We start from the raw sequence: 72,089 nt of genomic DNA on the forward strand, positions 1-72,089 counted from the left end.
TATTAACTTATTTATGTTTGTCGAGGTACATCAAACATGAATCTTTGCCTCACATTAGATTCACATAACGTAATTTAATGATTTTAAAAAAATTCTTACATGTTCATAGTTTCTTCTAAAATTATTTTCATCCTATTTGGCTTACTCTCATGTGAAAAAAGCTCTTATAAAATCCTAACAACACACTCTAAAGCACATTTTAAAAAAAAATACTATCTCCTATTGGCTAGAATAGAATTTATTACAAATTACAAAATTGAGCCTCACTTTTTATTTAACAAAACTCATTGCGTCACTCTATGATTTTGTAGTTCTTAATAATTTTAATCAATGATAGAAAGTAGAAAGTATGTCAAAAAGAATATGTTAATAGTGTATTATTGCACTCCTCTTATTCAGATCTCACATTTTGAATGTGGGTGGGACTAATCCACTTCTAAGTACCGAGGCTGCTGCTCTCAACATGTTAAATCAATCACATGACAGCAGAGACCATAACTGTATTATGTGAGCTATTTGTTTATTAAATAGCATTTAATTTTCATTCCATGAAAGGGAGAAAAAAAATCTCATTTCATAGAAATAGCATTTAACTTATTACATTTAACTTGAATTTATATTTTAAAACACTTTACATTTTTGTCATTTTAACTTTATTTGTTTTTCAATTCAATATTTTTTCGAAACCCTTTTATCAAGTCTTTTGATGTTTTTGTTTTTTAACTTTGTTTATCAATTAATTAAAACATTTCCATCCACTCAAGAACACTTTTATTATAAAAAACTGCAAAAATTATTAGAAGATTGTTTTAATTACATTATAAAAAGTATATTTTTTATCCCTAATATCTATATCTATTGATTATTAAAAACCATTTTTATTACAAATTCTGTTAAGATTATCGAAGATTATAATACAATAATATGTGATTATGTTAAGAATTTATGTTTATTTGAATAAATATAATTGCAGCTTTTTTATACTAAATAAAATAAGTTAGTTGTGATTGATAAGAATCAAGTGTAAAAATAATAATAAATTATATATTTCAATTATTTAAATTCTTAGATCAACTATGAGATTAATTATCCGTCAAGACTTAATCACACACAAAATTTTATCTTTCTCCAAGAATGTATTATATAAAAATTGAACCTAGATCATATGTTACAAATTCAATATTTATTGGCAATTTTTCACAAATATTTCTTAAAATACCTGTATAACTCAGTGCTTGACTGCTTGGGATTCAATATATGATATATTTACAAATAAAATTGCTTCTTAGGTGAGTGTTACACTACACGGCATATTCTTTCAACGTGTGAAACAAGTTATTCGAATGCATGTGAAGAATAAAGAATTAAACAAAAATTAAAGTAAAATTAGAAAATAAATCTAAAGATTTAGAAAAAGGTGGAGGAACAAACTAATCATTAATTGTGGCTGGCACTCTAGAAAGTTGGAACAGAAAAGAGAACAATCTCTTTCGAGAAATCATAGGACTAAGATTTATAATAAAAAAAAGTGAGGTTTATATTTCTACAACGCGCCTAGTCCCTTTTTCTTCCTTAATTATGAGCTCCTTTCGAGCACCAAGAGCAGCATGGACCTACCCTTATCAGCCCTCTGATCATTTCATATAAAAAAAATTATAAAGGAAACCGGAAAATAAAAAAGATTAAAAAGAATCTGTTAGACACGCTTTAAAAGGGTATGACTCACCAATAAAACACGATTTGACTAGTGGCTATCACACTCGCACGTTTAACGTTTTGTTTGTTTTTCTTGGCCACGTTTGTATCTGATTTCTCGTTAACTTTAAAAGGAAGTTTCTTGTAATGTTATTTTATAACGAATAATGAAAATTTAAACATGATAAATGTTCTTAACATATTTTTTTAATATGTTCTTTATAATTGAGTGGGATTTCAATAATAGAAAATATGAGTCTAGTAATTACTCTTTGTTGTATGAGAATCTAATTTGTGAGTAATCTAAATACTTCTGAAAGTATTATTTGAGTATTAGGTTTGTCTGAATTTCAGTAAATTTTCGAAATTCAATTTACCTAAATTTTTAAATAAAGAAAAAAATATTAATTTATACAATTAAATAGAATCTAGGCGTATTTTACTTAATACAAAAGCATGAAAACAAAGATAGACATCATATTTCAACAAAAGAGATTTTTTTTTTCTTTTTAAGGGAATTTGAACAGAAGTGGTGATCCATTCTTTTAAGGGAATTTGAACAGAAGAGGTGATCCTCAATATATCTGATATTGTATTCCTAGTATTCCTTCACTATTACAAAAAGCACATTTAACATCGTCAAATTAACATCAATTTTATACAGAATCGATGTTAAGGTAAACGTGATGGCATATTTGTAAATAATGTATATTCCTTAACATTGGTTTTCCGTAAAACCAATGTTAATTAAAAGACGTTCACATCGGTTTTTTAAAAAACCGATGTTAGCACCATTTGTTAACATCGGTGTTTTTAAACCCGATGTTAACATATCATACAATAACATCGGTTTTTTGGAAAACCGATGTTAACGTCTTTTAATTAACATCGGTTTTACGAAAAACCGATGTTAATGAAATGATGTTAACATCGGTTTTTCTCAAAAAATCGATGTAACGTTAACATCATTCGATTAACATCAGTTTGTTATTGAAAACCGATGTTGGACTCATATTTTAAAATTTCAGAACCTGACCCTAGCTACTTTCCTCGCGCTTTGTTCTTCGCTTCTTCTTCTTCGCGACCGTGAGTACAGCTTCTTCAAGTTCTTTGTACAGCTTCTTCGCGACCGTGACACGTAGCCACGTTACCTAGGTACAACTTCTTCTTCTTCTTCTTCTTCTTCTTCTTCTTCTTCTTCTTCTTCTTCTTCTTCTTTGTAACCACAAGGACCTTAGTCTTTGTTGTCTTCTTCTTTTTCTTGTTCTTGTTCTTCTTTGTTTGTTTGTTTGGGGAACTTGTGCTCACTGGAAGGATGTTTGTTTGTGTGTGTTGCAAGGAGTTGGTTTGTGGAAGTCGTGCTTGCGGCAAGAATTAGGTTTTTGCTCGCATTGTGTCATTTTGAGTGAGGAAAATTATTTGATGTCTAAGCTTCATTTCGTCTAACCTACTATGTCTGTGTTGTTTCGGTTCGAAGGGCAAAGTGGTTTTCTACTCAACCTGGTTGTAGTGAAGAAATTCAGATGTTTATCTTTATTGTTTACTCATTTGTTGAGTTTTTAGACTTTACTTATAAAAATAATTTATCAACATCTATTTTTTTTCTTATTATACCACATCACTTATCATACCTAAATTTTTTATTTTGACTTCTTTTTCTTTCTAGATGTTAATTAACATTTGGTGTTCACCTATCTTTTCTCCTTTTAACAACTATAGATCGATGCATTTGTATTAACTTGTTTATGTTTGTCAAGGTACATCAAACATGAATCTTTGCCTCACATTAGATTCACATAACGTAATTTAATGATTTTATAAAAATTCTTAATATAAATGTTCATAGTTTCTTCTAAAATTATTTTCATCCTATTTGGCTTACTCTCAAGTGAAAAAAGCTCTTATAAAATCCTAACAACACACTCTAAAGCACATTTTTTTTAAAAAATACTATCTCCTATTGGCTAGAATAGAATTTATTACAAATTACAAAATTGAGCCTCACTTTTTATTTAACAAAACTCATTGCGTCACTCTATGATTTTGTAGTTCTTAATAATTTTAATCAATGATAGAAAGTAGAAAGTATGTTAAAAAGAATATGTTAATAGTGTATTATTGGCACTCCTCCTATTCAGATCTCACATTTTGAATGTGGGTGGGACTAATCCACTTCTAAGTATCGAGGCTGCTGCTCTCAACATGTTAAATCAATCACATGACAGCAGAGACCATAACTGTATTATGTGAGCTATTTGTTTATTAAATAGCATATACTTTTCATTCCATGAAAGGGAGAAAAAAAATCTCATTTCATAGAAAGAGCTGGTGCCTATTTGGATATCAGGATCACTCTACAATTACTTCTGGTCCTAGATGCTCCTGTACAGAATACATTCGAACTTTTGATTTCACAGACCAAATTAACGTGCTTCGCTAAAAAAACTCAACAAAGTAATGTTGACAACAATATTTACACTAAATTAGCACATATTTATGCAACAGATTGATGATTATCTCCATTTCAAGATCTGGGAACTTGGGTTAGTGTTAACAGCACTTGTATTCTTTTGATATTCTGCAAAACAAAAACTCCTTTGGTTCACCAAAATAATTTATCACATTACTCATTTCACTGAATTTTTCTCCAACATCTCTTCATCACAGCTGCATGGAAGAGTGAAATCTGGTACCTCCTCTATATCATCTGCAGGCTAATGATGAGAGACATTCAAGCGATATGGTTACAAAAGGAACATAAGATGAAAATGTCAAACACATCCAAGATAACCTACCTGCCATAATTCCAATAGCTGCCATAACAAGAATCCAACAATCATAACCAAGAAGAAAAGCTTGCCCGCCCATGCTCCACAAAAGAGGTATCTAAAAGAACAAAGACTGTCAGCACTGGTAGAAATAACTCCTTAATTCATTACAGCAAGTATACTTGAATATTGAACTGACATCACTCCTTAGTTCCTTATAATCAGATTCAGGTTCCTCCTTCTATTTGAACTACTAGCCCTGTAAAAAGAATTGCCATGATAGTATGCTGCCGAATGAAGATCCAAAAATACGTTTCTTGTTTTCCATACCAAGTACCAACCAGCTTATGCCTTATGTTACAAGCAGATTAAACAAATTAAGCTGAAGTAATTAACAAGGTCACATAACTAAAACTGAATGAACAATGGAGTTCCTATTACAACTATCAACTATATGTGTATTTGTTACCATTACAATTTACAAGTAAATTGTACCAATGATGTTTAGAGAGTACCGTGAGAGACGTTCAAGTAGATTTTGATTGGAGCACTTGAAAGCACGATCATATACAATTTCAGTCCTTTTGGCAACATCATGCCAGTTGTAGAGTTCTCTCATCTACAGAAATAACAAACAAAAAAGGAACTAATTTCCCCACTAAATGCATCCACCAGAAAGACCATTTAAACAACAAACTCACTCGATTATGCATGGCTTGCGGATCAATTTTTGGCAGCATAGATATTGCCTTTTGAATTGCATGCACCATATCACCAGGATCAGGTTCTGCCAAAACAATCATTTCATCGGGCAAAACCTATAAGCAAAGAAGTGAATTGGTACAAAGCCCCTCAAGATAGCATTCCAAAATTATGGAATTGAGAAGAAACTGAAGTCCATAACAAGACAAACTATATAAAACGCATATATTCTCATACTGAACAGGTATAGACAGAAATATTTTGCATCTACCTCGGGAACTCCTCCGACACGTGTGCTCACTGTTAATAATCCACAACTTGCAGCTTCTAATATGGCTATACAAAAAGCTTCTGTTAAGGAACTGAAACAGTGCAAACATTATTAATTATTAAAAATAGATATGCAATCAAGCATTGTAACTGTTGCTGATCTTGAGAACCCCAACATCTGACAATGAAAGAAACTCAATCATCTAGGATTCCTCAATGTCCAAAATTAGACAACAGATTGAAAAGCTTAATGTAAGGAGAGATTTGCTAAGGAAGCCAAACCTGTTTAAGAAGATGTGCCCAGATATTAGAACAGATCGGACTTGTACATGTTGCACAGCTCCCAACATTTCAACTCGATCTTGAAGAGAATGCTTTTCTCTCATCTCTTCCAACCGCACACGCTTAGGTCCATCACCTCCAATAATGAAACGAACCTTCAAATGGATATATGAGTTATGCCTTTGAAAGTCAATAATTACCAAAAAGAAACTAATCCAAATCATTCCTATATCATTACATATTTCTCTTGGTACTGGCTTCCTGTATGAGGGCATCTATAATGATAATGTATGCCCTAAAAAGATAGCTATCTGTCAACAGATAAAAAGTTTAAATCACAGTGAAGGCACATACTTGAGGACTTCAATCAAGTTTAGTTCAAGCACTAAAAAGGATTAATATCAAAGGTTATATGAATATACTTTTGGTAAACATACAGAAAGCTCATTCTAGAGCATTTATCAAAGGATTAGTACTATGTACATTGGCCAAAATACCAAACAATCTTTGATAGGTATTCCCCTATCAGAGACTCTGCAATTTGTATTAAAAAGATAAAAGGAAGGAAATACAGATAACAATCTGAGAGCAGAGATCCCTCATGTCAGAGAATAACTCTAGACTCCCAATCCTAATCAATTCCCTCCGTGCCTTACAATTCCCCTCCCCTCCACTAATAACAGACTCTCCGCAAAACTTCTCTCTCCTCTAACTAACTTCCAATCTCATCCCTCCTAACGGAATAGAAACTGAGCTATTGGGCCTTTGGGACCTTTGGGCCTGCAAGTGTACACCTTAAGGGGCCTCCCTACATTAGGCTAGTTCTCATCAATGTCATCCGCTACAAAATCTGCCTTGTCCTCAAGGCAGAAAGAAGGAAACTCGTCCTTGATTGAAGCCGCAATTTCCCAAGTCACCTCTTCAACTGGTTGGGACTTCCATAGGATCGACCACTCCAAAGTGGAGCTCCATTGCATGGCGATTACAGCCTCAGGTTGAGGGATTTCAGGATCCCCTACTTCCATTCCAGGTGGTAAAGCAGCAGCCACAGAACCGCGATTGAGAGAGCGCTTTAACTGGGATACGTGAAACACTGGATAAATCCGTGCTGAATCAAGTAGCTTCACCTTATAAGCTACTTCACCAATTTTGGAGATAACCAGAAAGGGGCCTAAGTATTGGGGATAGAATTTTGGATTGATACGTCGGGCTACTAAATGTTGACGATGTGGACAACGCTTAACATAAACCCAATCACCTACGACATATGTAACATGTCGACAGTGAGCATCAACATGTTTCTTCATAGTTTGTAGGACCCTGTTTAGATGGTATTTCAATTGATACAATGCTTCGTCGCAGTCGATGAGAACGGAGGCAACAGATTCAACTTATGTTTCTCCCACCAAAAAACGAAGCACTGTAGGGGGTGGGCGACCATACACCACCTCAAAGGGAGATTTGGTGGAAGCTGAATGGGAAGAAGTGTTGTACCAGAATTTTGCCCGGATAACCAGGAATACCATTGGTTGGTTGTTTCGTCTGCCCATCGGTTTAGGGGTTATAGGTGGTGCTCATGCGCAGAACTGTGCCCTGAAGCCTGAAAAGTTTCCCCCAAAATTTACTCAGAAAGAGGGGGTTCTCGATCAATAATAGAATTGGGAAACACGTGCAGTTTGGCCACATCTCTGATGAAACTTTCTGCAACTGTTTTGGCTGTAAAAGGGGCAATCCTGTAATAAAATCCATAGAGATATCTGTCCAAACCACCTCTAGGATGGGAATGGATTGCAGCAGATCGGTTGGTGACATGGCCTGATACTTATGCCACTGGCACACATCACAACGAAGGATATATTCCATTATTGTCTTTTTCATACCTTTCCAATAGAAGGTTGCTGCCATCCGTTTGTTAGTCTTGGTAAATCTGGAGTGTCCTCCTATTCAATCAACAAAGTAGGAATCAAGTTGGAGCTCTTAGACAATATAAGTCTGCCCTTGAAAAACATTAAACCATCTCTCAAAGTATAATCAGACATGGCTGCTGGGTTGGAATGCAAAGCCCCCTTGATTCAAATCAAATCCCGGTCATTCAAAACCTCTTCACGAAGCTTAGGGAAATCCACCCAATATGGGCTTATAGAAACAACATTAAGCTCGGCTGATTTAAATTGACAGGACAGAGCATCCGCTGCTTTGTTCTCTGGGCCAAGTCTGTAAATCACCTCAAATTGAAACCCCATCAATTCAGAAAGCTAGCATTGTTGATCCGAGGTTGTAATCCACTGCTGCAACAAATGTTTTAGGCTTCTACGGTCGGTGTAGACCTCGAAGCTCCTACTGAAAAGGTAATGGCGCCAATGCTGAACCGAGAGTGCCAACGCCATGATTTCCTTTTCATACACAGACCTCTTTCTTGGTCAGCATTGTCAAGGGAGGACAATCTTGCCATAATCTTTCATGAATCTCATGTATTAGCTCGTGAGGCCCAAGAATCCTCTCACTTATTTTGCTTTACAAGGAATTGGCCAATCCAGAACAGCTTGTACTTTCGAAGGATCCATGTTAACTCCCCGAGCAGAAATGATGTGTCCCAAATACTCAATAGAGGTCCAGTTTTGCCACAACTTGAAAATGTCTATATACTAACTTTTTGAATGTAGCCCCAAGTAACTATGCCCAATTTCTTCCCCTTTAATCTTTTAAGAGGAAATTTGGGGGAGCTAGATTCTTCACTATCTAAGCATAAATTTTGAAAATAGATGACCTCATGCATGTTCAAGTTAGCTGATAAAAATTCATTGATAACAAACAATAAATGACAAAATGAGCAAAACTATTCTATTACTAACATTCCTTTGTGCCCCATATAATTATTCATCATAAAAGTAGGACCAACATCCAAAGTAAAATCATCACTCCTTTTTCTTGAAGGTCAACATGAATTATCCTTCTATAGAAACAATATGATGTTTTATTTTCCAGCAAATTTTCTCAGGTAAATTCTCTAATTATCATAAAAAAGAAATGTGAAAAGAACTCATTAGGGAATTTATAAAAGCTGCCAATAAACCATTGCATCAGAATTTTATTATTATTACTAATTTACTATTATTATTATTAACATTTGGGTGAGTATTTCATAACAGCTTTGAGGTGACACCAAATAAGTGATTGCTAAAAATTCTAATAAAATTTTGAGGACTTAAAAATTACAAAAACGGATTTGTTTAGTAGATAGCACCAACTGCAGCTTTGAAAGCCAGTCCTTAAGCTGTTCTGAATAGCATCTATAATATAATTGTTCAGAGCAACAGAAAAAGCACCATAAAGAGATTTTACCAAACTAAAGTTTGCAACTTTAAGCACCATAATATAAAGGTAAAGCATTCTGAAAAGGGGCTTTAGCTTATTAACATTTCTTCCAAGATGTCAGGGCCCAAATTTCCTAGTTATGCAAAACAAAAACTAACAATATTATCAGCAACTCACATTGGGATGTAATCGGCATACTTCTGGAATGACTTCAACAAGCAAATCAACTCCCTTCCGATAAACCAATCGGCTGATAACAACAATAACAATTTCTGATCCACTTGGACGATCCACTGCTGGCTTGAAAATGGCAGTGTCAACAGCATTGGGTACGACAAAAACCTTTTCTGGTGGCAAACCTGACCGCAACACAGTGTTTTCCTTGCTTGTATGGGAAACACATATGGCTTGACTCACATCTGCCAAGGTAAACTGCAACACCTTGTTCATGTGGATGCTTCCAACATCAGCAAAACCGTAAAGTGAATGATCAGTGAACACAACCTTGTATCCCATGGTTCTTGCATGCATAAGAGCTTCATGACAAAATGTTGAAAAGGCTTGATGCCCATGCACCACTGTAATTCTTTCTCGAATAAGAATAGTTCTAATAATTGGTAGTAACCCATAGAAGGTCGGTAATGTATTCTGCATAACAAATGGACTCCATGGAATATAGTAGACTTTCAGACCACCGGTCATATATCGGACCCCAGATCGATTTCCATAAGCATGAGTTGCAACCACCACCTGAATAGACATTTTATTTGAATTCACATCATTTCAAACTACCTCAGCATAATTAAGAAAAAAGAGTAAATTACTCTCACTCCCATTAGTCCCATATATTTTGCATTTACTACACAAACCTCCCATCCCCATCTATAATGGAAACCTACACAAATCTCTCATGTGCAACTAAATCCAAAATGCTACAAAACCTAATAAACTTGTTAACTATGTGTCCACTAGGTTTGCAAGCAAATCAATTTATGGCTCGCATTCCAATGTAAAAGATGGGATTAATTTTGGCACTCATCTCAATCAACAATTCAAAATCAATCCTACCAAAATTTAAAACAAATAGGCACTAAACTGTTAGCTATTGTTAATTAATTATCACTAGTCTGCTGGATCCAGATAGCCTATAGTCAGCATCATTTACACATGCATTCTCATAATTAGTAATTTGAAAGTGTCAAATCAAAAGATCAGATGGCTCATGTTTTATCTCAAATAAATCAAATTTAAAACACACTTTTGATATTTGAGCCACCCAATCTAGTTGACAAAAACTGACAGCATGAATGTATCTAATTTCGGACTGCATTGAATACATTTCCCAAGTTTGCTGCTACCCCCAAAATTGCATGTCTAAAAAAGGGGGAGACTGCATTTATTTTGGCTTAACGGAACCTTCAATTCAGCCTTTCATCAAATGAAAGCATTGTGATAGAAATACAAAGGTATCATATTGAATCAGAGAAAGAAACAAAAATATAGGCTGACCTTGTGGCCTAACTTGAGCAAACACTGTGAGAGATAATATATGTGATTCTCCACACCTCCAAAGTTGGGATAGAAAAAATCTGAGACCATCAGGATTCTATGCTTTTGGGAATCATCCATCATGTCCCCTTCACACACAGATGGCTGCAGAATAACAGTATTAGATTAGTAATTTTAATCAGAAAACACGCATTATGCAAGAAATACAAAATTTTGAGCCTATACACTCTGAAGAAATAAAGGCTCTGCAAACCCAATACGATCGAGAATGAAATCCAGGTCCCTAGTGGAAGCAATAGTGCTCCCCAGTATCCCTTTCTTACTAGAAATATAATTAGATAAATAGATCCTTACCAGAAAAAAAATTTAATGACCGAAACAAAATTTAAGAGCGGTGATTCAGTGTCAAACACAAATATAGATTTTTTTTTTTTGTTTGAAGATCAAATATAGAATGTTGCTTTCGAGCGAAAAGGACACGAAATAACTCCAAGATTTTCTACTTCCTACCAATTTTGAACTAGGGTTAATTTATCTATGCATTGTTTATCTAAACTTAATGTGAAAACTTTAAAGAAAAATAAAGGTTTTATAATAAGAAAATACTAGACTATCATATATTTTTGTTGAAATACAGTCATATGCTTTATGCTATAAACTAGTAAGTGATCCGTGCAGATGTACAGATCAGGCCGGTCGTTATGCATTTTTTTATGAGTACAATTATTTGTTTAAAAATAAATAATTAAATATGAGATAAAAGTAAAATATTTTGATCAAAATCAAACCATAGAGGCATCTTATATTCTTAAAATTATAAAAAATTAACATGATTGAAAATGAAACAAAATTTTAAAAAAAATACTTATATGTCTAATTAATAAATTTTATAAAAAAATATCATTTTATAAGTTAATTACAAAAATTAAGTGTAATATATTTTTAAATAAAATTTTAGACTTAATTAAAATAAACTTTTTATAAAGAATATTCTTTACAGACAGACAATCATTCTTAAGTTGAATTAAATATAAATATTGTAAACAACAAAATTTTCTTCTAAGTAATTAATACAATTACATTCATAGGACTCAAATTTAAAATCATTAAGCTCGACAATAATCCTATGTCATATCAATTAATACATGCATTGAGTGATTAAAATTTATTACATAACAAATTAATTTAAAAGCTTTCTTTTAAGTATTTAACCCTGTTATATTAATGCATTAATATTTACTATTGAGTAAACAAATTAATTAATGAAATCTATTTTATTTAATTAGATATTTAAAATTTAAATCCTTAAAAATAAAATTATATAAAAGTGTATCACATATTATAAATTATAATCTTATAAGTAATTACATTTAAAATAATTATATATTCATAGTGTTCTCGAATATCAGAGTCTTAAAAAAAGAAATTATACGGATTTTTAAATATTTAATTCCAGAAATAAAAAATATTTAATATTGTGTAAATAAATTAATTAATGAAATCTATTTTATTTAATTAGATATTAAAAATTTAAATCCTTAAAAATACAATTCTAATAAAATGCTCGAATGAAAATATATCCCATATTATTATCTTATAAGTGATTTGATTTAAAATAATTATATATTCTATAATTCATAGTGTTTAAATATTAGTGGTCTTAACAAAGAAATTATACATATTCTAAATATTTAATTCCAAAAATAAAAAATATTTAATTAATAAAAACTTATTAACAAAATTACATGATAATTTTATATATTTCACTTTAACACATCATTGGATAACATCCTCTCGAAAAAGAGAAAAAAGCACAATTGTGCTTCAGATACAAAAACACACCCTATGACATCTAAAATTTATAGAACGACCTAAACCATAACAATACCTTACTACTAAGAAACACATCATCATATCACCCTCAAGAATCAAAATACCCCATCATGCATATAAAAGACTCCCAACATATATAGTTATGAATCTTATACATCAAAACTTTTAATCACACCCCCTCTAAACAATATTCTATATTTGGACCACTGAGATACCAACTTCAAATCATTATTTTGAAGCTTTCTTCAAGTAAAATGAATACCCCTACACGCCTTTTCATGACTCGAAGTATGCTAGAAGAGCCCAACGCTAACTTTATCTTGCAATAGCTTCGAAATAGTCCAAATTGAATCTTATACCATATTGTCTTTGCCAAAATTCGGTCTTCTTTATAGTCCAGTAACCCAATTCCCACATACACAAACTCCTTCAATAAACCTCCATGCCCACCAAACATTTGATACCATGCTTGAACAAAAAAAATATCACTCTTCAAACCATTATCTCATTCAGACATCCCCATGTAAACTCTGGAATTAAGAATCCAACCTGATTAAGGATATTGCAAACCTCTCCCTTCTAGTATTCATTTGCCAGGAAAACACCTGTACAAAAATGTGTTTTTTCCAGCCAAATGAATATGATAAAAAGCACAAGCAGAGCAACAATATACAATAAACATAGTCCCTAGAACCCACCCACCTATAACACAATGCCAAATAACGATACCCCTCCATCTAAGAGCAAAAAATGCTTACATCCCGTGCATATCTCAACCTCCTCCCAAAAAGGCTAAACATCAGACCCAACAAAAAGGTCAAGAATCTTAACCTATACAACTACAAAAAGGTCAAGAATCTTAACCTATAATGAGATATTAATAATTAGATATAAGAGAGATGAGAGAAAGGGATAGAGAGAGAGAGAGAGGGAGAAGGAGAGAGGGAGGGAGAGAGAGTCGACAACATGAGAGAGAGAGACAGCATAGCCAGAGACAGAGGAGTAGAGAGAACATCCACCGTGAAAGAGGGAGAGACAGCAGGGGGGGAGAGAGAGAGAGAGTGTTAGAGCCAGAAGGAGTTCTAGAGGGAGCCACGAAGAGAGTCTCAGACGACACCGTGCAAGGAGCAGTGCTGCCTACAACCAGCACTGGAGTTATGCTCATCACGGAGACCATGACGGCGACGTGGACAACAGGTCCATCAGCAATGATGGTGAATAGGTCCAAGTAACTCGTACGAGGAAGATGATCACAGCAACTCACGGTGTGCCATCAAGACCCAGAAACAACCACAGACTCGATAGAACAGTAATGTGGAGAGACAAGGCTGACATCACAACCTTCTATTTTTGTAGATTCCCTGATTGAGTGAATGAGAAGGACTTATGGCAGATATTCCACAGATGGGGTACGGTGTGGGAGGTGTTTATCCCCAAAACTAAAAACAAGGAAGGCCATAGATATGGCTTTGTCAGGTTCAAAGAGGTAGAAGATGAATTGCGGCTGGAACGGCAACTTAATAACAACATTTTCTTCGGCAAGACGAAAATGTTTGTTAATCGGCCCAAGTTTGAACGGGGTAAGATAGCCAATAGAAATCAAAAGAATCACTTTACACCTGATAATGGCATGCCACAAGGTGTGACCAACTATGGTCAAGGAGTCCCGCACACAAACGTCAACGGCGCAAGACTTCGGTCTTATGCTGAGGTGGTTACAATGGCCTCGCCGGGACAGAGCATCTTATACAACCAGAGGCCAGATTTTTCACAAGCTTCACAAGACGTACATAGGCCGTCGGTGGTTTTCAACACAAATATGGACCAAAAGGAATGGCTCCAGAAGGCGTGGGTTGGTCGTCTAAAAAACAGGGGGATGTTCCAAAAGGTAGAGGATGAGCTTAAGTGGGTCTTAGACCCTGAAGTTATTCCTTGCTACTGGGTTGACGATTGGATCATCCTTCTCAACTTGGACGATTCTAAGGCCACCCAGATTATGCAAGAGGAGAAGACGCATGGCTCCACACCCATCCTGGACCTTCAGAAATGGTCGCAGGATATTCGCCCAACCCATAGGCTCGCCTGGATACTTCTGTGGGGCTTGTCGCCGACAGCGTAGGAGTCAGAATACATGGGGAAGGTGGTAGCGGCGATCGGCAATATGGTGGAAGTCGATGAACTGGTGGAACAGAGGCGACACCTTGACGTCGCAAGAATCTTAATCCGGACAACGATGAAACCAGGAATCCGAACGGAGTTGAAGGCGGTCATTGACGGAATCGAAACCACTCTTCATGTGGTTGAAGACACGACATGTTTGGGTACGAGGTTGGACCAGAATAGGATAGCCTCCCGGATGCCGCCGTCTCTGTTCTCGACGGAGCCAAATAGCCCTGTCGCTACCGAAACTGACCTATATGGGGCTGATTCCATGCGTGAGCCCTCTGAAGGTAGTCCAGATTATGACGGCGCCGGTTTCTCCACCGTCGGGAGACTGGACCGCGATCTCCATATGCGCCGTGACCATTGGGTCCAAGCCATTGGGCGCTGCAGCTTGGACCGGTCCTCCACCGATAACGATGACATGGATTATCCACATGAAGACAACGAAATTTTGAACCTTTACCCAACCGTTGAAGCTGCTGTTATGTCTCAGCAAATTAGCTCTGGTCAAAAGGTGGTAAGTGGGGTGCATTAAATGCTTCGAGTCAGGGGAATAGGAGAGAGAGTATTCACAAACAAGCACCGAAAAGGCAAGTTGACTCACTTGCCGGTCAGCAGAGGAATCCATTTGAGGAAACCTCTGCATGCACAGACCGCCCAGCAGAAGGAAAGCAGGAACAGCAACATCTGAAGGTAGTAAGCCTACCAACATCCTCTGCCCAAGCCGACAACAGGGACAATATATCCCTAGACCAGAATGGCATAATAAAGGAAAAGGGGGATATGGGCCTCAGACCTCCAGGCCCAATTCCTGGCTCTGCTGATACTAAATATTAAGTTAGAAGAAAAACGGTTGGGGGGGCTAGAGAACAGGCCCAAAATAACCAGCAACTGGCTGTGGATCCTTTAACATATCCTATACAGGCTTCTCCTAACAAAGGAACCTTGAAGACAGCCCATACCAATACAATATCTCACCTGGAATCAGAATGTAAAAAGCGGGATGATGGGTACGGGCAATCAAACCCCCATATCATCCTGGAAAGACAGTGTGCCTTAATAGAAGAAATGGGTTTGACCCATGGTGAAGACAACATGAAGATTCGTGAATTGATGTCAGAAATGGAAAAAAGGGACACCAAGCTTGCAGTTGAGATGGGTATTAAATATGTTCAACCATGATTATTCTCTCCTACAACTCAAGAGGATTGGGCAGGGGAATTAAGTGGACTGCCATTAGGAGGATTATCATGAAACAGAAGATGGACCTTGTCTATATTCAAGAGACAAAAAAGGACTCTTTTGATAAGGCTATTTGTCAATTCATGTGGGGAGACTCCTCTGTATCTTGGGACTTTGTTCCATCAACCCAAGCATCAGGTGGCTTGTTGTGCCTGTGGAGTAACTCTGATTTCCAGGTTGAAAGGAGGGTCAAGGGAAGCCATTTTCTAATGTTGGTAGGCAAATGGGCAAAAGAAAACCAGTGGTTGCATATTGTCAATGTCTATGCCCCATGTGACCAAGCTGGGAAAAGGATCTTGTGGGATGAATTGAGACATCTCAAAGCCTCCAATCCCAATGGCCTATGGTGTGTCCTTGGAGATTTCAATTCTATTAGAAGCCAGGATGAGAGAATCACCTCATCTCAAAGGACTGTTACTACCTCAGATATCTCAGATTTCAATAACTGGATATCTGAGATGGAGCTTCATGATGTTAGATGCCTTGGAAGCAATTTTACTTGGTTTAGGCCCAATGGCAGTGCCAAGAGTCGCCTTGATAGATTTCTGGTGTGTGATCAATGGTTATCCTTGTGGCCTAATACCTCATAGCATGTCCTTCAAAGAGACTTCTCGGATCACTGCCCACTCATCTTGAAGACAAAAATGGTGGACTGGGGCCCTAAGCCTTTTCGGGTTGTGGATTGGTGGTTGAATCAAAAAGGCTACCACTCTATGGTTAAGGAGGCTTGGACTGCAGATCAGCAGGGTGGTTGGGGTGGAATTGCACTTAAAAACAAACTGAGGAACTTGAGAAACTCCATAAAACAGTGGAGTAAAGAGAAGGGGGACATTAAAGCTAATAAGATTCAGCAGTTGAAGCAGAAGCTATCTAATTTGGAGACTCTTGCTTCCCATAGAACTCTATCTGAAAGTGAAGTTCAGACCAAGAGAGCTTTGCAACAAGAGCTGTGGGATACTGCAAATGCCTATGAATCCTTGATGAGACAGAAGTCTAGGGCCAAATGGATCAAGGAAAAGGATCGTAATTCAGCTTATTTTCACAAGCTGATTAATTTCAGAAGATGTTCAAATGCTGTTCCTGGAATTTTCATTGATGGTGCATGGATTCAGCAGCCTCATCTTGTCAAGAATGCAGTGCTTACCTTCTTCCATGAAAGATTCACTGAACAGAATTTTCACAGACCTACCCTGGATGGGGTCAATTTTCCTATGATTCATCATAATCAAAGAGAGGGGCTGACTGCCCCTTTCTCTGATTCAGAAATCAGAGATGCTATTTGGAGTTGTGCTGGTGATAAATGCTCGGGGCCAGATGGTTTTAATTTTAGATTTATCAAGGAGTTTTGGGGGCTGCTCAAACCTGATTTTCGAAGATTTGTGGATGAATTCCATGCTCATGGAAGCTTTCCTAGAGGCAGCAATGCCTCTTTTGTGGCTCTTATTCCTAAGATATCTCAACCCCAGTCTCTAAATGATTACAGGCCCATCTCTCTCATTGGCTGCATGTATAAAGTAATAGCAAAACTCTTGGCAAATAGGTTGAGGATTCTGCTGGATGAGTTAATTGATGAAAGGCAGATAGCCTTCATAAAAAATAGGCACATTCTCCATGGAATTCTGATTCTCAATGAAGTGGTGGATGAAACTATTCACAGAAAGAAGCCTGCTATGATTTTCAAAGTGGACTTCGAAAAAGCTTATGATTCAGTATCATGGTCTTTCTTGGACTATATGATGGCAAGGCTAGGATTCTGTCCTAAATGGAGGAAGTGGATTTCTGCTTGCCTTCAATCAGCCACCATCTCAATTTTAGTAAATGGGAGCCCTACAAAGGAACTAGTCCCATCTAGAGGACTGAGACAAGGAGACCCTTTGGCTCCTATGCTATTTAATATAGTGGCTGAGGGCCTTACTGGCATGATGAGAGAGGCTTAATAAAAACCTCTATAGAAGTTTCTTGGTTGGGAAGCAAAATGTGCCTATAAATATATTGCAATATGCTGATGACACAGTTTTTGTTGGAGAGGCTTCTTGGGATAATATTATTGTGCTAAAGTCCATGCTTAGGGGCTTTGAAATGGTTTCAGGTTTGAGGATTAACTATGCAAAAAGCCAGTTTGGGGTTGTCGGTTTTCAGATCAATTGGGCTCATGATGCAGCCCAATTTCTGAATTGTAGGCAGCTGGACATTCCTTTCCACTACTTGGGAATGCCTATTGCTGTAAAAGCTTCCAGCAGGATGGTTTGGGAGCCTTTGATTAACAAGTTTAAAGCTAAGCTCTCCAAGTGGAATCAGAAGTTCTTATCTATGGGTGGCAAGGTCACCTTGATAAAATCTGTCCTCAATGCGCTTCCTATTTATCTTCTATCTTTCTTCAAGATTCCTCAGAGAATAGTAGATAAACTGGTGTCTCTTCAAAGAACATTCATGTGGGGGGGAAATCAACACCATAATAGAATTTCTTGGGTCAAATGGGCTGACATATGCACTCCAAAGATTGGTGGGGGATTGGGGATCAAAGACCTGTCCAAATTTAATGCAGCCTTGAGAGGAAGATGGATCTGGGACCTAGCCTCCAATCATAAGCAGCTGTGGGCCAGAATTCTAACTTCTAAATATGGAGGATTGTCAGATTTGCAGAATGGTAGGGATAAAGGATGGCACTCCCAATGGTGGAAGGACCTTAGAAACCTTTATCATCAGCCTGAATTTCAAATTATTCACCAGAATATGATCTGGAAGGTTGGTTGTGGGGATAAGGTAAGATTCTAGCAAGACTCATGGCTGGGACAGGGATGCAGCCTTCAGCAGAAGTACAATCAATTATTTTTTATTAGCAGACAGCAAAACCTTCCCATCTCTAAAATGGGAAAGTTCTATCAGAATACATGGAATTGGGATCTTAAATGGAGAAGGAACCTCTTTGATCATGAGAATGAGCAAGCAATAGCTTTCATGGATGATATATCTGCTATTTCTTTTCATCAGCTGCTGCAGGACTCAATGTTGTGGAAAGCAGACCCTACTGGGATCTACTCTACTAAGTCAGCATATAGCCTCTGGCTACCTACCAACAGACCTGGTCAGCACAGCAGGAACTTCAAGATTCTATGGAAGCTTAAAATTCCCCCAAGGGCTGAGTTGTTCTCATGGAGGTTGTTTAGAGATAGGCTCCCTACCAGGGCTAATTTGCTTAGGAGAAATGTGGCTCTACAGGATACTATGTGTCCTCTTTGTGGAAATCACCAGGAGGAGGCTGGGCACCTTTTCTTTCATTGCAGAATGACTATAGGGTTGTGGTGGGAATCCATGAACTGGACCCGGACTTTGGGAGTTTTCTCAGATGACCCTGCTGCACATTTTATCCAATTCTGTGATGGGTTTGGGGCACAGAGGAATCACAATAGGCGCTGTGTATGGTGGATTGCTTTAACTAATACTATTTGGCAGCATAGGAATTCCCTGCTGTTTAAGGGCACCCCATTTCAACCTCCCAAAGTGATGGATGATGCTTTATTTCATGCATGGTCTTGGCTTAAAGCTACGGAGAAGGGATTTAATATTCCTTTTAACCAGTGGTCTACCAATCTTCTGGAGTCCTTCGGTTAATTTGTAATATATCCTTAATAGTGGGGTTTTTTGTTGGGATTGCTTTTGGAAGGTGGCACCTTGAGTGCATTGTATCTGTTTCATTCAGTACCTCTGGTACTGTATGTTTTCTATATTAATAATACTATAATTTTGCCTTCCAAAAAAAACAAATTGATATGCCAAGATTGGAGACAAAAACTGTTGTAAACAAACATTCATGAGAAAACCTTACAAAGCAAAAGTATATATTGTAAAAACTAATCCTAACATAAAAAATATCCAGCACTGATAGTCTTGCACAGAATCCCTCTTAGCATACCTGTAAAAATCTATACTTCCATATGGGTCACTTCTACGTTCAAAAAAGATTTTACCATTTCCTATTTTTTCTGGTGAGACAAAGGAAAACAGAGGGCGCTAATCTATTAGCCAATAAGTGTAAACTAATACAATCTGAAGTTACTTCAAAAAAATTTAAGTGAGGAAAAAAATAAATACTAAGCTTAGCTAAAAGATGTGCTGGCTTATTAGCCTCTCTGCTAACATGATTGCATTGGACGTTTTCATCAAGTGAACAGTCGAGAGGGGATTAAGATTCAACTATAATTTTTCTAAAACCTTCATGCCAAATCAAGCAGAGGCCATGATAGGTCCCCCAAAGTTCTGCAATTTAAAGTACTGTCTCTAAGAATTCCACTGCAACCTGTTAGAGGAAAGAAGATATCAATTGAAGCATTAACTTTTACCCAATCAATATGAGGAGGCTGCCATCTTATAGCACTAGAATTTGTTATTTAAAGTTTTGATTGAATGACTCACATAAATCCTAATATTCACTGGCTAAGGAGAAGTCTTGCATGGATTTTTTAATGTCCTTGCTAGTAAAAACCAAATTATTTATCAATCTCCAAATTACATCCACCAAAAAGCCAAATAAAAAGTGTCAATCATTAGGAGAAGCCTTGGTAGCCAAAGTTACCAACCAAATACATACTGCTTCAGAGTAGTGATTATAAGAACCAACAGCTAAAAAAGCATACATTCTACCCCAAAACAAAGAATTGTCATATATCGTTAACTCCACACACTACAGCATCTGATAATAAAGCATTCAGATTCTAGGACCGGTATGCTTTTATCTCACCAATTCTCTTAAGTTGGAGCACCATAAGTTTACCAAAACTACACTGCACTAACTGAGCATATGACTCTTCCTTTCCTTTCTATTCACGCCCCAACACTTCCTAAACTCACCCAATATGTTTTCATAACTCAATGCTCACTCATCTCAGCCCAAACATTCTAAAACTTACTATTCACGCCTAAACACAGGGTTTTTCACATCCGTGATCATAATCATATATACAAAAATCATCTCATAATTAATTACAAACACTTAAACACTTAAAAAATGCTGCAATCTAGTTGGATCAAAAGCAAGTCAAGGATTATTCCAGCTTGAGGTAAAATCATGTAATGTAGGATATACTACACCACCAAGGATATTCCCCATCAGAAACTAAGCTGTGGGGATCACTATGTTTTGGCTCAACACACAACCACATGATTCATGCACAAATCCACATTAAAATCTAACTAAAATTTATAAAAATCAGCACAGGAAAATCTAATAAAAAACCAGTGAAGAGTTTGTATATTCTGGTTTTCTACTCTGCCTCTTACCTGCTCTGCTAACTTCAATTGGAAAATGGAGCTGCCGCAGTAGCTGCTTTGAAGATTGGAAAGAGGCCTGAGAATGCAGGATAGCTTATTGGGGTAAGATCAAAATATGCATATTTCCTATGAAAAAGATCAAAAACAATACATAATAATTGTAAAAAATTCAATCCATTTGGTTCTGGAATGAGATGGATGCTTGCTGAATTTATGAAAGCTTCATACAAATGGAGTTCTCATTTTACCAAACTGATGATATTTTAAAAAATTTCTTAGCAACCTAGCCTTCAAAGCAAAAGTCAATAGATAGAAAGCCAAAAGAAAAAAAGTCAGAAAAGCAACTATAATATCTCAGGATTAAAGAAAGTCTGCAAAAATCAGTGGAAAAACATACAAATATGTTAAATTGACTGGTCCTCCTGATATAATTACACCAAACTGACCAAAGCACAACTACATTTTGATGACTATTGCTATGTGATAGCAACACTATTAGAGATAGAGACTACATGATCAGTTGGTCCCAGGTTCAAATGCCAACGGAAGCCAAGCTACACTGCCTGCACTTAGGCCTCCCTTGCCCGTTTCCACACTACTTCCTGGACCTCTTTTATAACCCAAAAAGGAAAAGGAAAAAATTCTGATATTCTAAAGAGAAGGTTGGATCAAGTCAAAAAGCAAAATATCATTTTAATTTTTACCATTTTCTGATATAGACCTCTATGTTTCAGCTATAGGATACATATTTATTCAGAAACTAATCAAGTATATATGTATTCAGGACAGAAAAATCACAGTAAAAGTAGGTATATTAGAAGTAGTTGTAAAAAATCCACAATGAAACCAAATGAAAATCCCAAATGGATACCCTCAAAATAAAAAATACAATATAATGCAGCACAGAATCAATAGTACGTTATGAAACAATTCCCAAATTAGGGTCCAAACTCATGCTAGTAATCATCTATTCAAACACATTCTCAATATTGAGTCAACATCTCAAAGGGTAAGTTCACAAAGTCGCAGTTTCAGGCAACAAAGTTTCAACTTACAACAATAACAGCAGAGGCAAACGGAGATAATTTTTAGGTTTAGCGATTGATAACCCGTAAAAAATGAGGTTTATATAACATTGCAAATAATATGTGTATTTCTATTTATAAATTTCAACTTGCTCACCTTGAATTTGAAATGCCAGGAGCCCGGAGGAGCGTGCAATATTTTTTTTTTTATATATAGCCTAGAAGGTTCCGTGAGTCCCGAAGCTGGCTGCTGTCCCTTTCCCTTCATCTACTATACCCACTGCGATCATCTTCTCCATCTTTGCTCCCTCACAAGTTTTTTACACGCGGAACCGTCAGTGCAGCATGATCATGGGCTGGGCTGGGTTATGCTGGGCCTCCAACCCAACCTAGAGCCATTAGCAAAACTTAAAAGAGGATTCGTATTCAAAACTTCTTATTAAGATTTGCACTAATTAGAAATTCTAAGAAAAATTATTCCTAATACTATTTTTAGGGACTCCGTATTTTGTTTTATCACACTAAAACCGAGGTGAGTTCTTAAACCATGACATGGTGAACACATAATTGAAATGTCGTTTATAACTAATTAATTGAACAGTGTTTGTATGCTTTGCTAAAAAAGCATGATATGATGTTACTATTTGATAACATAAATATAATTATTTCATGTTTGATTTAAAAAAGTTACCGGATAATATAACATTTTTTACTATATTATTAATATGGAGTATTTATGGATGATTAATCTATGTCGAAAAATTGATTCGATCACTTTTAATAGAATTTTTTTCATATTTTTCCGTGGAATGTATACTTTTAAATTAAATGATTATTATTTAATTTGAAAATAATTATTATTTTATTTTAAGTTCAATTGTTAAAAATTTTGTTTTTTATTTACACCATTTGATTGCTAAATTAATTATTATTTAAGTTTTATCTAATTAATAATAAATATTTTAAGTTTTTTTAATATTTATCAATAATAGAATTTTCAAATTACAAAAATTAAATCAAACTAAATTGATTTAAATTTCATAAATAATTTAAGTTGAACTAGAACACATCATAATTTTTTTTATCTTATTCAGACTTTTTAATCCGAAATGGTACTAAACTGTAGTGCAAACATCCATAATTTTTAACTTATATGAACTAGTTCCTCCCATTAGAGTAAAATTCCCTGGTCTTCTGTATAATTTATAACTTCAAATCCTACCCATCAATAAAGATCCAAGGGCTCAAAATAAGCTGGCTGGAGAAGGCTGGAGACAATGGTGCAGGAGAGGATCGGCATCCGTCATGCCGCTTCTTCACTCTCTTTCTCTCTCACTCTACACTCTCTCAAGTCTCTACACATGCTTTGCTTAGATACTTAGATGCAGGTATGTACCACGTTGTTCCCTCTCTATTTTTTACACTTCTTCTTTCCTTTAACCAAGTTTGGTCTTTTTGGCCTTCATTAAGGTTGAAGCTTTTGTGGGATTTTCAGTTTTGTTTTGTGGGCTGGTCAGTTTAACTTAGCTATATATATAACTGTGGAGTCTTCATCTTTTCTTCTTCTTACAACCCCTCTTTATTTATTTGGGTTTTTTATGTTTAGTGTGTTGTGCTAAGTGGTAAACGAGTAGTAATGTCAAAGAGGTGCATAAGGCATGGTTGAGAGAAGGGGTTGTCTTACTTGGATATCACGGGTTCAAGGTTTGATTTTGAGGTTACTTATCTCACTTTTAGAGGGAAATAGATATGGGTTTTGTGTGTTTATGGAGATGAGGAATAGGACATCCCTGTGTTCCTTGCATCCCTCAATGTCCCTTTTACTTGTTAAGGTTCTGTCATTTTTCTTTTTGGATTTTTATCCCATTTTGCTTTTTTTTTTAACCTATTGTTTTATTTTGCCTTGCATTATTAATCATTAATACTTAATGGTGAGTTTCTATTCCATGAAAAGATAGGGAGAGAGACACTTCATTGCATATCCAGGTTGTCATTGTGGTTGCTGTTTTTTGTTTCATAAACAAGAAGAAAATTGTGATCTGGCCTTGAATTTTGTCCATTTATTTTTCTTGATTTTTAATTTCGATTTTTGATTTGCATGGCAGGTTGTTGGTAGACAGTGTTCTTTGTGTACAGAAAATGTTCTGTATGAGAGATGTGTATTGCAAACAGTTTGAATGCACAGTTGAATTAGTATGCTACCAAGGGGATTCTTCTGGCTGTTAAATGATGTTTAAAATTTGATACAAGGTAAAAGAAATTGGAAGTTATGGAAGAAATACAGTCTCAGTCAGATCATTATAGATCTTCATCATTGTCGGCAAGCAGCCCAGCAAGTAGGGTGCCATCAAGTAACTTTTTCTATCTGCGTAAGCCTGGTTCACTCATGCAGCCAATTTCTTTTGAGGATTCACCTGAGTGGGATGATACTGATATTGATGTTAGAGTTGAGGAAGGAGGTGACTCTATCAATGTTGCATCAACGCTGGCTTCTCCTTCTCTTTCAAAGCTCAACAGCAGGTCCCTGCAGTCCCCATACCTACCGGAGGGTGCTGTTATTCCACGGAAAATTGCTGGGGCTTCTGTAGCCTGGAAAGATTTGACCGTTACAATAAAGGGGAAAAGGAAGTACTCTGATAAGGTTATTAAGAGTTCAACTGGTTATGCGTTACCTGGTACCGTGACCGTGATTATGGGGCCTGCTAAATCAGAGAAATCTACCTTATTACAAGCCATTGCAGGTCTTGAAGCACGCTTCCTTTGTCCTTTCTTACCAAGCATTTCATGATCTTCCCATGTATATTTGAATGGTCATAGCTAAAATGGATTTTTCTCTTTACCTCAGGAAGATTGCATCCTTCTACCAGGATGTATGGTGAAGTTTTTGTAAATGGAGCAAAATCACAAATGCCCTATGGGTCATATGTGAGTTCAGCATCTCATTGACTGTTTAATATTGAATCTCCATTGTATTTATAGCAGTGTATTTAAATAGCTGATATAGCGCTACTGTAGTGCTATTGCATTGTGGAATTCCTTGGAACCGCGATCGCAACTCCGTCCGCTGTTCCTGCTGTTGCGGCTGCTATGCTGTTGTGGTTGCAGTGACTGCGGCATGCATCTTGCATCCTCTTGTCATCTCCAGCGAGTCTCTGGCCAATTGAACAAGAGTTAATATTATTCCAAAAGTATCTTTGCAATATTTGTCTTTTAGAGATTAACATTTTCTATTATAGAAGTTCATTTGCATCACAAGTACTAAGTTTTGGTTTTTGAAGGTGGGATCACTAGGTGATTACTAGATGATTTTGTCTTGTTCTTTACTTACCTGATTTATAATTGTTAATTTTTAGGTTGCACCATTTATGTATCTATATTGAAATTTGTTTCTTAATTTTCAGGTTTATGTGGAGAGAGAAACCACTTTGATTGGATCCCTCACTGTGCGGGAGTTTCTGTATTATTCAGCTCTGCTTCAGCTTCCTGGTTTCTTTTGTCAGAAAAAGAGTGTGGTAGAGGATGCTATACATGCAATGTCTTTAGGTGATCATGCAAATAAACTTATAGGTGGACATTGTTATATGAAAGGACTTCCTAGTGGGGAGAGAAGGCTTGTTAGCATTGCCAGGGAGCTTGTGATGAGACCACGTATTTTATTTATTGATGAACCTCTTTATCATTTGAACAGGTGTTTATTTTAATTCTTTTATTCCTTTTATGCCTTATGGTAATAATTATCTATCAGTTGTTTGGTTGTGTTCTGTATTTTAGAGCCATTTTTGTTAAATGTTTGCTATTTATCTATTTTTCTCAAGTGTCTCAGCACTTTTAATGATGGTTACATTGAAGAGACTTGCAAGCACTGGTTACACTCTCATATTGACCATCTATCAGAGCAGCACAGAAGTCTTTGGCCTTTTTTACCACATATGTCTACTTTCAAATGGAAACACCCTCTTCTTTGGAGAAACATTAGCTTGCTTGCAGGTAACTTCTAGACATTCTTGAATCTTGTACACAAAATTTGGTTAATGATGAAGTAGTAATCCTTTTTTGTCTACTGGGGCATTTGATTTTTTATGCTTTGTAGGGATACTATATTATTGATCAAAGATGATTTTTGCAAGATTGTCTTGAACTTCCTGTTTTTGCTAACCTTCTCTGATAGTACATGGAAATTTGAATACATATCTTATTACTGACTTCTTTAATTTATGTTGATGAAGCACTTCTCAAATGCTGGATTTCCTTGCCCAATCATGCAAAGTCCTTCTGATCACTTTCTACTTTCTACGTGCAATTAATACAGATTTTGACAGGATTATTGCAATGTGTAAAAACTGGCAGGTAAATGTTTCTAGTGAATTGATGATTGATGTGCTCGATGCATTTTGTGTGTCTCTTATTAGATTTTTTATGGTACAAAATTAACATTATTGCATCATATAATAGGATGACAATGGAGATTTTTCTTCAGTGAACATGGACACTGCTGTTGCTATACGCACGCTTGAAGCAACTTATAAGTCATCAGCAGATGCAGCTGCTGTTGAAACTATGATTCTGAAACTTGCTGAGAAGGTATATATATTATCCAAGTGTTTTACTGTAATGTTGTGTGTCTTGGATGACCCACTAATCCTTTATTTATGATGGGCAAATATGATCTACATTAATTACATAGAATCAATCTAATCTAAGTAATAATAAACAAATCCCTAATTGCTCTCTAATGATAAATAAGAGAATAATATATAACTCTAACATATTATAACTGCTGAAATAGAAACATTGTACAAGTTATATATTCTATTAATGTGGACTGGAGTTTCACCATAGGTCACTTCCTTCACAAATACTATCATATTACAAATTGCCTATTTATAGATTTTAATACATTATTTATACTTATCATTTGCACTTCTCATGATAGCCTACTTAGAAATTTTTTTCAGGCTTTATTCTGCTCTGCTCTACTGCATTTAAAAGGCAGTTAGTGTTGGATGTTGAGCTTTGGAGTATTTTTAAAACATGATTGATTTTGCAGGAAGGTCCAGTTCTCAAAAGCAAAGGTAAAGCTAGCAAATAGCAATGCTAATTGGATAGCAGTTTTGATATGGAGATCTTTATTAGTTGTGTCAAGGGAATGGAAATATTGTTGGCTGCATCTTATTCTTTATATGCTTCTCACGCTGTGTATTGGAACTGTATTTTCTGGTCTGGGGCATTCTCTGTCTTCTGTTGTGGTGAGTATGGACATGAAAATTGCATTTATATATGTCAGCTGTTATTTATAGATACCGTTATGATACTTAGGAACTAAAATTTAACATCTCTCAAATTGCAGACAAGAGTTGCAGCAATTTTTGTATTTGCATCATTCTCTTCCCTTCTAAGCATTGCCAGGGTGCCTGCACTTAAGAAAGAAATCAAGGTAATTTTGTGCTTGTTTTACTTTACTGCAATTTATTATTTTGCCTTGATGTGCTAAATATGCATATAATAACTGTAGTTTGTTCATTTGGCAAGTATTTTTATATGGTTGAGCCATGATCTCCTGAATGCGGTCCTCAATTACAACAGTAGGAGTAGTAGTTGATAGAAGCGACGTCGTTTGGTATGCTAAGATTTGTTGAGTTTACATATACCTCATGATGAGCTAAATTAACTTCATTAGACTTCTCAGGCTGAATGGACAATGCTTTTTCATGAGCCTTCTTAGTAAGGGACACAATAGGATTTGATAGGCACTTCATCCAGGAGGGGAGTGGTCAATCTAGTGGTATATGGTGCCTATGGAATGTTGATATTAGTCAAAGTTATTTTCAATACATTCACTTGAAGGTGGGATGGAAAAGGCAAACCAATTGGTTTCTTAGTATGGTGTATGATAATCCTCATTACTAGCATCACAAAGCTCTTTGGAAGTCCTTGATTAACATAGTTAAGTGTTCCGCTCTTTTACAACTGCAATCAGCAAGTGTACTGAGTCACAAGTAATATAAAACGGTAAGAACTGAGTATCAAATCACAGGGAGTTTGTTTCATTCGGAAAAACGTTCATTCAATAAGTAGACATTTGAATAAAATCATGAAATGGAAATAAACATAGGATATATTTGCAATTCTAAAGATAACTACAAAATTAACTATGTAAATGCGAGAAATAAACAGATGATTAAAACGTTGGGTCCTTCTACTAAGTAACTTGATGCAATTAAAGGTTTTTCTCTATTTAAGGTTGTTTCTGTGTTCTATGCTGAGGGCAATTCTACCAAACATCGATTCCTCGCATGAATGGACTAATTCTATTTAAACCTCATTTTTGGATGTCTCGTTGAACTTAGCCTAAACGAATCACATTACAATTATAGCATATTAAAAATTAAATCTCTGCACTCCATGTCCAGACATACAGTTATCTAGCCCTGCTTTATCCAGTTCTAAGGATTCAAAACATTTTCCAATGCTAAAAATCCTAACTTTACACACACATGGGTGATCAGTCCACAAGCATGCAATAATTAAATCAGATAGAAGCAATGAACACATTAAAACAACATTAAATAGATAATAAAGAGTATTTACATCAAGGCTCAGCATAAATTCCCAACAAAAGCTTTAGCCTTCCATGGCAAGTTATCACCTTTCAGTTACAATAGGAGGTTTTGGAAGCAAAATTCAGATTACACAGTGATAAGGATGTCTCTTCCACCTCTAAGAACCTAAAAATCACTCTCAAACCTAGAATCCTCTTGAAAGCAGAGGTTTTTGGTGCTCTCTTGCCCTGTTGCATGTCTCACGTATATCTCTATTCTTCCACAAGCTAAAGACTCCCTTTTTTTCGCCAACTTCAGCTTTTAAGGGTTTTCTGTCCTCGAAGGCTCGCTTAGCGCCATTTTTGCGCTAAGCGCGAGTTAGTGATTTTTGGCTGAGCGAGTCAAAACCCACATTCTAAGATGGTATCAAAGTCTATCCTAAATCCATTAAACGGGTCACCCACCATGTCATCCATGCACCAAGCCCAATATTGTCTGGGCATGAGGAGATGTGCTGAGAAAAACTCATGTCCCACATTGACTAAACGTAAGGCCACAATAGAATTTACAAGTGGGAGACAACCCTCATCCTATGAGCTAGCTTTTAGGGTTGAGTTAAGCCCAAACCCACACTCTATGAATTGGAATGGGATACTTATCCATACTGTTGCCTTCAGAAGGCAACAGTATGGATAAGTATCCCATTGGATGAATTGAGTATTGCCTTCTTATGGTTTTGGCCTAGTTCAACTCATACTGTTGCCTTCTTATGGTTTTGGCCTAGTTCAACCCCAAAAGCAAGCTCATAGGGTGAGGGTTGCCTCCCACTTATATATTCTATTGTAGCCTTATCTTTAGTCGATGTAGGACTTGAGTTTTTCTCAACACCAACCATCAATGAACTATTGGATGAATTGCATGGTTCTCATTATTTCTCAAAGATAGACCTTAAGTTTGGGTATTGCCAAATTTGTACGAAGGAGCAGGACGTGCCCAAGACAGCTTTTGGTACCCATGAGGGTCATTACGAATATCTGGTCATGCTGTTTGGTCTTGTCCATCAACACTTCAATCCACAATAAACTCAGTTTTTTGTCCCCTCCTTAGACGGTGCGTATTGGTTTTCTTTGATGATATTTGGTTTACAGCTCCACTTGGCATGATCACTTATCTCATCTTGCTGAAGCTGTCTTTTTTATACCATCATCAACTTGTTGCTAACCATAAGAAGTGTCTCTTTGGCTTGACCTCTATTGAGTATTTGGGACACATCATTTCTGCTCGGGGAGTTAACATGGATCCTTCGAAAGTACAAGCTGTTCTGGATTGGCCAATTCCTCGTACAGCAAAAGAAGTGAGAGGATTCTTGGGCCTCACAGGCTAATACATGAGATTCATGAAAGATTATGGCAAGATTGTCCACCCTTGACAATGCTGACCAAGAAAGAGGTCTGTGTATGAAAAGGAAATCATGGCGTTGGCACTCTCGGTTCAGCATTGGCGCCATTACCTTTTCAGTAGGAGCTTCAAGGTCTACACCGACCATAGCAGCCTAAAACATTTGTTGCAGCAGTGGATTACAACCTCGGATCAACAATACTAGCTTTCTGAATTGATGGGGTTTCAATTTGAGGTGATTTACAGACTTGGCCCAGAGAACAAAGCAGCGGATGCTCTGTCCTGTCAATTTAAATTAGCCGAGCTTAATGTTGTTTCTATAAGCCCATATTGGGTGGATTTCCCTAAGCTTCGTGAAGAGGTTTTGAATGACCGGGATTTGATTTGAATCAAGGGGGCTTTGCATTCCAACCCAGCAGCCATGTCTGATTATACTTTCAAAAATGGTTTAATGTTTTTCAAGGGCAGACTTATGTTGTCTAAGAGCTCCACCTTGACTCCTACTTTGTTGACTGAATAGGAGTACACTCCAGATTTACCAAGACTAACAAACGGATGGCAGCAACCTTCTGTTGGAAAGGTATGAAAAAGACAATAATGGAATATATCCTTCGTTGTGATGTGTGCCAGTGGCATAAGTATCAGGCCATGTCACCAACTGATCTGCTGCAGCCCATTCCCATCCTTGAGGTGGTTTGGGCAGATATCTCTAAGGATTTTATTACTGGATTTCCCCTTTTATAGCCAAAACAGTTGCAGAGAGTTTCATCAGAGGTGTGGCAAAACTGCACGGTTTTCCAATTCTATTATTGATCGAGAACCCCTTCTTTCTGAGTAAATTTTGGGGGGAACTTTTCAGGCTTCAGGGCACAGTTCTGCGCATGAGCACCACCCATCACCCCCAAACCGATGGGCAGACAGAAGCTGTGAATCACGGTTTGGAGACCATTCTTCGTTGCTTCACGTCGGAACAACCAACCAATGGTATTCCTAGTTATCTTGGGCAAAATTCTGGTACAAAACTTCTTCCCATTCAGCTACCTCCAAATCTCCCTTTGAGGTGGTGTATGGTCGCCCACCCCCTATAGTGCTTCGTTTTTTGGTGAGAGAAACACAAGTTGAATCTGTTGCCTCTGTTCTCATAGACTGCAATGAAGCATTGTGTCAATTGAAATACCATCTAAACAGGGTCCTACAAACTATGAAGAAACATCTTGATGCTCACCATCAACAGGTTACATATATCGTAGTTGATTGGGTTTATGTTAAGCTTCGTCCACATCGTCAACATTCAGTAGCCCGACGTATCAATCCAAAATTCTATCCCCAATACTTAGGCCCCTTTCTGGTTATCTCCCAAATTGGTGAAGTAGCTTATAAGGTGAAGTTACCTAATTCAGCACAGATACATCTAGTGTTTCACGTATCCTAGTTAAAGCACTCTCTCAATCGCGGTTATGTGCCTGTTGCTTTACCACCTGGAATGGAAGTAGAGGATCCTGAAATCCCTCAACCTGAGGCTGTAATTGCAACGCAATTGAGCTCCACTTTGGAGTGGTCGATCCTATGGAAGCTCCAACCAGTTGAAGAGGCGACTTGGGAAACTGCGGCTTCAATCAAGGACAAGTTTCCTTCTTTCTGGCTTGAGGACAAGGCAGATTTTGTAGCGGATGACATTGATGAGAACTAGCCTAATGTAAGGAGGCCCCTTAAGGTCTACACTTGCAGGCCCAAAGGTCCCAAAGGCCCAATAGTTCAGTTTCAATTCTGTTAGGAGGGATGATATTGGAAGTTAGTTAGAGAAGAGAGAAGTTTTGTGGAGAGTCTGTTATTAGTGGAGGGGAGGGGAATTGTAAGGCACGGAGGGAATTGATTAGGATTGGGAGTCTAGAGTTATTCTCAGATTCTTATCTGTATTTCCTTCCTTTTATCTTTTTAATACAAATTGCAGAGTCTCTGATAGGGGAATACCTATCAAAGATTGTTTGGTATTTTGGCCAATGTACACAGTACAAATCCTTTGATAAATGCTCTAGAATGAGCTTTCTGTATGTTTACCAAAAGTATATTCTTATAACCTTTGATATTAATCCTTTTTAGTGCTTGAACTAAACTTGATTGAAGTCCTCAAGTATGTGCCTTCACTGTGATTTAAACTTTTTATCTGTTGACAGATAGCTATCTTTTTAGGCATACATTATCATTATAGATGTCCTCATACAGGAAGCCAGTACCCAGAGAAATATGTAATGATATAGGAATGATTTGGATTAGTTTCTTTTTGGTAATTATAGACTTTCAAAGGCATAACTCGTATATCCATTTGAAGGTTCGTTTCATTATTGGAGTTGATGGACCTAAGCATGTGCGGTTGGAAGAGATGAGAGAAAAGCATTCTCTTCAAGATCGAGTTGAAATGTTGGGAGCTGTGCAACATGTACAAGTCTGATCTGTTCTAATATATGGGCACATCTTCTTAAACAGGTTTGGCTTCCTTAGCAAATCTCTCCTTACATTAAGCTTTTCAATCTGTTGTCTAATTTTGGACATTGAGCAGTCCTAGATGATTGAGTTTCTTTCATTGTCAGATGTTGGGGTTCTCAACATCAGCAACAGTTACAATGCTTGATTGAATATCTATTTTTAATAATTAATAATGTTTGCACTGTTTCAGTTCCTTAACAGAAGCTTTTTGTATAGCCATATTAGAAGCTGCAAGTTGTGGATTATTAACAGTGAGCACACGTGTCGGAGGAGTTCCCGAGGTAGATGCAAAATATTTCTGTCTATACCTGTTATGTATGAGAATATATGCGTTTTATGTAGTTTGTCTTGTTATGGACTTCAGTTTCTTCTCAATTCCATAATTTTGGAATGCTATCTTGAGGGGCTTTGTACCAATTCACTTCTTTGCTTATAGGTTTTGCCCGATGAAATGATTGTTTTGGCAGAACCTGATCCTGGTGATATGGTGCATGCAATTCAAAAGGCAATATCTATGCTGCCAAAAATTGATCCGCAAGCCATGCATAATCGAGTGAGTTTGTTGTTTAAATGGTCTTTCTGGTGGATGCATTTAGTAGGGAAATTAGTTCCTTTTTTGTTTGTAATTTCTGTAGATGAGAGAACTCTACAACTGGCATGATGTTGCCAAAAGGACTGAAATTGTATATGATCGTGCTTTCAAGTGCTCCAATCAAAATCTACTTGAACGTCTCTCACGGTACTCTCTAAACATCATTGGTACAATTTACTTGTAAATTGTAATGGTAACAAAAACTTATATAGTTGATAGTTGTAATAGGAACTCCATTATTCATTCAGTTTTAGTTATGTGACATTGTTAATTACTTCAGCTTAATTTGTTTAATCTGCTTGTAACATAAGGCATAAGCTGGTTGGTACTTGGTATGGAAAACAAGAAACGTATTTTTGGATCTTCATTCGGCAGCATACTATCATGGCAATTCTTTTTACAGGGCTAGTAGTTCAAATAGATGGAGGAACCTGAATCTGATTATAAGGAACTAAGGAGTGATGTCAGTTCAATATTCAAGTATACTTGCTGTAATGAATTAAGGAGTTATTTCTACCAGTGCTGACAGTCTTTGTTCTTTTAGATACCTCTTTTGTGGAGCATGGGCGGGCAAGCTGTTTTTCTTGGTTATGATTGTTGGATTCTTGTTATGGCAGCTATTGGAATTATGGCAGGTAGGTTATCTTGGATGTGTTTGACATTTTCATCTTATGTTCCTTTTGTAACCATATCGCTTGAATGTCTCTCATCATTAGCCTGCAGATGATATAGAGGAGGTACCAGATTTCACTCTTCCATGCAGCTGTGATGAAGAGATGTTGGAGAAAAACTCAGTGAAATGAGTAATGTGATAAATTATTTTGGTGAACCATGGAGTTAATGTTTTGCAGAATATCAAAAGAATACAAGTGCTGTTAACACTAATCCAAGTTCCCAGATCTTGAAATGGAGATAATCATCAATCTGTTGCATAAATATGTGCTAATTTAGTGTAAACATTGTTGTCAACATTACTTTGTTGAGTTTTTTAGTGAAGCACGTTAATTTGGTCCGTGAAATCAAAGTTCGAATGTATTCTGTACAAGAGCATCTAGGACCAGAAGTAATTGTAGAGTGATCCTGATATCCAAATAGGCACCAGCTCTTTCTATGAAATGAGATTTTTTTTCTCCCTTTCATGGAATGAAAATTAAATGCTATTTAATAAACAAATAGCTCACATAATACAGTTATGGTCTCTGCTGTCATGTGATTGATTTAACATGTTGAGAGCAGCAGCCTCGGTACTTAGAAGTGGATTAGTCCCACCCACATTCAAAATGTGAGATCTGAATAAGAGGAGTGCAATAATACACTATTAACATATTCTTTTTGACATACTTTCTACTTTCTATCATTGATTAAAATTATTAAGAACTACAAAATCATAGTGACACAATGAGATTTGTTAAATAAAAAGTGAGGCTCAATTTTGTAATTTGTAATAAATTCTATTCTAGCCAATAGGAGATAGTATTTTTTTTTTAAAATGTGTTTTAGAGTATGTTGTTAGAATTTTATAAGAGTTTTTTTTCACTTGAGAGTAAGCCAAATAAGATGAAAATAATTTTAGAAGAAACTATCAACATGTAAATTAAGTATTTTTATAAAGTCATTAAATTATGTAATGTGAATCTAATGTGAGGCAAAGATTCATGTTTGATGCGCCTTTACAAACATAAACAAGTTAATACAAATGCACTGATCTATAGTTGTTAAAAGGAAAAAAGATAGGTGAACACCAATTGTTAATTAACACCTAGAAAGAAAGAGACCTAAAAATAAAAAATTTAGGTATGATAAATGATATGGTATAATAAAAAAAAAAATAGATGTTGATAAAGTATTTTCAAAAGCAAACTCTAAAAATTCAACAAATGAGTAAACAATAAAGAGAAACATCTGAATTTCTTCATTACAACATGCTATCTATTAATAATATTTATGTATTTTTCTTCTATTCGCACACATCTTCAACCTTAAATTAATTTCGTATCCTTTTCAATTTGGTCACCACCATTATATTTGAATAGATTATTAAAACCCTAAATCAGAGTGTTGCAACCAATCAAAGTCGAAATCGAAAGGTGGGATTTGTTGCTCTATCCTTGCACTCGCAACATTGGTGACCAAATTGGAATCTTGAGTAACAATTGTGTTTGGTGGCACCAAGGTGGTGTTGTTAGAAGGCAAAAAGTTGGCACAAGTGGCCGATATAATCGAGGAGGTGTTGTTGGCCACTGTGGTGTTGGAAGGCATAATGCCCGTGCCAGTGGCGGCAATAATTGATGGCTCGGCCTGGCGTAAGAGCCACTCAATGGTCTCACCATTTGTCTTGTTGCCTAGCTCACAAGTGAGTTGGAAGATACGAGCGGCACATATTGTTGATACACGAACTCGACGGTCTCTCCCGTTCACCTTGATGTGGCAGTCCTTCTTGTTGCCCTTGGAACAAGGTTTTTTGGTTTTCATCACTGAGGGACCCTTTTTGGCTGGACAATAATCATATCCCCTCTCTACACCCATGTTATCCATTGGACTCATTATGTTTATAATGCTCTTTGGATCATTCAGTTCCAGTCAGAGCACCAAGTTTATATATTAGACACAATTAAGAAGGTAGGGACTTCTTACTATTTAAGTATATTATTTTTATACATTATATTAAAAGACAATTAAGAAGGCAAGGATTGACTGTGATATTTCTTTTTGTTTCAAAATGAGAATAAATCAGGGCCAACTCATGATCAAAGCTTATTTATTATTTTCTTTCACTTGTATATGGTAAAGTCATTAATGTTTTTTGTAACTCCTGTGATGAAGTAATTAAGACAGTGCATCCGGCATCGCCCTTTTCAAACATGGTGCGTTATGGCTTTTATTCAATGTTTGGTCTATTAAGAGTAGACTTGGTGGTGCATTTTAGAAAGGTGAGTGAAATTGTCGTTACCAAATGCACACGTCTATTTTCAACATTCTTAGTTGTCTTCTATACATGACATTTAACTAGTTGACTGAAACCATCTCTATCTTATTGCTTAATATCATGTCTATTTGTAAAATATTATTAATTAAAAATAGATCATTAATAAAGAGAGAGGGTTATAATTTTTTGAGCAGATTACACTAACAACCCTTTGTGTTTATCACTTATTAAACTCTATACCCCTCATTGTTTTGACTCTACATAAACCTCCGCTAATTATGTCTCATTACACCGACCACCCTTATGCCCCCAAACAACATTTAATCTATTTACAAAAAAAGCCTCACATGACAAACACATGTTTTTTAAATATGTTTTTCAAGATGTGCTTACCTTTTTTTCTCTCCCTTTTTGTTCCAAACCCGTTAAAACAAGCCGTTGGAAAAAAAAAGTTACATGTAAAATTGTAGAAGCATGTTCATGAACATTTTTTTTCAACAATCCATATGTACTCATCTTAATCTTTATTTGTTATTTCTTAGCCCATTTCAAGAAGGCACACCCATCTTTCAGTAAAAGAACTTGTTCAAAACCAATCTTTTTAATTTTTACTTTCCGCTAGTATCAATGGTGATGGAAACCAACTTCAAATTTGTGTGTCAATTATTTTATTTTTGTCATGTTAAATGGAATCATTGCAAAATCCATTAAGGGGAAACATCAAATAAAGGTTGTAGATCACAAACCTAGTAATAGAAACACACATAAACAACATAAAAGCAAATCACCAGATCTTGACCCTTACATCATTGATAAAATCCAGCACTTGTTCGTCACCACCACCGCAATTCTAAACCTCCTCGCCAATTGTTGCAACCCCTTGGAGATCCTGAAACCTTGACAATCTTCGTTGAAGATCTAACCCAGTGTACTAAAAAATTAGAGCATAGTAGAGTCGCGATGGAGTTTCTCCATGACTGCCATTGCGATCTCGAGTGCAGAAGGAATGTCTTAATCGTTGGAATCACAATAAGGAATTTGTGGGTTGAGTGTACTATGCATATAAATTTATGGTGAGAGGTGGTAGAGGCGGTGAAAGGAAACGACGAACTCAGTATGTGTGAAGATGAAAGAAGGAAGGAAAAGACCTATCATGAACAATCACTACAAAGCCAAAAAGACACCAAGGACAATTTTGTCATTCAACGTAAATTTGTCATTGTTGCTTAACACCGTCTACATAAAGGAGGCAAAAGTAATGTAAAAAATGAGGGGTGTCGACTATAATAAGTGATAAACATAGGACAAGTGAGTGTAATTTGCTCTCATTTTTTCCAATAATTAACCACATTGTACTTAGAAATCATAGTTAAATAAATTGATAACACTTTTTTCTATGGTTTTACCTATATACATAAATACAGATATGGACGCTCAACAAATTATATGTGCATATGAACCGCTAAACCCATGCCTAATGCTTATAGCATTTGTCTTTTGCGATACCCTAAAAATCAACACTCATATTATATGTTTGTGTGATTTAATTATAATTTAATTGAGATTTATTTGTTTTACATAAGAAATATGTGTTATGACTAATTAAGTATGATTAGTGATTGATTATGATGGACAATAGAGGTGGATGGACGACAACATGGGTTGTCTAGTTTGGTTTTTGTTTTGTCTTTTGTATTGGTCGTCCACTTAACTACTCTAGAGGAGTGTGTCGAGTTGCGTAGCAAGGTTTTCGAACCCGGAAAATGCACCGGATCGCGCAAGTAGTATAAAACTGTAAGAACCGAGTATCGAACTCTCGGGGAACTTGTGTTACTTGGTAAAGCTATATTCAGTGAATAGGTGTCTAGTATGAAAAGAGATGTGTGGACCATGAACTGGTATGTAAACTAACTATTAAGAGGAAAATCACGTGAGTAATGATGTGTAAAGACAAGTAGACAACATGTTGGTCTTCCTATTAGGTGCCTGATGTTAAAAGGATATTCTCTACTTAACAATGCTCATGTGTTCTATGGTGTCTCCTGACATGCTAAACCCTGATTCTTCATGATAGTCTAGCCTAATCCCGATCAAGCATTGTCCTCAGATTCCTCTTGTTGGACTAAACTCGACCAGAACCGCATTAAGACAAACATACAAACAACTAGGTTACCGTACCCCGATCTCTCGTGATAATATGATAAACTAGCCCTGTCCTATCAAGTTCTAAGAATCAGACCAGTTTCCACTGTTGAATGATCCTAACAAAGCATGCATCTACGTGATCAAGGCAAAAACACACTGAAATGACATACTGATAGCACAGAGAACACATAAAACATCCTTAAATAGATATACAGGTATTTACATCAAGTACCTACAAGGAAGAACCAACAGAAGATTTAGCTCTCCATAACTGGGAAGCTCCTTTACAACAAATAGAAGAGAAAAATGAAGGATTGAAGAAATACAAGCGGTGAAGATGTCTCCTCCACCTCTAGAACCTCACAATCACTCACAAACTCATCTCAAACTCTCAGGACAACTTCCTCTTCAAGCTCCATTCTCTGCAGGTCTTCACACAACAAAATCTTCCAAAACTCTCTGGACTCAGACCCTTCTCTCTCTAGAATCTCTCACATGCATAAGCTCTTCGAGAAAATGGCCAAAATTCCCTCCTATTTTTTATTTCAGACTTAAATAGGTGGCCTTGTTGGTGCTTGCGCGCTTAGCGCAACTCTGGACCGCTTAGCACGAATTAGTGAATTTCGGCTTAGCACGCGTCTTCTCGCTCAGCGGATGGACTCAAGCGATGCGCTTATCGGGATGAACCCTCGCTCAGTGAACATGCACAGCTCATCCTTCTTCTAGATTCTTCCTCGCGCTCAGCCAAGGGAATGGTGCACTCAACGAATGGCTTGCTACGCTAGCAGATTGGCTTAGCGAGCAGATGAAAATCAGCACTTCACAAACTTGCTTAATTAACCTGAAATTGAGAGGAAATGATTATTAAATACACAAAATGGGAGTCCTAAATATTTATTACCTATCTTTAATCAAAAATTAATTACAACACTACAAATTAACCATAAATTGGAGGAGTTTGATACACTTTACACAGGTTTTATACACAAAAGTTAGTCGTATTCATCGACTAACACAAGGGAATGTCCAATCCAATGCTAGTTAGTCTATAGTGGTTCATTAACAATTGTTTTGTATTGTAACTACTTTAACTATTTTTTGTTGTAATTATTTTTTGATTAATTTGTTAGTTGTCCACTCCTAAATAAGAAGTCTATAATTTGGGTTCTGAAGAGAGCTGAGAGTGCTTGTGGATCCAACTTCATTGTAAGTCTATTATTCACAATAAACTTACATTTTTTATGATATCTTTCTTCTCCTTTTATCATTTTCTTCCCTATTTGTTTCATATTTCTTAGTCTTAAACCCAACAAATTGGTATCTAGAGCTTTAGTTTAAGATCAGTTCCATATTTGCTTTGTGGTAGGTCTAAGTCATCAGAGATCAACCATTTTCTTTTATTTATTCGTGTTGTGTCTTTGAGATTTGATCAAGAACATGGTCAACACAATTAATATTGATAAATTAACAAGGAAGAATAGTTTCAACTTTTGGTGCATCAAGATGTGTACCTTATTGAAAGAACAAGGAATTTAGGCACCTCTTTCTGGTCAATTGTCGAAGGTAGATAAGTCATTGCTTGAGTTGTAAGATAAAAAAGCTCACTCGTTCATTCTCTTGTCTCTATTTGATGAAGTTCTTTATGAAGTTTCTGAAGAACAAAATGCTTCTTGTTTATGGCTCAAGCTGGAGAAACTCTTCATGATGCAATCAATTTGCAACAAGTTGCTTCTGAAATAACAATTAGGTGGCCTCCGAATGAGAAAAGGTATGCCACTGAAGGAACATCTTGATGAGTTAACTTTATTCTAATAGAAGATGAAGATCTGACAATGATTATGTTAGTAGATTTGGATGCAAGGAGATTAGTGATTGGGACACATTCATGATTGGCAACTCTCCAATCAATTAGAAGGCAACACTTTAGCTCATGGTGACTTTATCCACTACAAAGGCAGAGTACATGGCTTTGGCAGTAGCAGCAAAGGAAAAGATTTGGCTGAAGGGTCTGATTAGCAATCTTGGGTTTCCATAGAAAAGGGCTATCATTTTCTACGACAGTCTGAGTGCAATCTATTTAGCCAAGTATCAAGTCCATCATGAAAGGACTAAGCACATTGACATCAAATATCACTTCATTTGTACTTAGAAGAGGGTTGAAGTCCAAAAAGTTTATAGAAGGGAAAATCCAATTGATATGTTCACGAAGCCTATTCCAAGAAGCAAGTTCATGTACTATCTAGATTTACTTAACATAGATTGCTGGAAATGAATTGAATTACTTGTAATTTAGAAATGTTATTGAACCAAGATGGAGATTGTTGATTCTTAGACGATGGATGATAGAGATAGGATGGACGACAACATTGGTCATCTGGTCCAGTACTCTTGTCTTTTGTATTGGTCGTTCAATCTTTTGTAATCTAGTGGAACGTCCAGTCACATAGATAGGAGCATCCAATCTAGTGTCTTAATAACATAGGTTATTTTATAACTATAATTGTTTTTTGTTTTTTTGTTGTAACCATTTTCGGTTAGATAGTTAGTTGTTGTCTGCTTTATAAAGAGTTTTGTACTCTGGATTTAGTGAACTTAAGAGCGTTATGAACCTCTTCATTATAAATTTTATTATTTGCAATAAACTTAACCATTTGTGAGATATATCTTCTCCTTCTATCGTTCAAACTGCCCTATCTAAATAGAATTTCTCGAATCTTTTCTAACATGTCTTTAGCCGAGTATGAGTATTCAGGAAGGAAACCTTGTTAATAAATTGATGGTTCATCCTTAATCAAGTAGGGGTACTTGAGAGGAAAACCTTGTAAATAAATCAAAGGTGCATCCTTAGCCGAATAAGAGCACTCAGGTGGGAAACCTTGTTAACTTCATGAGCATTCAATTGAAAATAAATAACAAGATATGATTGAACTGATTCTTTATTTTCATATATTTTTTGGGGTGCCTCATTAATACCTTCTCGCCAAGAACTCCTTTGGTTTTAGTTTGGTGTTAAACCTCTTGACCATCCTCTGCTTACATGCTTAAGCTATTACCATTGCTCGATCTTTGGTTTCTTTGACGAGGTCAAGTTCTACTATTCAGGTGTTGACATTTGTAACACTGGGTTTTCATAATGTCTGATTAAGTTATTTTAATTAGATTGTAAGAGTAATTTAATTTAATTTAATTTAGTTTAAGTGCTTGTAATTAATTATGAAGTGATGTTTGTATATATGATTATGATTATGTATGTGAAAAACCTTGTGTTTAGGTGTTAATAGTAAGTTTTAGAATGTTTGGCTGAGATGAGTGGGCCTTGAGTTATGAAAACATATTGGGTGAGTTTAGGAAGTGTTTGGGCGTAAATATAAAGGAAAGGAAGAGTCATATGCTCAGTTTTATTGACCTAAAACTAAACCACAACATAAAACACTTTGATTTTGACTATTTTCTCCCTCTCCCAGAAAGTCCTTCATTGGAGAGCTTGAGACCTTGAATTCCTTTGCTTAAGGGACGTTGGACCAGGGATTTACTCGAGTTTGAGGGCTAGTCCAATGGTAAGAAACTCTCATCTTTCCCCTCTTCTTTTTCATTTTCGTTTTCCCTCCATGAGCACTATTGGAAGCTTATAAATGTGTTTGTTTTCATGGTTTTGATGTGGTTTATGTTGTTTTTTGTGGTTTGGGTGGTACGGATGGTGTGGAGTTGTTGTGTGAGTGACAAAAAGCTTGCATTTTGGACCCAAAGTCCTCTTCTTTCCCTTCTTCCTCTCAAAGTTTTCTTCTTGGTTAGAGGTAAGAGAAACTTAACTCATCTTTAAAATCTTTGTTTCATGTGTTTAATCGTTGTCCTTGAGTTGTTAAAGTGTATTTTCTTCATTGCTTATTGTTGAACATTGAAATATTTGAGTTGAAATTCATTTTGAGGTCCACTGGAAGAGATTTTGTAGTCAAAACGTGAACTTGCAGGTGAGTTGCGCTTAAGCGAGCCTAGAGTGGCACTTAAGTGCACCTTTGGTCTCACTTAAGTGCGAGGTTACAGGAAGGAAGAAGCTAGATCTCGCTTAAGCGCATCCTTGGCCTCGCTTAAGCATGAAGATACAATAAGGAGAAAATTGGACCTTGCTTAAGCACTCATTTGGTCATGCTTAAGCGAGGGTAGTCAAAAAGGAAAAAGAAAAAAAAAGAACCTCACTTAAGTGCAAATTTGGTCTTGCTTAAGCGTGAGTACTAGTCAAAATCTTCTGCCGTGCATTTCAATTTAATTCTAAACTTAAATGCTTTGATGTGTTGGAAGATTTTAAAATGAAATGAATTGAGGTGATTTCTTGTTATTTCTCATGCAATTCACATTCATACATTGAGATTTAGTGTTTGACTATGAGTTGTACTTGTGTTGTGAAAAGTCTCAAGAGGTGTAGATGAACTATGTAGGAGTTCATGGGTATTGAGAATTATATGAATGGTGAATTGATGAGGAATTGAACAAGATGTATGTGATGAAATTGATGATATGATGGATTGAACTTGATATAGAATGGATTGAGTTATTGATGATGGTGGAGGATTATAATGATGTTATATAATGTTGATGGTTAATCATAACATTCATGCATTAATGAATGGTATTGCATATGAGTATGCATGTAAGTTGAGGGTGTTTAGTGGGCCCTTAACCTAGTGTTGGAGGTTGGTGGTGGTGGCTAACAGGAATGAGCCTATATAATGCATGAGTGGGTGAATCCCTCAATTGGTTAAGGTCTTCACAGCCTTACCAAGATAAGTCATTACCCATGTTCATTCATTTTCAATAAAATCACACTTCCTTCATACAATTAGTTCAAGTCTTCTTGAATGGTCAAGGTGGTGACTATGTTAAGGGTTATGCTTGAATTAATCACTCATACGATGAAAATTTTATTATAAATTTTATTATTTGCAATAAACTTAACCATTTGTGCAATATATCTTCTCCTTCTATCGTTCGAACTGCCCTATCTAAATAGAATTTCTCGAATCTTTTCCAACATGTCTTTAACTAAGTATGAGTATTCAGGAGGGAAACCTTGTTAATAAATTGATGGTTCATCCTTAATCAAGTAGGGGTACTTGAGAGGAAAACCTTGTAAATAAATCAAAGGTGCATCCTTAGCTGAATAAGGGTACTCGGGCGGGAAACCTTGTTGACTTCATGAGCATTCAATTGAAAACAAATAACAAGATATGATTGAACTAATTCTTTGTTTTCATATATTTGTTGGGGATGCCTCATTAATACCTTCTCAGCAAGAACTCCTTTGGTTTCAGTTTGGTGTTAAACCTCTTGACCATCCTCTGCTTACATGCTTCAGCTGTTACCATTGCTTGATCTTTGGATTCTTTGACGAGGTCAAGTTCTGCTCTTAAGATGTTAACATTTGTAACACTATGTTTTCATAATGTTTGATTAACTAATTTTAATTAGATTGTAAGATTAATTAAATTTAATTTTGTTTAAGTGTTTGTAATTAATTATGAGGTGATTTTTGTATATATGATTATGATTACGTATGTGAAAAATCTTGTGTTTAGGTGCAAATAGTAAGTTGTAGAACGTTTAGGTTGAGATGAGTGGGCCTTGAGTTATGAAAACATAGTGGGTAAGCTTAGAAAGTGTTGGGGCATGAATAGAAAGGAAAGGAAGAGTCATATGCTCAGTTTTATTGACCTAAAACTAAACCACAACATAAAACATTTTCATTTTCACTATTTTCTCCCTCTCTAAGAAAACCCTTCATTGGAGAGCTTGAGACCATGAATTCATTTGCTTAAGGGACCTTGGACCAGGGTTTTACTCGAGTTTAAGGGCTAGTCCAGTGGTAAGGAACTCTCATCTTTCCCCTCTTCTTTTTCATTTTTATTTTTCCTCCATGAGCACTATTAGAAGCTCATAAATGTGTTCATTTTCATGGTTTTGATGTGGTTTTTGTTGATTTTTGGGGTTTGGGTGGTACGGGTGGTGTGGAGTTGTTGTGTGAGTGACAAAAAGCTTGCATTTTGGACCCAAAGTCCTCTTCTTTCCCTTCCACTCAAAGTTTGCTTCTTGGTTAATAGAGGTAAGAGAAACTTAACTCATCTTTAAAATATTTGTTTCGTGTGTTTAATCATTATCCTTGAGTTGTTAAAGTGTATTTTCTTCATTGCTTATTGTTAAAGATTTGAGTTGAAATTCATTTTGGGGTCCAGGGGAAGAGATTTTGCAGTAAAAATGTGAACTTGCATGTGAGTCGCGCTTAAGCAAGCCTTGCATGGCGCTTAAGTGCACCTTTGGTCTCACTTAAGCACGAGGTCACAGGAAGGAAGAAGCTAGACCTCGCTTAAGCATGAAGATACAGTAAGGAGACAATTGGACCTTGCTTTAAGAACTCATTTGGTCATGCTTAAGCGAGGGTAGTCAAAAAGGAAAAAAAAAAAACCTCACTTAAGTGCAAATTTGGTCTTGCTTAATTGTAAGTACCTGTCAAAATCTTCTTCCATGCATTTCAATTTAATTTTAAACTTAAATGCTTTGATGTGTTGGTAGATTTTAAAATGAAATGAATTGAGGTGATTTCTTGTTATTTCTCATGCAATTCACATTCATACATTGAGATTTAGTGTTTTACTATGAGTACTTGTGTTGTAAAAAGTCTCAAGAGGTATAGATGAACTATGTAGGAGTTCATGAGTATTGAGAATTATATGAATGGTGAATTGATGAGGAATTGAATAGGATGTATGCGATGAAATTGATGATATGATGGATTGAACTTGATATAGAATGGATTGAGTTATTGATGATGGTGGATGAGTATAATGATGGTGTTATATAATGTTGATGGTTAATCATAACATTCATGCATTGATGAATGATATTGCATATGAGTATGCATGTAAGTTGAGGGTGCTTGGTGGACCCTTAACCTAGTGTTGGAGGTTGGTAGTGGTGGCTAACAGGAATGAGCCTATATAATGGATGAGTGGATGAATCCCTCGATTGGTTAAGGTCTTCGCAAGCCTTACCAAGATAAGTCATTACCCATGTTCATTCATTTTCGATAAAATCACATTTCCTTCATACAATTAGTTCAAGTCTTCTTGAATGGTCAAGGTGGTGACTATGTTAAGGATTATGCTTGAATTAATCACTCAGACGATGAAAATCTCCTTGGAGTAAAGAGTCAACATGATATAACATAATAGTTAAACATGTGAATAAAATAATTGTGATTTTATGATGGTGTTACTTGATGAGTCATGGAATGCTTTTATGTCTGATGATGACGATAGTGTATGTTGGTTGAACCTTTATGTAATGGTTGATGAATTAATGATTATTATGAAATGCTCTGTTATGAAAACTCTAAGACTTATGGTTTATGTATAATTGCTACATGTTATGTTCTATATGTGATGATAATGGATCATGTTTAAATTGTTAAGTTTTATCTTGTTTTAGTATGCTTGTTTTGTAAACTTACCTTTATATTGTTGTATGTGTGGTTCATATTTGTGATGATCCTGTATCTAATGTACAAACAATCTATCAATTTACAATAACGTATTTTTGTGTACTTGAAAGATGCTTTCAATAGTCAAGATGGGATAAAAAGTGCAATTATTTTAGCATGTCACGTCAACTTAACTTTACAGGTAAAAATTGTAAGCTTTTTTAAAAAAATTGGGGTAAAATTTGCCAATAAATAAAAAAGTTGGTGTAATTTTGTTTAAAAGTGAAAAAGTTGAGGAGTAAAATTATCTAAAAATAAAAAATTTGGACGGTAAGAAAATAATTATTTTAGCATGCCACATTAACTTAACGATATAGGATAAAATTTGTAAGTTTTTTAAAAATTAGAAATAAAATATGTAAAATTATTATTTTTTAGGATAAAATTCCTCTAAAAATAATTCAAAGCTAAAAAATGGACAATTATTTTAACATTCCATGTCAACTTAAATTCGAAAAAAAAAATAGAAAGTTGAATATAAAAAATGAAATTAAGTATTTTTAAAAAAAATAAAAAAATAAACTTAAACGGCTCAATATTCGTAGAATTCTATCGATGACACCGACCATGACTCTAGGTGTTTTGGTCCAAACGCTTTAGACACGTTCATTTGGATGAAATAAATTTGACATAACATGTTTTGTAGCCAGATAATGCAGTTTCTAAAGCCCAAAACATCAAGACAGAGAGAGACACACACATAGTCCCATAAGAGCATCCTTAGTGGTAGATCCCACATTTGGATTTTAGACTACTTTTTGGTGGATCTCACAATGCCACGTAGGATCGAAGATCTCTATCATTTTTTTTCCTTTAATGGTAGATCTCATTTTGAGATCTTAGATAACTTTTAGTAGGGATCTCTATCCCACACGACCTATTTCTTCATTGTTGCCTTTTTTTTCCTCCTCTCCCTTTCCTTTCACTCATTGGTTTTTCTTTTGTTTTCTTTCCTTTTCTCCTTCCTCTCTCCTCATCTCATACGTTGCTTCTTCTTTCTTTCTTTCTTCTTCCTCTGTCACGACCTCCTTTCCCATTCCCCTTTGTCGCTACCCCTCTTCCCCCTCCTGGAACTTTGTTGTGACCCCCTTTTGTCGATAAGTCTATTTTTTTTGTTTTTTTTTGGTCTGTAAATTTTACTTTCTTCTTCTTTATCTCCTTTTTTTGGTCCTACGTTTTGTTGTTGTGACACCCTCTACCCTCACAAATATAAATAAAAAAATAAAAGGAAATAAAATCATACAAAATTTATTTAAAAGTTTTTAAACACATGATAATAAAAAGGAAAGAAAACCATGCAGAATTAATTATTTTTTTAAAACACGTTTAATTTAAATCAATTCAAAAGGGTAAAAGGTTCACATCCACTTAATGAAATCATAGTAAAAATTGTTCGGATAAAAGATAAAGTTATCCCGACTCAAAATAAGGTCCCTCATTCTGAATAAATATAAAAAAAAACTAAAATAGAAAACATAACACAATTATATCATTCACAGAATTATAACATATGAAGTAAAATCCTATGTCTCGATGTCACACTTATCAGAGCATATCCCTATCAAAGGCTTAGTCTCTCCATCTTAAGCATGAAACTCATCATATCTTGGCTCACCTGAAACAAAATGACAATCAGCCCAAACACAAACACACACCGGAAGTGAGTTATCACATTTCTAAATAAAATGCGGATAAATAAAAGCATAAGCAAAAATACATTATACAACTATTTATAACATAACTCAACTTAATTCAATCCACGTTATTTCAACACTTTATCATTTAAATTTCCTATTTCAATCACCCATCACATGACCCATGAATCACACACTCAATCAAGGCATAATAACACTCACCGATTTCATAATAAACCATTCACATGTGTTATGCAACAATTATACTAAGACTTAAGCTTATATGCAATGTGGTACCATGTCACGGAAAAACCACACTAGGGCGCTTAGAAGTACATAACAAGACACACCACACAATGAGTATGCCAGGTCACTCTCACTAAGTCTGGGTTACTCTGTGTTTGCGAGAATGCTCCAACCACATGGGATCAACATAGGCTTAAAAGAGCACTCAAACCGAGTGTCTTTACCCCCAATGCCTAGACTCTAAAAAATCCATTTGGGTCTCACCTTCCTGATTCAGGTCCAACCCCTAAAACAATTTTTGCACGCAAACATTGTTCATGAATTATACAATACACACGACCTCGCATTTATATTTCAAACACATTTAACAAGTTGCGCTACAGTTTAACCCTTCAGGATTCTAACTAGGAATCCTACACTTTTCCCTGAACACTACGCATAAAAACTTTTTTTAAGGTAAACACTGGTCAGGTTATTGTATAACTCATAACTCACAAGACAAGTAATATCACTTCAAGTATTAATCACACACTCATTCACAACCATATCTCATGTCTATAATTTAACATCTCACAATTTAACTAATTACAAAATATACTTAACAATTAAATAAAAATGTATAATAACAATAACATAAACACATCTAATTTCAAGACTTATAAACAAATATATATAACATAACCTTGTACAATTACATGTAATATTAAATATATATATATATATATAATTAATAATAATAATAACCATAAACATATTATTCGATAAATATATATAAGTACATAAAAAGGATTAAATATATTAAATATATATATGTAAGTAATTAAATGTATTATAAACATTAATATATATATATAAGTAATTAATATACTAAAAAAATAACATAAATATATTAAAAGTTTATTGAATATATTAACGTAATGATACCTAAACATTAAAATACGTCATTAAATATTTATATTATATTATATATATATATATATATATATATATATATATATATATATATATATTCGTAAACCTTAGAAACATTAATTATATTAAAACATTATATATATTAAGACCTTAACGTAAATATTTAAAAACATTAATATAAATATATTAAAACATTAACTATATTAAAACATTCACTAAACATTAAAAACATTAAACATAATTATATTAAAATATATATAAATATATGAACGTAACTATATTCAATATATTTTAACGTAAACATACGTTAACCAAAATATATTAAAATATTAATGTAATCTTATTAATATATATATATATATATATATATATATATACATTAAAAACATTAAACATAATTATATTAAAATATATATATATATAATATAAATAACCACCTAAAGCTTATATAGATTTATAGGTATATTCTAAATGCATTTTAATGAAGCCATGAAAATCTAACAATGAGAAACAACACCTTGATTATGAATACTGCACATCATCCTGGAAAATTAATCACAATTTTCTTTTTAAGATTATTTCATGAGTAAAATACAATCTGATAGAATTTATCATTGTCAAAAAGGGATAAAATGTGATAAGCATCTAAAGAAAATCATATAGTAGAGAAATGAAAAAAAATACATTTCTCTTCCAATAAATTATTCCTTGCTTAATTATCAACTACAAAAATACCCAAATTTTTTAAGGATTTCTACTCAACACAGAAACACGTAAATTTCATAAAACACAATCCGTCAAACACCATCAATCCGTGATTTAAAACATAATAACATAATTACATTTCATAAAACAACCCAAAATGACCCAAAAATTGATTCTCCATATATTCTTACACATGTTTATTCTAATCCCCAAACGTGAGTAACTCATCCCTTACCGTTAGCAACTCAAGCGTTCTCCGTTAGTAATTATGGCGTTTCTGGTGCTCTCTAGAGCTCATCCTCTGGTTGCTCTGTTAGGGGTTCTTCTTAACAGCATCTTGTTAGGATTAGTTAAATTGGTTGAAGTTAGTTAAGATAGTTATTTGTTGTAACTAACTTCTGGGTAAAACACCCTTCATGCGCATGTACATATATACTTTCACGTTCACTGAATAATGACGAGATGTAGTTTTGATCATCTAAAACTAAGTGCAGCATTCTCTGCATAATCCGATATTCTCGCTTCCAATATGAGCATCACGTTTTCCTCTTTAGCTTAACCTAATATCTCCTTCAACATGGTATCAGAGCTATATTCTGTCCGGTGGGTGTCGCCAGCCCTCGTTTTGTGGTGACGAGCCCTGGCTCGAGGGGGCGTGTTGAGAATAGTCCCACATCGAATGTTTAACAAACTTGATAAGTGCTTATATAGCTGGGTAGGCCACCCCCTTATGAACCAGTTTTTAAGGGGACCTTTCGGATGCCTTTGCTGCACTATAAAATTTAATATGGTATCAGAGCTCTTCTAACGAGGAGCTCTGTTGCGCACTCTCTTCCTCTATCTTTCCTCCCAATATAACTTCTCACCATGAACGAAACAACATTCAGTAATACAGAAAGCTACTTGTATCTTCATCCAAGCGAAAACTCGGCCATTGCTCTCGTTTCACCAGTCCTAGACTCAACCAATTATCATTCATGGAGTCGGTCCATGATCACGGCATTAAGCGCCAAAAACAAACTAGAGTTCGTAGACGGAAGTGCACCGGAACCACTGAAAACGGACATAATGTATGGAGCTTGGCGTCGGTGCAATAATATGGTGGTATCTTGGATAGTCCACTCCGTTGCAACTTCCATAAGGCAGAGCATACTCTGGATGGACAAAGCGGAAGAAATATGGCGAGACCTGAAATCAAGATACTCGTAGGGAGATCTTCTGAGGATTTCCGATCTCCAACAAGAAGCCTCAACACTGAAACAAGGAGCACTCTCGGTAACGGAATACTTCACTCGACTGCATGTGATTTGGGATGAGATTGAAAATTTCAGACTCGATTCAGTCTGCACTTGCAACGTTAGATGTTCTTGCTCCGCCTTCACCATCATTGCACAAAGAAAGCTTGAAGATCGAGCCATGCAGTTCTTGCGTGGCTTGAATGAGCAATATGCCAGCATTCGATCTCACGTGCTCCTCATGGACCCCATACCTGCTATATCAAAAATCTTCTCGTATGTGGCACAACAAGAACGACAACTGCTAGGTAACTCTACCCTTAACCTTAATTATTGAAATTCTGATACCAGGGGACAGATGTCGTACAGGATGTCACGACATCACGCTTCAGAACATGCAGTTTATGTGTGTCTGTATGAACAGATTAAACAAGTAAATAACACAAGAGAATTGTTAACCCAGTTCGGTGCAACCTCACCTACATCTGGGGGCTACCAAGCCAGGGAGGAAATCCACTCTCAATAGTGTTAGTTCAAGGTCTAACAGCCCCTGTTTACAACCTTCTCACCTAACCACTACCCGTGCGATCTCTACCTAAGACCCAATCTTAGATATGAGAACCTCTGCTCACTCCCTCTCACTCACACTCCCGTGTTTACAATTAAGTCAAAGACACACCAGAGATCAACTCTGAACAAAAGAGATCAACTCTACACACTAGAGATCAACTCTAGACACAAGAGATCAACTCTACACACATAGGTCCAACACTTGATGCTAGGGTACCATCAAGGTGGCTCACAAAAGACTCAAGTCCCAAAACTCACAAACTAACTCTTCAATCCCGGACTTGGTACAGAACTCGTGCAGCCTCCATGATTATATAGCCGTGTATGATTCTGGGCTGCAACTCCTTGATGCTGGAGGAGATCTATCTTCTTCTGAAAAATCTGCAGTTAAAGAACTAAAAGATAACTTTTGATCTTTTAGTTTGAATCTTTAATCTTTAATCTTTAATCCCTGAACGAACTCTTCTACTTTGAAATTCGAACTTTAATGATCTTTTAATTCGTTCCTAAAGATAGATCTTCTAATCTCTTGCTAACTGCACAATAATCTGTTAAAGATATAACAGATTTATATGTCCAGTATTTTCGGGCCGGATGTCAGGACATCGTGTCCGACATCGTGGATCCTGCAGCTTCACTTCTGCACTTGACTTTTATCTTGCATTGTACAGCAACTCCAGTATTCTCGGGCAGGATGTCAGGACATTGTATCCGACATCGTGGATCCTGCAACTTCACTTCTGCACTTGACTTTTATCTTGCATTGTACAGCAACTCCAGTATTCTCGGGCAGGATGTCAGGACATTGTATCCGACATCGTGGATCCTGCAACTTCAATTCTTCATTTGACATTTTATCTTGCCTTGTGCATTGTGCAGCCCGATCTTATTCCTTGACATAACGTTGGACATCATGTGCAGCAACTCCAGCTTTCCTTCATTGTCTAAGTGCTTATGTTTTAACAAAATCTTAGCCAATCTTTTAAAGCTCAGTAGAGCCAAACACTAACAATTATGAACCTAAAGATATTTCCATTAACGCTGCAAAAACTATTTGTGATTACTGTGGACGAATTGGTCACACGGAAAGTGTCTGCTATAAGAAGCATGGCATGCCTCTTAATCACGAAGGAAGGAACAAGAACACTAGCAGGAAGAAAACATGCACCCACTGTGGTAAGACCGGTCACACCGTCGACGTCTGCTACCGGAAGCATGGGTATCCGCCGGGATACAAGCCCTACAATGGAAGAACTGTGAATAATGTGGTGGCAATAGATGGTAAACCCGAAGATGATCACACTCAGCATCATGAATCCCAGGACCTCGTGCGATTCTCACCGGAGCAGTACAAGGCCTTACTTGCTTTAATCCAGCGGCCAACCGCCGGGAACACGACATCTGATCAAACCAAACAGGTTGCCTCTGTCATACCCCATTTTTGACCCGTTTTATTTCTTTTTTCTCGTCTTTTAAGCCGGAAATTTCCATCATTTCAGATGAAATTTCGGCAGGGAGGTATTTTAAAATACCTCATTTTTGTTTTGAAGACACCCTTTTTTTTTATTATTTATTTATTTACCTTTTTTTTATTTATTATTATTATTATTATTCTTAGTTATTATTTTTTTTTTTTCCTTTTATTAAGTGTTTTTATTATTTCCGTTTTTTATTAATATCTTCATTAGTATCTTCTTTTCGTTTTTATTTATTTTTTATTATTATTTTATTTCTTTTATTTTATTTTATTTTATTTTTATTTTGCTGTTTTATATTTTGTTTTTTTTCCTTTCCTTTTTTTTCTTTTTTCTTTTCGGTTTTTTTGGTCCAGGCCCAGAGGGGCTCTTCGTTTTTTACCCTAATTATGTCCTTTAAATGCTGCATTAATTACTGTGCATGTCAGAGAGAGAGAGAGAGGGGAATACGGACAGTCAAAGCGCCGGAACAGCCAAGAGCCACCACTAGCCACCACTCAGTGCCCCTCTCCTCCTCCGTGAACCACCACTCAGTGCCCCTCTCCTCCTCCGTGAACCAACACCACCAACCACAAGCACTGTGTCAAACACCCAACACCACCAAGCCACCGCAAACCACCAACACAGCCACCGCAAACCACCAACACAGCCAACACAGCCACCGAAAACCACCAACACAGCCACCACCCACCACCGTACAAACAAACCACAAAAAAAACCAACAGAATCAAAATCCGAAACACATTCAAACCACAAATCACACGATTCGTACCCCAATCATCGCACAGACCACGGAAACCGAACCGGCATAAACCAAAACAATACGAACCCAGAACCATACACTACACGGTCCTAACTCACCGGTTACCAGCCCAAAACCGTTTCAACCCAACCAAACACGAAAGAAAAGGGTAAGATTCTACCCGCTTTAAATTTAGATCTAGGCTTGCTGTGTCGCGTTTTTTGAAAACGAACCTCAGATTCATAACGAGTGGGTGAAGAGGGTTCGAGAGGTTAAAAAAAAAAAAGAGAGGGGGGACTTGAGCTACTCCGGCACGGTGGCACCGCCAGCGGCCGCCGCGCCGGAGGGTGTTCTTGGCCGCAGAGAACCTCGGAGAGGAGGAAAGAGAAGAGAGAAAAAGGGAAGAGAGAAAAGAGAAGAGAGAGAAAAGCTTTTAAAAAAATGAAAAAACCGGCCCCGAGCCCTTATATAGAGGCTGGACCGGTTCGGTTTTTTTTCCTTGAACCAAACCGGTCCGGTTCTCCTTTTTTTGGCCCGCTGGACTCACCTCTGGCCCATCTTTTTTTCTTTCCTCTTTTTCTTCTTTTCCGATTCCTACTCTCACCCCCTTTTTCCTTACTGCACCCTTTTTTTTTTTTTTTCCTTTTTTTTTTACGCACCATATTTATTTTATGTCTTGCATTTTTATTTTTACGCATCATATTTAATTTTATGCCTTGCATTTTTATTTTCTTTATTTATTTTCCAGCATCATGTTTAATTGTTTGTCTTGCATTTTATTTTCCAGCTACATATTTATTTTTGTCTTGCACTTTTATTTTCTTTATTTTATGTACCCTATTTATTTTTGCCTTGCATTTTTATTTTTATGTCTCGCATTCTTTTTAGCATCATATTTATTTTCTGTATTGCATTTTTATTTTCGTTTTATTTTATTTTCAGCATCATACTTATTTTATGTCTTGCATTTTTTTATTTTATTTTGTTTATTTTTTATTCTATGCATCATATTTACTTTATGTCTCGCATTTTTTTATTTATTTTTAGCATCATGTTTATTTTATGTCTTGCATTTTTATTTTCATTTTTTTATTTATTTCCAGCATTATATTTATTTTTATGTCTTGCATTTTATTTTCTTTATTTATTTTATGCACCATATGTATTTATTGTTTTGTATTTCATGCATTTTATTATTTCTTCTAGCATATTTATTTTAATGCATTTGCAATTTTTATTTATTATTGCCAATTAGAATGTATCTAGGTCCAATGTAAATAGAAATAAAAAAAATGAGAATCTGCACCGACACTCACATTTATTTTATGTTTTCCGCCGAGGACGATCACGTGATTTGAACCGTATCCGAGGAAAAGGACCCTCACTTGATCCAACGTCATTTTAAGGGATCCGGCGCGTTTAGACTTATCTTTACATAACTAGAAAAAAAAAAAAAAAAAAAAAAAAAAAAAAAAAAGAGAAAAGTCAAAAACCAAAAACTTTCCATAATCAAAATTTCAAAAAGGGGGTCAATCTTTATCCTTTCTTTCTTAATCAAATCTTTAATCAATCTTTAATCAATCAAAACTTTTTTTTCAATTTAAAATCAATCGAACTCACTTCTTTTATTTCTTCTATGCCTTTTCGGCCTCTTACCTTGCCCAAACTCTTCTTTTTTCGAACTTTAAAATCAATCAAAACCAATCACTCGACTTTCTACCCCGAACTACATGATTTTGATCCCATTCGGGTATGTAGGCAAAAGACTTTGTCTTTCCAAATCAATAAAAATAACAAAAACATTTCTTCTCTTTTCTTTCAAACCTATCTCTTTAATCTTTCTACACTTGAGCATTTATTTCCAAACAAATAATTAATTTAGCATAAAGATAAAATAAGCAAGAGGTTCCTATAGAGTACTATAGACGTTTAGGGTGCTAGTACCTTCCCTTTGCGTAACCAACCCCCGGACCTTTGATCTCTTAAAAAATAGGGTTTTTTCGAGCTTTCTCCCTTTTCTTCGGAAAAATAAAAGATCGGTGGTGATCTTAAAAAATGCGAGTCAATGCTAATCAATAGCTTGATATCCAAAAATCACCGCGACAGCCTCCATCTCATCGTGCACCATTGATAAGCCATCAAGCCCAGGTATGTCTCTACCCCTTGCAACTGGAAAATCCACCTCCTGAATATTAGATTCAGGAGCCACAGATCATGTCACCTCCTCCCTCGATAATCTTCATTCCTATGAACACATTAGCCCAGTCGTAATAAAGCTTCCTAACGGCCACCATGTCCATGCCACCCATTCCAGAATCGTGAACCTCTCGTCTACCATAACTCTATTCAATGTCTTATATATACCCACGTTTACCTTCAGTATCATTTCCATTTCCAAACTTGTGTCGTCCACTAACTGTGCATTGATATTTTCTTCCACTTCGTGTATGTTGCAGGATACGAACAATCGTATGAAGATTGGTATAGTTGAAGCGAGACATGGCCTCTATCACCTCATACCAGACCAAATAACAAATAAAGCCATATGCTCGACCGTTATTCACCCTAAATGCGGTATCATTCCCATAGACCTATAGCACTTTCAAATGGGCCACCCGTCAGCTAAAAGATTGCAATGTATGAAATCATATTATCCCCTTCTAAGCAATAACAAAAGCTTTGTGTGTAACACATGTCACTATGCGAAACATAAGAAACTGCCTTTTCCTTCTAGTATCTCACATGCATCTCATGTTTTCGATTTACTTCATATGGACATATGGGGTCCGTGTTCAAAGCCATCTATGCATGGTCATAAATATTTCTTAACGATTGTCGATAATCATTCGTGATTTACATGGATACATCTTATGCATACTAAGGCTGAAACTCGACCCATTATCATGAACTTCATTGCATCCATTGAAACCCAATATAACAGAAAAGTCAAAGTAATAAGGAGTGATAACGGGCCTGAGTTCCTAATGCATAGCTTCTATGTCTTAAAGGGAATCATACATCAAACTACGTGTGTAGAAACGCCTGAACAAAATGGCATAACGGAGCGTAAACACCAGCACTTGCTGAACGTCACACGTGCGCTTTTGTTTCAGGCGAATCTACCACCTAGCTTCTGGTGTTACGCATTAACTCATGCTACATATTTAGTAAATTGCATTCCTACCCCATTTCTACATGGCATATCACCCTACGAAAAGCTTCATGGACATTCAGTAGATATATCTGACCTTCGGGTTTTCGGTTGCTTGTGTTACGTTAATACACTTAAAGCAAATCGAAAGAAACTCGATCCCAGAGCACACCCATGCATCTTCATTGGTTTCAAATCAAACACAAAGGGATATATTGTTTATAACTTGCATTCGCATGACATCATCACATCACGAAATGTTATATTTTATGAAGATCATTTCCCGCAATTTTCTGAAACACAGCAATTGAATCCAAGTTCTAGTACACCATTCCCAGCTTCTTTTTCCAGTGGCCAATACGACTCATCTGTAGAACCCACATCATCACAACCCACAATACAGGAACCCTCAAACAACGAACACCTAACGGAACCTTCTTCCTCACAACCCAGACGTTCCACGCGAACGAGACACGCCCCAACATATTTGCAGGACTATCATCATGATGTCTCTTCACACAATACCAGTGCTTCGACGATTGTTCGTTACCCTCTAAGTTCTGTTCTTTCATACTCGCGTCTCTCACCCACACACAAACACTTCATCATGTCCATCTCATCAACCGTAGAGCCTTCCTCTTATGCCGAAGCTTCGCGGCACGACTGCTGGATTAAAGCAATGAAGGTTGAACTACAAGCTCTACAGTTGAACGACACCTGGAGACTCACTCTTCTTCCTCCTCAGAAAACCGCCATTGGCTGCAGGTGGATATACAAGATCAAATATCGCGTTGATGGTTCCATAGAGAGATACAAAGCGCGTTTAGTGGCGAAAGGTTACACGCAGATGGAGGGGCTTGATTATCTCGATACCTTCTCTCCGGTAGCAAAGTTGACCACTGTCCGTCTTCTTCTTGCTCTTGCTGCCATTAACCAGTGGCATCTGCGACAACTAGATGTCATTAATGCCTTCCTCCACGACGAACTTGATGAAGAAGTTTATATGCAGGTTCCACCAGGATTATCAGTTCCAAATCCTCAACTGGTATATCGATTACAGCGCTCCCTCTACAGACTCAAACAGGCGAGTCGTCAATGGTTCACGAAGTTATCTGGCTTCCTGGTATCTCATGGCTTTCAACAATCTCACTCAGATCATTCACTCTTCTTACGGTTTACTGGTTCTATAACAACGGTGCTCTTAGTCTATGTGGATGATATTATTTTAACTGGAAATAGTATTACTGAAATACAAGACATAACCATGCTTCTTGATCAGACATTCAAAATCAAAGATCTCGGGAATTTGAAGTTTTTCCTCGGTCTCGAAATTGCGCGTTCTTCTGTAGGGATACACCTGTGTCAACGAAAATATGTTTTGGATATATTATCCGATTCGGGAATGCTCGGTTGTCGACCAAACACCACCCCGATGGACTACTCCACCGAATTACAAGCTATGGTGGGCACCCCTTTATCAGCAGAGTCTTCTTTTTCTTATTGGAGGCTTGTCGGGAGACTCATCTACCTCACCAATTCTCGCCCTAACATTACATACGCCGTTCAGCAGCTCAGTCAGTATATGTCTAGCCCCACGAATGTTCATCTACAAGCTGCATATCGAGTACTTCGCTATCTCAAGGGAACACCAGGCTCTGGTCTCTTCTTCCCCGCTACCGGAACTCCTCAGCTTCGAGCCTTCAGTGACTCAGACTGGGCAGGATGTCAAGACTCCAGGAAATCCACCACCGGCTTCTTAGTCTACTTTGGTTCTTCCCTCATCTCTTGGCAATCTAAAAAGCAATCTACAGTTTCACGCAGTTCTTCAGAGGCTGAATACTGAGCCCTAGCTTCAACCACCTGTGAACTACAGTGGTTAACGTATCTCCTCCAAGATTTCCGCATCACATTTATCAAGCCAGCTACCCTGTATTGTGATAATCAGTCAGCAATTCAGATTGCCACGAATCCCGTATTTCACGAGCGCACTAAGCACATCGAGATAGACTACCATATCGTCCGTCACAAAGTCACCATGGGTCTCATCAAGCTCCTTCCAATTTCATCTTCTCTACAACTCGCGGATATATTCACCAAAGCCTTGTCTCCTACCATTTTTCAACACCTTTGTAACAAGCTGGGAATGATGAATATCCATTCCCAGCTTGAGGGGGGGATCTTAACAGCATCTTGTTAGGATTAGTTAAATTGGTTGAAGTTAGTTAAGATAGTTATTTGTTGTAACTAACTTCTGGGTAAAGCACCCTTCATGCGCATGTACATATACACTTTCACGTTCACTGAATAATGACGAGATGCAGTTTTGATCATCTAAAACTAAGTGCAGCATTCTCTGCATAATCCGATATTCTTGCTTCCAATATGAGCATCACGTTTTCCTCTTCAGCTCAACCCGATATCTCCTTCAATCCATGATTTAAAACATAATAACATAATTACATTTCATAAAACAACCCAAAATGACCCAAAAATTGATTCTCCATAGATTCTTACACATGTTCATTCTAATCCCCAAACGTGAGTAACTCATCCCTTACCGTTAGTCACTCAAGCGTTCTCCGTTAGTAATTATGGCGTTTCTGGTGCTCTCTAGAGCTCATCCTCCGGTTGCTCTGTTAGGGGTTCTTGTGCGTAAGTTGCTCTGGTTAAAAGTTAATTTATATAGTGAGGGAATTGATGACCTAATCTTATTTTATTTATTTAAAAGAAGTAAATGAACGACTGTTACAACCTTTAGGGAGAAAGAGTAACAATTTTTTTTAAACAATGGTTATGGTATAAGAACCCATCCTCCATGCCGGAGATATATCCCGTTCCTTTATTAGAAGATCTAGTGAAGACTAGATCTTGAGTTCAAGATTTGACACTAAAAATACTCTAACGTAGACCTTTTATTGTATGCACCCGCCTTCTCAAAATTAAGTTTTTGAATACTCCCATTCTCAAATTAAATTAAGTGTGAGTTTGATTTAAAGGAAAAAATAAAAAATAGAGGAAAATTTTTTAAATTAAAATAAAATATAAGAGATGTGAGTATTATAAAATATAATATAATTTTTTTGATATATTATTTTTCAAACACAACCTATACCGTGTGAATTTGGATTTTGAAACACCTAATTGTCAATGTGTTTTTTATGTTTTTGTTATGTTACCTTAAGAATTCAGGTTTCCTATAACCGAATTCTTAACCTTTCTTTTTTGTTTTATTTTTTAATTGTTTAAAAAGTATTTTTAATTAATACAATAAAGACTATTTAAAAAATATTATTAGATAAAATAATTAAATAGTGTCAATAAAAATGAAATTAAATATTTATTTTTTAAAATATTAGCAAATAAGTTTTACTTAACAAAATTATAATTTTACTAAATAATTGAATTTATTATTTAAAATTTAATTAATGTAAAAATATTTTACATTTATAATATAATTAGGTAATTATAAATTAATATATCATTTTAAATAATAAAAGTTCATACAAATCAGAATTATTAATATTATTGAAAATATACATTGCAATTAAACTTAAATAACAGTGCGTAAAATAAAAGTTAATAAAAAAAACACATAATACACCAATACAAGAAAAATTATTTTATTTGCATACAATAATTATATGTGAAAACTTATTGGTGCTTAAAAAACGTATAATACAACAATTAAATAATTTTTTTTTCAAGTCTTTTAAACTAATTCAAGATGTAGAACTTATAATAACATTAAATTCATTTACATTAAGCTTATCAAATTTAATTAATTTTGAAATAAAAAAACATCATAAACATAAAAGAAAACCCTGCAAAAGTTACCCCATGAGCATCATCAAAACTAAAATTTTCAATAACTTTATTAAGTTAAATTTCATAAATAAGAAACCAAAATAAATGTTTTAAAACATGTAACACAAAAAAATTAATAAAAAAGACAAAAATAATTAAACCTAATTAAAAATATTTTAAATAATGTTTTCTTAAAAAAAACCGTTAAAGAATTCGATTAATGAAAACACGAATTCCTAACGTGGATGAAAAGAAATATTTCAAAAAAACAGTAAGAATTCGATTTTTGAAACTCCAAATTCACACTAAAAAAAGGGGGGCATTTGTGTATTTAACTTGAAAAGGGAGTTATTCAAGAAGAACTCAGGCTGTGGTTGCTTCAATGGACAATGGACAACGAGAAGGAGATAAGTTTGGAGAGAAATTATGTATTTTATTTTGTGAAATTCACATTTTTTTGCTTTTATACAAAGTGATCCAAAATTTAATTTTGATTGATTTTTCAATATAAAACTAGTCGGTAACCCGTATATACACATGGGTCATGTTCGTCAATTGATTTTCGATGCAAGAATTAAAAAAGATATTGTAAAAAAAGAAAAAAGACTAACATTGATATTAAAGAGTTTGATATTGGAAATTAATCCCCAACCACAGGAAATTAGGCACCAAATAACAACACACATCGCACGCCACCAAATTGCCTTTCTCTCTTGACTCCTCCTCAAAACTCTATTAAGTGTTATATGAAAAAATGAGCAAGTTTGATGGAACACAGTCGTTGCATCATGACACCTGAGATTTCAACCCTTGATTTGCCATACAAAAAACAAATATGAACCAAAGATAGCAATCTAACAGAAAGTATATAAATGCATATTTATAGTGCTTATGACAATGAATAACTATTCTTAACAAATTAACAACTAACTAATACTTTTAACAAATTAACTATTCTTAACATTAACTTCCAAGAAGTCACATGGTCTCGAGACTCGACTTTCTCATATAGTATGTTCAAGAAAAGTTTTTTTTTGTTAACAATTATAAAAATACCACTATATTTATTGTTTATCCAGTTTTATTTTCACAAATAATCATTAAAATATTATTTTCATTATTTTCTGTACAAAATTTTAAAACATGAAATAAAATGGAAACAATATATATTTTTTAAAATTACTAATAAAAATAAAAACAGAAAATATGATTACATACCAAAAGTATATAGCATCTTGAAATATGTCTTACCATTCAAAAGATATCAACATAGAAATATCCAAGTTGATAAAAGCTATACAATTTAATACATATAAAGTTCACAAATATACACCCATTAAACAACTTTTCAAAGATGAGACCAGAAATCCGAGTTAAATCAGCTAGGATCTCCTCAAAGAAAAATAATACTAATATTTAAAAAGAACATTTCTCACCAAGAATGTATTTCTGACACTAAATAAAAGTGTATGTAGGTAATTCTTTCATGCTCCATCTGCACTTGTTTCACATTCGTGGAGATTTAAGAAGCCAAAAGTTTGGTGTCCTTGAAAAGATTCATCCCAATCAATTGTCACTTTTGTTGAAAAATGGACCTCACATGAGCTTCATGAAAATTGCTTATCCATTCAGTCGAGAGTATCCATTATCTACTTCACCACTGCCATAGTCTAGCAGAGCTTTTTTATTAAGCTCCTTAGCATATCTCCACACATAATTCAGACCCATATGCATTAAACAACTTTAAAAAGGAACTCAGAAACACAATTAGATACCAAGCTGCAGTGAAAGAAAAAGAAAAAGAAGCACGTACATCATATAAAATAGCAGAAAATGCTAGCAGAGAAAAGGAAGGTTCAAAAACAGTCATGGTCACTTAACTTGAGTAATAATAATAATAATAATAACAATAATAATAATAATAATAATAATAATAATAATAATAATAATAATAATAATAATAATAATAATAATAAGTCATGATTCATAAGTTGTCAAATAAAAGGCAGAGACAGACATTTAAAAACAATAACATAGAAACAAATACTTTTCATGCATTTTAGGAACAGAACAGACAACAATACTTCTATCCCAATTTCTGAAAATATAAAAACATGGACAAATTTCTTTTTTGATCTTTTCAATGATACCCATTTTGATTTTCCACTCTAACCACCAAAAGGGTAATCAACATCTTGGGTGCAGTGGTTGATGCAACCCATATTAGGCTGTGATTGTGAACCAAAACCAAGCCTTAACTGCAACTACAATTTAAAGCCTTTGTTTGCACATGCAATCTGGTTTCTCATTCTTTGCAAAAGGATAAGTGTCATTCAATAATCAAATTAGAGAATACAGACATATAACAAAAGCTTGCATCAATCATCAGCAAACTTAGAATAACAATATGACATAAATAGTATAAATAACAACATACTTTTGGAGGCTCCAATAATTGTGCCCTCAGTTTTGCTATTTTTTCCTTGAGCTGCCTGAGATGATACTCTACAAGTCCCCATATTCAAATTCAAATGCATTAATTTATAAAGACATAGAAGATAAACCCCAAACCAAAATTAGACCATAAAGCAAAGTGAGAAAAAACAAACATGCAACAAAAAGAATCACTTTTTGAGAGCATAGAAATCACGTTTTGGAAAAATTAGTAATAACAACAATAAAATTAAATAGAATCCTAATTCAACTTTCTGCAACAACAATAAAATTTATGATTTAAAATGCAAGATAGCAGTATGATATAAACAGATAAATGACAGCATAATTTTGAAGGCTCCAATAATTATGTCGTCAGTTTTGCTATTTTTGCCTTGAGCCTGAGATGATACTCTGCACAATATCCATATTCAAATTCAAATGCATTAAATTATCAAAGACATAGAAGATAAACCCAAAACCAAAATTAAACCATAAGGCAAAGTAAGAGAAAACAAACATGGGAAAAAATCGCTTTTTGAGAGCAGAGAAATCAGGTTTGGAAAAAATTATTGACCAGAGAGAAACATACAACTCCTATCATCACAATATAAAAAAAGGACATTCGGGTAGAGCCTACATAATAATAATAATAATAATAATAATAATAATAATAATAATAACAACAACAACAACAACAACAACAACAACAACAACAACAACAACAACAACAACAACAAAAATTAAATAGAATCATAATCTAGTTTCCTACAACAACAATAAACTTTATAATTTAAAATGTAAAATTGCAATATGAAATAAACAGTATAAATAACACCATACTTTTGGAGGTTTCAATAATTGTGTCCTCAATTTTACTATTTTTGCCTTGAGCTACCCGAGATGATACTTTGCACAGTACATATAATAATAATAATAATAATAATAATAACAACAACAACAACAACAACAACAATAAAATTAAATAGAATCTTAATTCGACTTCCTACAACAATAATAAAATTTATGATTTAAAAGAAAAAGAAAGAAGGGAATACCTGAATAGGTTTATTGTTATCAAAGCAAGCATGATGAAATTCTAGGCATTATTCTGAAAGTCATTATTCTATTATGTGCATTCACACAGATATCAAAATAAACATTTTCAACAAAATATACAATTAAAAATTAAAAGTATATAACAGCTTACTCCTCCATTATTAAGAACTTCTTTTTTTTGTGGGTAGAGAAGTGCTTGTTGAGTTTTATATTTAAAAAAAAATTATAGTTAAGACATTCTAAATGAAAATGGTTTTCTTTGATATTACAACCTACACACACGAGGAACCTCAAAGAAAAATCTCAATGTTCACTCCCGGAATTAGAATATAAAAAAAGGTCTTCAGCTAGAGTATACATCGTAATAATAATAATAATAACAACAACAATAACAACAACAATAATAATAATTATAATAATTATAATAATAATAATAATAATAATAATAATAATAATAATAATAATAATAATACAAAAAATCCAACCATGAATTGACCAAAAACCAAAAATTGCAGGAAAGCATCAACAAAAAAATACCCATAAAAAGACTTACCAAACATGTAGTCCTTCAGAACTTGTAGGATGAGAAAAGAAAGAAAGTAAGAAAGTTCCAAAAAAAAAAATGAAGGAAACTTTGGTATTAGAATCATAAAAGTTAAAATGAAAAAGGGAAAAAAATGGATGAAAACCACTACATACCCATAGCTTCTAGTTGTTGGATGAAAGCCATTTGATTTCTCATATGGAAAATATCAAGAAATCCACTAAAGAAAATTGAGGGAATTAAAAATAAAAACAAATACTGATCTTAGACATAAAAAAACTGTCCAATTAAGAACAATAAGGAGTAGGTACTATAGCAATGCAATATGCTCCAAAGATATGTATAGTGGGAGGTTTAGACATAAAAGTTAAACATGTAGTTAAACTAACAAGATGGAAATACTTATCTTAAGCTGCAATTTGGATGACAATGTTATTTCCCAAAGAAGTTACCTGTTCAAAAAAGCAATAGACCAGTACCTTGGGATCCTTCAGGAATCAATAAACAAAATGTCAAGAGTCTATTATGAACCATGGTCGTGGATAATATGGAGTTCAGCTAGCACAAAACTGCAAAGAAAACATTTGAGTACTGAATATGATAGTCATTATAGGTATGAGCAAGGAAACTAAATATAGAAGAGCCTAGACATTCATCACAAGCAAAAGAAAATAATGATTTAGCCCAAAGAAACCAAACATGTGAGAGAAAGAAAAACATGATAAAAATTACAGAACATGAAAGAAAAAAGTTACCTTTTGTTGATATTGCACCTCCAGTTGCACATCCACCTAACGAAGCAACAATTTATTTTTCTGATTAGAAAATAAACTAAGAAACTATAGAAGAACAGAGCCTACATAATAATAATAATAATAATAATAATAATAATAATAATAATAATAATAATAATAATAATAATAATAATAATAATAATGATACAAAACCAAAAATATAAGCATAAGGACATTCCTATGAGTTCGGAAAATATAAGCAACTAAAATTTTGATTTCTTAACATCTATAAAAGATGAACCACTTCTCAAAGTGCATCCTTTATTTAAGGAACCCAAAGAAACCAAACATACAATAGCAAGGTGGAATGTTGAAGTATCACAGTTCTGGGTATAAGGTTTCTAAGCTTATTCTACACATGCATTGAAATGTCATGTATGTTTGTCATTTGTAACATATAAGAGAAAGAAAATCATGATAAAAATGACAGAAAATGAAAGAAAAAAGAGTTACCTTTTGCTAATATTGCACCTCAACTTGCACATCCACTCAACAAGGCAACAATTTATTTCTTGATTAGCAAACAAACTAAGAAATTATAAAAGAACAAACTCTTATTATTATTATTATTATTATTATTATTATGTAGGCTCTGTTCTACTGTAGTTTATAAGTTTATTTTTAAATCAGAAAATAAATAAGAAGGATCAGGGAAGAAAATAAATTGTAAGTCTAATATCTGAACTCTACAGTTAGTTTTTTTCCTTATCTTGATTGCAACATCTTGTGGAATGAACCTTTAGCTTCACTATACATTGGGACCCTGCATGAAGAAATTAATTACAAAATAAGAAATCAAAAACTTTTTTTTGGTAATAAGCAGATCTCAGTATAAACTTTTTTTGTTAATAAGAAATCCCTATGCATTACATGCTTTTCATGACAATATATAAGGGCTCGGGCCAATGATGCAACATACTGCCTCAATCACAAAAGAAACATTAATTTGTCAGTCACTATGGAAAAGAAGAAATGTTGTTGTATGATATATACTTACAATAGTTACACACTTACAATAAGTTGTGGAATTAATTAAGATTGATGCAATTAAATGTGGTTAACTAACTTTCTTAGTTAACACGAAATAGTGTTTCCCCTTAAATTTGAGATCGAAGGGAGTAGACCTTAATGCGTTTAATTTCATACATGTAATCAATTAGAATACATTCAAGATGATTTGGGTTAACAAAATATTTCCCACAATGCAACTTAGATTCTAGAAACCCAAAACCATTCAACCCTATCCATATATGCCACAGTTCATAGAAGTCCAGTTTATATTACTGGGCAAAAAGTTCCTAAAATCACATTGCAGAAATATGGTCAATTTAGTTTTTGATTGCTACAGAAAATCTATGGTTGCAGGTTCAAAACTAATTTTGTTTCTATATTTTTTTGATAGCTTAGATGTAACAAAATATAATTAATTAGCCATGCATAAAAGCAATACCACTTTTTTCTTTCTATTGTTTTTATCTATATTTTAGGGTAAACGATAGTGTGTGCATATATACCACCTAAACAACTACATTGGGCAATCCCCCAAAGGAAAGAAAGAAGCTAATCCCCAATATTTACCTGGTTGACTGCATAAGACTTTTTTGGAGCACTGTCATCGTGTTCCAGTCCAAGATATTGCTCCTAAGCACCATATATATCCCTTCTCTAAACAATCAAACAGTGCAAATTTGTAATAACTTAATCATGTAGAAGTTAAACAATATGCCTAAATAGATTCCATTGACCATGTAACACAAATGCAAATCTCCACTGGAAAGACAAACAACAGAAGGAAAAATATATCAATTGTGAAATAAAACCTTGATAGCTCTACACCCAGAAAGTAATTGAAGTAGGGTTGAAACACAGATGGACCAGACTTTCACATAATAGTTTAATTTAACTACAATGCAGAAGAAGAGAAAACAAAATTTTAACATAATTAGTAAAATATGCATCAATCTCCCATAAAAAAAGTTGACCAAGCTTTAAAAGGCCTAAAAAGTAGTGCTAGTGCAGATAATTGAATTAACACATACATACATACATACCTTTGAAAACTCCACATCTGGAACTTGTAACCTTTTCTGTATCCGCAATTTGATATCAGCTAATTCTCACTGTCATATATAACAAATAAAAAAGGATCCCCAAAATTCTAATTTTGGAACTGTATATCATTTGGTTTAATGCCTACATTGACTAAACAAATAAAAAACTTGAAATTTAGGAGGAAAAATGTTGAATCTCAAGTACCCGTGAATGTGCTTGTTCTAAAAAATTGAAACTTTTTGGGGCAAAACTCCCCATCCAGCAACACTCAGGCCATCAATCATAGTTGTGTGTGAATCAGTTCCCGTCATTTGTGTTGAACACAACTCTACCAAGGTATTCTAAATTAACGTGCAAAATTAAAATGACAATATTCAGAAAAGAAATTTGAATCACGGGATGAATTTTTTTCGCTGCATGTAAAATTAAAAGTATTCTATATCAGCAAAATTAGTATTCAAATTAAAAGTATTCTATATCAGCAAATTGATTTTGGTACTGCATATCATTAACGATTCAAATTGATTTTGGTACTGCATATCATTAACGATTCAAATTGATTTTGGTACTGCATATTATCAAGAAGAACAATATAACGATTGAAATTGATTTTGGTATTGCATATCATTATTCTATATAAGCAAAATTAGTATTCACCATAAAACTAAATAGAGACAACATCTTATCAAGAAGAAGAATATAACGATTTAGATTGATTTTGGTACTGCATATCATTTGCTTTAATGTCTACATTGACTAAACAAATAAAAACTTCAAATTTAGGGGTAAAAATGTTGAATCTCAAGTACCCGTGAATTTGTTTTAATCTATTTTCTGCGCTTGTTCTAAGAAATTGAAACTTTTTGGGGTAAAAATAACAAAGAAAAACGATAAGCTAACATGCATGTAAGAAAGGATGCATGATAACAGCACCGAAAGAGAAGTCGAACCTCGTCCAATACAAAAAAACAAAAATCTAACATGCATGTAAGAAACCATACATGAAAACAACACCGAAAAAGAAGGCAAACCTTGTTTGTATCTGGAAAAATGAAGAAGAGAAAAACATCAATAATAGGAAGTCAAAAGTTACACATTTATAAAAGAAAATACAACAGCAAAGCTACAATTAAAAAACAGAACAACAAAAGTACCATGAACAGAGAAAAACGATAAGCTAACATGCATGAAAACAACATCGAAAGAGAAGCCAAACCTCGTCCAACACGCATACATGAAAACAACACCGAAAGAGAAGACAAACCTTGTTTGTATCTGGAAAGATGAAGAAGAATAGAAAAGATGGAAGCGATTAACCACGCAAAGAAGCAAGAAGCAAACAGGAGCAAGTGCAAAGTGTGGTAAATTAGACACGTAACCACCCAAAGAAGCAAGAAGCAAATGGGAGCAGGTGCAAAGTGTGATAAATTAGACATGTAACCACCCAAAGAAGCAAGAAGCAAATAGGAGCAGGTGCAGAGAAATCAAACACGTGTAAGAAACATGGGAGTGGGAAATGAAAAGACTAAAAGATAAAAAAATTAAGGAAATGAACATGTGTCCCAGCCTTAGGTAGGGACATTTTAGAATTTTCCAGAGACTTCTCTTTTATTAGATAGTATATAGATATATCATATTAAAAAAATATTTATTCTATGGGTGTATGTTTTCAATAAAAATACATTGTTTTCAACCAGAACTGTTTCATATTATAATTTTTTTTTTCTCTTCATTTTTTTCCTTTAAAATCAAACATATGCAGGCGTAGGAAAAGTCCCGAAACCCGAGGCACGCACGCGTCAGTGACATGCCTGCACGCACTTACTCGCCATGCGTGCGTTTCATCCTTCGAGCTCGCTCACTGCATCACCGCACCCAATCAATCCCACCCCTCCGTGCAATCAACACCAAACATGAATCAACGGTCCCCAACGCATGGAACCGAACCGCAGAGAATAATCGCTTTGTTGACTCACAAGAGAGAGAGAGAGACGATGACAAAAGAGGTGAGTGAGGATTTCATTTATAGTTTATAGAGAGAGAGAGCGTTGACACCTATCCATTTTGAAACCTTCTAAACTCACTCTCTCACTTTCTCACTCCCTCACTCCCTCCGTTGACGTTTTTGTTTTCTTTTTCTCTGTGTTCTGAAGAAGTTTTAGGGTTTCGTTTTGTTTCTCTCTTCGGCCACTTCAGGTCATTTTTTCCTTTTTTGTTTTCTGAATTTTTAACCGTTTCTTTTTGTTTTTTTGTTTGTGACTCTCTCTGGTGTTGTAATTTGTAGTGCTGCATTGCTCTTCTGGCTTCGGATTTTTTTAGCCGTATTATTTTTTTCTTTTCAATTTTGCTTTGTGAGAATGGTTGCCTTATTTTTTATTTTTTTCTGAAGTTGAAATGTAGTACTGTTTTTTTTTTCTTAGGGTTTTGGAAGTTGTTTATGTGTTTGCATGTGTTGGACATGGATCTTGCTTTTTTGACTGTTTATTTTGAAGGAAAAGAGGATTTTGCCTTGGCTACAAACCGTGTTTCGTTTCAGAAATGGAGTTTTCTGTTGTTGCTGGAGTTTTGTATGTTTTTCTTCACTGTTTTGGGTTTGCTCTTTTTTCGTTGTTAAAAGTTGTTATTTATAGCATTTTAGGACTTGTGTTGGTTTTCTTTTTTATAAGTTCTTTTAGTAAGTGGAAAACCCTAATTTCTGCAATGCATGTCTTTAACATTTGGTTGGGTTTGCTCTTTTTTCGTTGTTAAAGTTGTTATTTATAGCATTTTAGGACTTGTGTTGGTTTTCTTTTTTATAAGTTCTTTTAGTAAGTGGAAAACCCTAATTTCTGCAATGCATGTCTTTAACATTTGGGTGGGTATTTTTTGTTGATGGGTTAGATTTATCTTCTGGATGCTGCTTTTACTGAAGGTGGTTTGAATGAATGCATGCCTTTTCTTTTGTTATCTATGTTAGAGGATGGTACGGCGTTTTAGACTGTTATTTGTTACAAAGGTTAGCCATGTTTTAAAAGTGTTGTGTATATACATTTAAGTAACCTTTGCTGCATTTAGTAATATTTTTGCAATTTATTTGTTGAAGCTTAGCTCTTGCTTTTATTGTTTTTTATTTTTATTTTTTTGGTATGGAATTAGTAATATGTAATGATCGAACTTAACATTTTGTTGCTGCCTTTTTGTTATGTATTCATGTTCACCAAAAGTAGTACATTGATTTTTGGAAGACACTCTTCAGTGACATTATGATTCTCAAGTGCTTGGTTTTGAATTGTGGTTGTGGTAAAACAATCTTTGATTTTGTGGAAAATTTAGACAAATGCTGCAGATGTGGCTGCAAGTGTGGTTGTTTAGGCTTACAAAACCTTGATATTTCTGTAGCAATTGCGGATGTGGGTCATTAATACCTTGTTCTTAGTATTGAATGCTTACCAAATTTACTTTATTATATTTGAGAGTTAAACTGGTTTAATTCTCTTTGAGAATGTTATTTATTTATTTTTAAAAAACCAAACATGGGGAATAAGGGATTCCAACTTCAGACTCATGGGAGACTAAAAAGTTTTCTTGTACCAAACGCCTCCTTAAACTTTTGTCATCTTCATAATTCTTCGTTTATGGATAATGTAATCCCCTGCTTTACCTTATATTCCTAACTTTGTCTATACAGGCTATGGATTCATTTGAGCCAGATGGAAATGGGAAGGAGTCACTGCCACCACCACCTCCTGTTGTTCCCTCTGATATTGTACCTCTCAAAGCAGAGGAGGTGCTCTGTACCCCTACCGAGCATAATAAGAAAAAGGCTTCCCGACTTCCAATAGCCAGATCTGGTCTGGGATCAAAAGGAAATAAAATACAATTACTAACCAATCACTTCAAAGTTAATGTTGCTAAAAATGATGGGCATTTCTTCCATTATAGTGTATGTCCTTCGATTAGTTTTTGGTTTAGTATTAATATCTGTGTTTTTGTTTAAGCTTGTCACTTAAAGTTGATGCTTATGTTATCACTTCACTTGATATGCAAACAGGTGGCTTTTACTTATGAAGATGGACGCCCTGTAGAAGGTAAGGGTGTAGGGAGAAAGATAATAGATAGGGTGCAGGAGACATATCATTCTGACTTAAATGGTAAGGACTTTGCATATGATGGGGAGAAAAGTCTGTTTACTGTTGGCTCTCTTCCTCAAAACAAGCTTGAGTTTGAAGTTGTTCTTGAGGATGTCACCTCTAACAGGTAGAAGTAATTAGAGAGCATTTAGTTGTTGTTTTGGCTCTTCAAATTGGTTTTCGTACTATTGTTTCAATAGCCTTTGATTTATTTTTTGTTTTCTAGGAATAATGGCAATTGCAGCCCTGATGGTCTAGGGGACAATGAGAGTGACAGAAAGAGGATGCGACGTCCTTATCGTTCGAAGTCATTCAAAGTAGAGATAAGCTTTGCTGCAAAAATTCCAATGCAGGCCATTGCCAGTGCCTTACGCGGGCAAGAGACTGAGAATTTTCAAGAAGCCATCAGAGTTCTTGATATCATTTTGAGGCAGCATGCTGCTAAGCAGTAAGTAAATAGTGCTTTCTTTTTCTTAGCGTGTGGTTAACTGTTTAATATTTTTTTCTTAACATGAGTCTATCTGTACATTGTTTATTGCAGAGGCTGCTTACTTGTACGCCAATCCTTTTTCCACAATAATCCAAATAATTTTGCTGATGTAGGAGGTGGTGTCCTAGGCTGTAGAGGATTCCACTCAAGCTTTAGAACTACACAGAGTGGCCTGTCTCTTAACATAGGTTAAATTCGTTGCCTGTGCAATCTTCTCAAGTCAATATGTTTTGTCTAATTCTAGCAATCTCTAATTTGTTTAGATGTGTCAACTACAATGATAATTTCTCCTGGGCCTGTGGTGGATTTCTTAATTTCCAATCAAAATGTGAGAGATCCTTTTCAACTTGACTGGGCTAAGGTGAACAAGTTTTCTGAATACTTTTTCATCTCCCATCATTGATATTGTAAGGCTCAAATTTGATTCCCCCCTATCCCCTTTTAACATTT

General features: G+C 35.2%; 3 protein-coding genes and 1 pseudogene across 16 annotated transcripts in view; 3 read left to right on the plus strand and 1 right to left on the minus strand.

Annotated features, from left to right (window-relative positions):
- Positions 1-4,188: 4,188 nt before the first annotated feature.
- Positions 4,189-22,466, minus strand: LOC100775466 (phosphatidylinositol N-acetylglucosaminyltransferase subunit A). Of its 13 annotated transcripts, XR_005890429.1 has the most exons (12): positions 22,230-22,466; positions 21,057-21,123; positions 19,992-20,076; positions 10,542-10,685; positions 9,210-9,782; positions 5,718-5,872; positions 5,437-5,527; positions 5,165-5,281; positions 4,979-5,082; positions 4,663-4,814; positions 4,491-4,581; positions 4,358-4,409 (listed from the first exon to the last, which is right to left on the minus strand). XR_005890429.1 is itself a non-coding variant. In XM_041013596.1 (11 exons), the coding sequence occupies exons 3-11, from the start codon at positions 19,995-19,997 to the stop codon at positions 4,323-4,325; spliced, it is 1,311 nt and encodes a 436-aa protein (XP_040869530.1). In that variant the 5' UTR covers positions 19,998-20,076; positions 21,057-21,123; positions 22,230-22,466; the 3' UTR covers positions 4,189-4,322. The 13 variants fall into 13 exon arrangements, 12 of the variants coding, with proteins under 12 accessions (XP_040869530.1, XP_040869531.1, XP_040869532.1 ...); XM_041013596.1 differs by lacking the exon at positions 4,663-4,814 and having other exon boundaries at positions 4,189-4,409; positions 5,165-5,250; positions 5,437-5,501; XM_041013597.1 differs by lacking the exon at positions 4,663-4,814 and having other exon boundaries at positions 4,189-4,402; positions 22,230-22,464.
- Positions 22,467-23,302: 836 nt separating this feature from the next.
- On the plus strand, positions 23,303-34,523 carry LOC100793414 (ABC transporter G family member 3-like; annotated as a pseudogene).
- On the plus strand, positions 32,573-33,888 carry LOC102660604 (phosphatidylinositol N-acetylglucosaminyltransferase subunit A). The gene is made up of 6 exons (XM_006606690.1): positions 32,573-32,592; positions 32,684-32,774; positions 32,930-33,046; positions 33,129-33,232; positions 33,630-33,720; positions 33,802-33,888. Exons 1-6 carry the CDS (start codon positions 32,573-32,575, stop codon positions 33,886-33,888), a joined length of 510 nt encoding a protein of 169 aa, XP_006606753.1.
- Positions 34,524-68,818: 34,295 nt separating the features above from the next.
- The window catches only part of LOC100820376 (protein argonaute 4), an 8,719-nt gene continuing 5,448 nt past the window's right edge, over positions 68,819-72,089 (plus strand). The window contains exons 1-6 of one of the 2 annotated variants that reach the window (XM_006605576.4): positions 68,819-69,046; positions 70,708-70,962; positions 71,071-71,276; positions 71,376-71,597; positions 71,691-71,827; positions 71,903-72,000. In XM_006605576.4, the coding sequence (XP_006605639.1) occupies positions 68,954-69,046; positions 70,708-70,962; positions 71,071-71,276; positions 71,376-71,597; positions 71,691-71,827; positions 71,903-72,000 (1,011 nt within the window). In that variant the 5' untranslated portion in view covers positions 68,819-68,953. Of the gene's footprint in view, positions 69,047-69,074; positions 69,237-70,707; positions 70,963-71,070; positions 71,277-71,375; positions 71,598-71,690; positions 71,828-71,902; positions 72,001-72,089 lie in introns of those variants that run through there. The other variant, XM_003555608.5, reaches the window with a different exon arrangement.

This window comes from Glycine max, chromosome 20, assembly GCF_000004515.6.
Source record: "Glycine max cultivar Williams 82 chromosome 20, Glycine_max_v4.0, whole genome shotgun sequence".
Lineage (NCBI taxonomy): Eukaryota > Viridiplantae > Streptophyta > Magnoliopsida > Fabales > Fabaceae > Glycine > Glycine max.

Excerpts from the sequence above, each read along its gene's own strand:
- LOC100775466 (XM_006605577.4), bottom strand. Across the intron at positions 9,783-10,541 it reads TGCTCAAGTTAGGCCACAAG|GTGGTGGTTGCAACTCATGC; the intron begins GTCAGCCTATAT and ends ATGTCTATTCAG. Across the intron at positions 4,410-4,490 it reads AGCTATTGGAATTATGGCAG|CCTGCAGATGATATAGAGGA; the intron begins GTAGGTTATCTT and ends TCTCATCATTAG.
- LOC102660604 (XM_006606690.1), top strand. The coding sequence starts at position 32,573 with ATGATTGAGTTTCTTTCATT. Across the intron at positions 32,775-32,929 it reads GTGTCGGAGGAGTTCCCGAG|GTTTTGCCCGATGAAATGAT; the intron begins GTAGATGCAAAA and ends CTTTGCTTATAG. Across the intron at positions 33,047-33,128 it reads CGCAAGCCATGCATAATCGA|ATGAGAGAACTCTACAACTG; the intron begins GTGAGTTTGTTG and ends TAATTTCTGTAG.